At 49.8% G+C, this 70,638-nt stretch overlaps 2 protein-coding genes across 2 annotated transcripts; both read left to right on the top strand.

Moving 5' to 3' along the window:
* Window positions 1–25,552: 25,552 nt before the first annotated feature.
* Window positions 25,553–33,054, top strand: MUL1 (mitochondrial E3 ubiquitin protein ligase 1). The gene is made up of 4 exons (XM_060141211.1): window positions 25,553–26,077; window positions 29,245–29,332; window positions 29,744–29,864; window positions 31,140–33,054. Exons 1-4 carry the CDS (start codon window positions 25,958–25,960, stop codon window positions 31,867–31,869), a joined length of 1,059 nt encoding a protein of 352 aa, XP_059997194.1. The 5' UTR covers window positions 25,553–25,957; the 3' UTR covers window positions 31,870–33,054.
* A 12,620-nt stretch (window positions 33,055–45,674) lies between these two features.
* Window positions 45,675–48,768, top strand: CAMK2N1 (calcium/calmodulin dependent protein kinase II inhibitor 1). Its single transcript, XM_060142781.1, has 2 exons — window positions 45,675–45,934; window positions 47,490–48,768. The coding sequence occupies exons 1-2, from the start codon at window positions 45,769–45,771 to the stop codon at window positions 47,558–47,560; spliced, it is 237 nt and encodes a 78-aa protein (XP_059998764.1). The 5' UTR covers window positions 45,675–45,768; the 3' UTR covers window positions 47,561–48,768.
* Window positions 48,769–70,638: the final 21,870 nt, after the last annotated feature.

Below are 70,638 nucleotides of genomic sequence, written 5' to 3' on the forward strand. Positions count from 1 at the left end.
ACCCGGTGGGACCCCAGTATTGGGAGTGTGGAGTCTTAGCCACTGGACCACCAGGGAAGTCCCCAGCACCCAGTGATTTCTGAGGCTAGAACTTGAAGGACATTGTGGCTACTGCCTTGTTCTCTCCTGGATCACTCTTGCTGGAAGGTACCAGCTGCCACGTCATGAGGACGCTCAAGCAGCCCTGCAGAGAAGTCCTCATGGCAAGGAACTAAGGCCTCCTGCCAGTTCACCACCCATGTGAGGAAGCCATCTTGGAAGTGGACCCTCCACCCCAGTCAAGCCTTCAGATGACTGTAGCCCCAGCTGACATCTAGGCTGCGACCTCATGAGAGACCCTGAGCCAGAACCATGCAGCTCCCAAATTCCTGACCCACAGAAACTGTGAGATAATAAAGTTATTCTTGTCTTAAGTCACTAAGCTTTGGATTTGTTTTTTAGCAAAAGATAACGAACGTAATCCCCAGTCTGTCACACAGGCCCCCAAAGCTCTGATCGCATCCCCCTCTCCCTGCTGCCCAGCTTCCCTCTAAGACCCTCTTGCCTACATCTCTGTGTCTCAGCCATGCTTTACCAGCCTCCTGCCAGTGCCTCTAACCTCTGAGTACCATCTTGCCCCAGGTCCTTTACACATGCTGTTTCCTCTGGTCCTCAGCCTTCTTTCTCATCTCCTCTTCCAGCCTATTCATCTTTCAAGCCATTGCTTAAAAGTCACTGCTCTTAGGGAAGTAGTTCCCTGAACTGTCCTGACTTCCTTGGTTGTGTCCCTCAAAGTACCCTTCAAAGCATTTATCAGAATTGTTATCAATTCATTATTTTTTTTGTTTGTTTGTTTTTTTTTTTGGCTGCGTTGAGTCTTTGTTGCTGCACACGGGCTTTCTCTAGTTGCGGCGAGCGGGGGCTACTCTTCATTGTGGTGCGCGGGCTTCTCATTGCGGTGGCTTCTCTTGTTGTGGAGCATGGGCTCTAGGTGTGCGGGCTTCAGTGACTCCAGCACGCGGGCTCAGTAGTTGTGGCACGTGGGCCCTAGAGTGCACGGGCTTCAGTAGTTGCGGCGCGTGGGCTCTGGGGCGCGCAGGCTTCAGTCGTTGTGGCTCACAGGCTCTAGAGTGCAGGCTCAGTAGTTGTGGCGCGCGGGCTTAGTTGCTCCGCGGCACGTGGGATCTTCCCAGACCAGGGCTCAAACCCGTGTCCCCTGCATTGGCAGGAGGATTCTTAACCCCTGTGCCACCAGAAGTCCCTCAATTCATTATTTGTGTCATCATCTATTTAACGACTGCCTTACTTTACTCCTGAGGCTCCAGGTACTCTGAGGGCAGGGAATGCATCTGTCCTTCCCACTGCTAACTTCACACTGCCCTGGATGGCATCAGGAACATAGTAGGTACTCAAAAGATAGTTGCTGAATAGCTGAGTGAGTTTGACTCAGTTTTCATTCTCTCCACTATGAGAAAAACAGCTTAGAGCAAATCCCTAGTTGATGGCAGGTCAGTACATTATTCTTTTCTTTTTTTTTTTTTTTTTTTTTGCGGTACGCGGGCCTCTCACTGCCGTGGCCTCTCCCGCTGCAGAGCCCAGGCTCCGTATGCGCAGGCCCAGCAGCCATGGCTCACGGGCCCAGCCGCTCCGCGGCATGTGGGATCCTCCCGGACCAGGGCACGAACCCGTGTCCCCTGCATCGGCAGGCCAACTCTCAACCACTGTGCCACCAGGGAAGCCCAGTACATTATTCTTAAAGGACAGCACATACACTTTTTTATTTTTTTTATTTTTTAATTTTTTTAAATTTTTTAATTTTTTTGCACATACACTTTTATTTAAAAAAAAAAAAAGAAGTCTCACTTCTGAAAATGACTCATTTTGTGACCTTGTGCTGCTTAACTTTCCTCTCTGAAAAAGGTAGATAGCAATTGGTAAAGTGCTTCTCTTGGAGGCCAGGAACTATTTCATTTAGAGAGATTTGGGCAAGGTTTTCAATGCTCTTAAAGTACAATTATCTTAATATCCAGGTGATTGTAAATGATTATATAAGTGATGAATATAAATGAACTATGATTTGCCATGTGGATATATTTCAGTTATAAGGATGTGTGTGTGTGTGTGTGTGTGTGTGTGGATGTGTGTGTATGCATGCCTTTTGGTGCTAAATTGGTAAACATCTGTGTGTGCATATTTCTTTTTAAAGAAGCGTTTGCTCTAGAATGCTCACGAACATCCAAACTTCTGCTGCAGATTTGTTGGAAGCTGTCATTGTTTGACTTTGCTCAAAGCTGTATTCATTTCTAACAGTAACAAACCAATATTTACTTATGTGTCCAGAATTACGCAAAACCTTTTCCTTTATCAGAGCCAATCCTCATGATTACTTTTGCAAGATAGGAACTATGATAATTCCCATTTTACAGATGAGGGAACAGAGGCTCAGAGAGGTAAAATAACTTCCCTAAGGCCACACAGCTAGTAACTGACAGAGCAGTAACTAATATCTGTTTGGCATGTTCTTACCCTTTGGAAGGATCATGCATATGTATTTGTTACTAAGAAATAAAGAAAAAGAGGAAGGTGACCAAAATGACTATTCGTTCTGAAGGATTTTAAGCATAAAGGAGCCTTCACAATAGCATTAGTCTGTAATCAGATGCCCCAGTACTGAGTGGTATGAATGTAGGAGGTGAGCAAAGTGATGGATGAAAATGTTAACTTCAGCGCACCTGTATTCATGAGATAAGCTCGTGCAGCCATCAAATTAGAGTCCAGTGCAAAGCAAAATCATGTTTGCATAACAAACAGAACAGCCTAAATAAAGGCTGGTATTTGAATACAGCTGGATCTCATGAGTGCAGGCAAGAGGAGACTCCTGCAGCCCCACAGGCCCTGAGCAAGATGGGAGCAAAGACAGGGTCAGAGGAGGGGATTTAGAGGTCGGCTTCATTTTGTACTGATGCTGATCTCACTGTGAATCCCTCTACTTGACCCCCCTCTTCTAACCACATATAGTCACTATTTTTTAATTTTAAAATTTTTAAAAATTCAAGTATAGTTGATTTACAATGTTGTGTTAGTTTCAGGTGATTCAGATATATATATATTTCAGATTCTTTTCCACTAGAGGTTGTTACAAGATACTGAATATAGTTTCCTGTGCTATACAGTAGGTCCTTGTTTATCTATGTTATATCTTCATTCACTCAATCAGCCATTCAACAAACGATTTCTGACCACTTGATATGTAGGCACAGGGTACAGAGGAGAGCAAGGAATACGTGGGCCCTCTCCTCTGGAGCTTACAGTCCTGCTTGGGAGAGGGCTGTGTGTCACAGGAATATACAGTATGAACTATTATGCAAATAATGATGTAGTTATGTGGCGAGAAGGATGGAGCGCTCTGAAAGGGGCTCCTAACTTAGTCAAGGGGATCAGAGGCCACTTACCTGAGGAAGTCATTTCTTTAGAAACAGAGGAGTTGTTGGGGGAGGGACTATTAAGTAATAAAGAATTAGTGTCTTCATTATCTATGGGTAATAAATCACCCCAAAAACATAGTGGCTTACAACAGTGATAATCATTTCATTACCTCTCCTGGTTTCTGTGGCTCAGGAATTTGGGAGCAGCTCAGCAGGGCAGTTGTTGAGGTCTCTCATGAGGTTTCAGTCAGTTGTTGGCTGGGGCTGTGGTCATCCAAAGGGTCGACCAGGGCTGGAGGGTCCTCTCAGACACGGCTCACCCGTGTGCCTGGCGAGATGCTGTTGGCCATTGGCTGAGGCCTCAGTTTCTCTTCATAGATCTGCTTGTGTGCCCTCAAAGCCTGGTGGCTGATTTTCCCCGGAGTGTTAGAGGCCAAAATAGAAGCTGCGGAGTGTTTCTCTGCCATAGTCTATTGGTCACACAGGGCCAGCCCTGATCCAGTGGGGGAGGGGACTACATCAGGGTGAGTGCTGGGAAACTGGATCACTGGGAGGCATTTTGGAGGTGGGTTAAGAAGGACACATCAGTCGGGGTTAAATGATGGTGCTCCCATGCGATGTTTTCCTGCAGCCCCCTCCAGGAAGGGTGGCTTCTGTCCCACACCTCTAACCACTGGACCAGCAGTGGGACAGACGTCCTTGTTGCTCCCAAATCAAAATCCCCTTTTCCTCCCTAAAATCTCCCAGGTCACTAGACCATGCCCTCCAGTACTCCTCTTTGCTACAGTTATCTACCAGCCCGGGGGGCCTTCTTTCCTAACGTCTGAGCTCCTGGCTCAGTGTTCTCTGCTCTGCCACTCCTGTTTAATCCTTAGTGACTTCAGTATCCACAAAGTGATCCTCTAACATTCCCACCTCCCGGTCCCTCCTCTGAGGATCCTGTCTTCCCATCTTAGTACTCATCCCCACTGTCATACCCTTAACCTTTCCATTATCAAAAACTGCGACCCCTACATAATGTCAGTTTAAAGCATCCCACAGTGTAAGAACTTACCTTCTAGTGTCTCATCTCCAGCACTGCTTTGACCCCACCTGGGCCTCCAATCTTGCTACCTTTCCATCCTTCTCATAGCTCATTTCCCTCCTCCCTCAGCTTAAATCCCACAACTTCCTTGCCTATCCCTGTATTAGTTTCCTGTTGCTGCTGTAACAAACTGTCACAAACTTAATGGCTTACAACAACAGAAATTTATTCTCTTATAGTTCTAGAAGTTAGAAGTCTGAAGTAGGTCTCACTGGGCTAACATCAGGGTGTCACTAGGGCCACGCTCCTTCTAGAGGCTCTAGGGAAGAATCTGCTTCCTTGCCTTTTCCAGCTCCTAGAGGCCACGCGTATCCTTTGGTTCACTGCCCTTGCCTCCATTTTCAAAGCCAGCAACGTTGGGCTGAGTCTTTCTCATGCTGCCATTTCTCTGGTTCTCTCTTTCCTTCCTTCCTCTTCTACTTATAAGGACCCCTGCGATTACTTTGGGCCTATCTGGACCACACAGGATAACCTCTGCATTTCATGGTCAACTGATCGGCAACCTTAGTTCTATCTGCAGCCTTATTTCTAATTCCCTTCTGCCATGTAGTCTGCTATATTCCGAGATTCCAAGGATGAGGATGTGGGCATTTTGAGGGGGGACCATTAATTTGCCTCCCACAAACCTCTCAAATGCTTTTCCCTTCCCCAGGGTTATTTTATTAACCTGAGCAAAATCCCAAATCTCGTTTCATCCAACTGTCTACTTATTCCATGTCTGTACCCATGCAGCTCAGCCTGGCTGGAGAAAGACAGAAACCACAGCTCGCTCCACATTCATGACCACTGGGCTTGGGTAGACTCTTAGACCACCAGGCAATTCTACTACATTTCCCTAGTCCATTCACTCTCCCTCTCCTGCATGATAATCTCACACCTCCTCCTCACTCTTCAAATCCCCACACTTCCTCCCTTGTCCCTACTCTCAGCTGAAGCTCTTGCTTCCCCGAGAAAATTGGGGCAATAAGAAGAGAACATCCTCAGACTCAGCAGTGCATCCACCCCCCCACCTGCATCTGTACCCATATCCTGCCTCCCTCTCACCGCTTTAGACCAACAGCCCAAAGCCAGCCCCTCCACTGGAGCTTGGAGGCTGTCCCTGCTCATGTCCTCAAGGTCGTCACTCCAGAGAGCCCCTGCACTTCCTTCTGTGGTATCAGTACCCACCCCCACTCTTTTGGATCATTTTCCCGTCAGCACACAAGCATGCTATCATTTCTCCCATCACACAAAACCAAACCGAAATAAAACCCTGTCTCGATCTGACATCCTCTCTCCAGCCAATGCCTACTTCTCTGCTTTTCTTTACAGCAAAACTAGAAAAAGTGCTCTCTTGCTTCTTGGGTCCAGTTTCTTGCCTCTCACTTTCTTGGATCTGCTCACATCCAGCCTTGGCTGCCACTGAGCTTCTCAAGGTCACCAACAACGGCCAAGCTGCTAAATCCAGTGGTGGATTCTCCGTGCTGACCTTCCTGGGCTCTCAGCAGCGTTTGATACAGCTCACCCCTTCCTCCTGAACATACTGCCTTTGTGTCCTCACTTGGTGTCCTCTGCTCTCCATGGCCACTCGTCTCAGCCTCCTCTGCTGAGTTCTCCATATCTCCCTGACCTTGAGATGTTGGAGTGCCCCATGCTCCCTTGGTGATCTCATCCAGGCTCTTAGCTTGAAATACCATCTTACAAGCTAACCACCTCCAAATTCTATCTATAGCCTGGACCACTCCTGAATCCAGACTCTTTCCTACCCTCCACTTGGAGGTCAAATAAACTTCTCAAAATTAAAACGACCAAAACCAGGAATGGCCATGCCATCCTCTCAGTTAGTTACTCAGGCCAAGAATTTTAGCATCGATCTTGACTCTTCTCTTTCCCTCACACCCTCAACCAATCTGAACCAGTTCATTTCAGGTCCACTCCGAGTACATCCAGGATGTGACCCCTTCCTGCCACCTCCACTCCTCCCACCCGGGTCCACCCACTTTCACCTCCTGCCTGGAGAGAGATGCAGCAGCCTCGTCACTGCTGTCCTGCCTCTGCCCTGGGCCCTACTCAGTCTGTGCTCAATGCAGGGACCCTTCTGGAAGGTAAATCCAATCAGGTCCCTCCCCTACTCAAAACCCTTCAGTGGCTCCCTGTCATAGTCTGTTTGGGCTGCTGTAACAAAATACCATAGATTGGGTGGCTCATGAATAACAGAAATTCATTTCTCACAGTTCTGGAGGCTGGGAGGTCCAAGGTCGAGGCACGGGTAGATTTGACGCCTGGTGAGGGCCCACTTCCTGGTTCATAGACGGTCATCTCGTTGTGTCCTCACGTGGTGGAAGGGGTGAGGGAGCTCTCTGGGGTCTCCTTCATAGGGGCACTGATCCCATCCATGAGGGCTCCACTCTCATGACCTAGCCACTTCCCAAAGGCTCCACCTCCTAATATCATCACATTGAAGAATACGTTTGAACACATGAATTTTGGCGGGAGACAAATGTTTGGTCTATAGCACTCCCCATGGGCTACCAGGCTTCAAATGAGCAGCCTAGCTGAACTTGTCCCCTGCTCTCCTTTTCCTTGATGTGATCACTCCCCACTGGCCTCCTTGCTGGTCCTCTAACAGGCCAGACACACCTCCACCTGGGAGTTTTCAGACACCCACAGATCCCCTTATCTCTGCCTTCACATCTTTGCTCAAATGCCACCTTCTCAGACCAGCGTGCTGACCATTCCATTTAAAACTGTGACTCCCTGACCCTGACCCTTTGCCAGCACTCTCTGCCCTCATCCTCTGCTGTATTTTTCCCCACTGACCCTCGTCACCATCTGCGTTCGTTTCCTGTTGTCCCTGTAACAAATGACTGCAAGCTTAAAACAACACAAATTTTCCCTCTTACACTTCTGGAGGTGAGAAGCCCAAGATAGGTCCACAGAGCTGTGTTCCTCTTGGAAGCTCTAGGGCAGAATCTATTTCTTTGCCTTTTCTACCTTCTAGAGCTGCCCACATTCCTAGGCTCGTGGCCCCCTCCTCCACCTTTAAAGCCAGCAGCATAGAATCTTTTCGCTCTGACCTCCTGCCTCCCTCCCACAAACACCCTTGTGATCACCTTGGGCCCACCTGGATACTCCAGGATAACACCCTCACCTCAGGATCCTTAGCTTGACCACATGCGCAAAATCCCTTTTGCCACGTAAGGTGACATATTCACAAATTCACAGAGATTAGGATGTGGGCATCTTTGGAGGGCAGTATTATTCCACCTACCCCACCTTCTGATAAACCATATGTTACTTCTTTATTTGTTTATCATCTAGCTCCTTGAGGGTTTGGACTCCTCAAGGAGGATTTTGGTCTGTATCCCCAGTACCTAGGACTCTCCATGGCTAGTAGTAAATGCTCAATAACTATATTTTGAATGAACATCTGTTGTTTTGGCCATGGCTGTGTTTGACTGTTCTTGAGATATGTACCACCAGCACCAGTGACTCTGTTTGAAAGCACGTACCCCCTATGTGCCAGGCGGTGTCAACAGTGCCTGGGGGAGCTTTGAGGAATGCGTTGGGCAGCCCCCCGATCCAGGCAGCCTGATGGGAGGCTGCATTTTCCTTCCATCAGCCATTTTTTTTCAGGCTGCTTCAGGGCAATTTGATTGAATGCTTTGATGCTTATCAGAGTCCCAATGTGGAAGGCTTGGTCCCGCCCCACCACTCCAGGAGATGTTCTAGGAAGAACCTCGTCTCTCTCAGATTTGAGCCAGAGATTCATCTTCAGTCTCGCAAATGGTATTTTGTTACCACGGCAACCAGACTTCTAAAAAAACGATGTCAAGTAACATGCGGATCCCAGTGCTCATGGCAACCACCATTCTGCATATTTTGGGGAGCAAATGTGTCTTACCTTCTTCCTGCCTGAGTTGAGGAGGGGGAAGGTGAGCTTAGCAGCACAAGGTTTCCTTCCAGAATTGATGAGACGTTGAGGTTTGGGGCAATAGCAGGGTCAGAGGCTGGACACCTCCTCTAGTGTCCAGCAGCTCTTTTCTACGAGGTCGCACAACCAGTGCCTTCCACCCCAACCCCCATGCTCGAAAGGAGATCTGTCTCCTGCCTCTCCTGTCTTTGATGTTCAAATCTCTGGAGACTTGCTTGGGTTCTACCAGGGAGATACACGGTAACACGCACACACACACACACACACACGCACAACCCTGTAGGCTGAGGATCTGAAAGGTGTAGGCATCACTCTTCCCTCATTCTTGCATTTATTTGCTCATTGATTCATTCATGTGTTCCCTCAGTAAATATTCACTAAGAGCCTACTACGTGCCAGGCCCTGTGCTGGGGCCTCCGAGGCAAACAGGACGTGATTCAGGATGTGATCCTCATTCTCCAGTCCAGAACCTTACAGAGGAGATAAGTAAACACACAAATTACTCTGAAGCTTGAAAGAAAAAGGCGTACCTAAGGCACAGAAAGGAAGGGAGCGATTAACTCTGGCGGAGATGTAGGTGGGAGTGGAAAACAAAGAACCCAGCCTTATTTTAAGTTCTTTTACAGAAAAGATTGGCCAAACTATATACGCTTGAGGAAGATGTAAGAAAAGATCTCTAACAAGTTTCTCAAAGGCATTTTTCACTACATACTCCATTGCCCCAACTGAAGGTGCACATTTCCCCCATTATAACGTTTCTGAAATCAGCATGTGTTTTACGATCAAGTATATATTCAATGAAATGTTCCTTTCCCTCGTCCCAGTTAAATGGATGGTGTGCCTTAGAATCAAAGAAACTTTTCTTCATTCCCAATGTTCATTAGTAACTGGGCCTGAGACCTCAGAGGATCTCCTTGGGCTTGGCCTCCTCATGTCTCTTCTCTGAAGAAGCGCGGCCTTTCCCATTAGACACGGGGTGTGGTTCGAGTCAGCAGCATTTCGAGGGGCGTCTCTGCGCGGGCGGCACCTTAGCTAGTGTTTAAGAGGGTGGCTCTGGAGCCACACGACCTGGGTTCGCGTCACATCGAGGCTCCATCACGTTCTAGCTGTGTGGCCCCCTCGGAGCCTCGGCTCCCTCATCAGCAAGGCGGTCCTCCTACACACTGTTAGGGCTGGTGACCCTTCGGTGTGTCCGTTCCGGACACGCCAAACTCCGTACACTGAATACAACAAAGCAGAAAGATCAGTTTACTGCGAGGCTTTCGACCTGCGAGTTGGAAACTCAGGGCCACAGGAGCAGTGAGTTCCAAGTTGCTCACAGATTAAGGGATTTCTGGGGGCGTAAATGCTGAAGATACTTGGCTTTTTCAACTGACTGGTTGCCTTAAGGGTCTGTTTTTCCTTGTCTCTCTCAGATTTGAGCCTGACATTCATCTGCAGTCCTCTCTAGCACATGGGTTTGTTATCTCTCTTCCAGTCCTGACAGGTGATGGTCACACGGTTTGGGGACTTTTCAGCAGTTTCTTTTACTCTGACATGCCTCTGCTCAAAAGCTCCGTGCTGCTTACAGAAGAGAGTCCGGACTCCACAGTTCCTGGCACCTAAGTCTTTTGATACAAATTTACTGAAATATTGAAAGGACCGCCATGATCTTGCTCTAATGTGTCTTTTCAGCCTTTTTCCCCACTACCTCTCCCTGACCCTGGTGGAATCTATTTTTCTGTAACTCAACTGGTGCATTTTTTAGGAACCTCACGTTATCAAACTGTGTTGTTTAATAATAATTGTTTCAATAGAAAAATAATAAAGGCTAGAGTGTTTCAGTTTTGGGGTTTTTTTTTTGTTAATTAATTAATTTATTGGCTGCTTTGGGTCTTCGTTGCTGTGCGCGGGCTTTCTCTAGTTGCAGCGAGTGAGGGCTACTCTTCATTGCGGTGTGCGGGCTTCTCATTGCAGTGGCTTCTCTTGTGGTGGAGCACGGGCTCTAGGCGCGTGGGCTTCAGTAGTTGTGGCACGCAGGCTCAGTAGCTGTGGCTCACAGGCTGTAGAGCGCAGGCTCAGTAGTTGTGGTGCATGGGCTTAGTTGCTCCGCAGCATGTGGGATCTTCCTGGACCAGGGCTTGAACCAGTGTCCCCTGCATTGTCAGGTGGATTCTTAACCACTGTGCCACCAGGGAAGTCCCAAGGGTGTTTCAGTTTTTAAACACTGAGAGTTGTCTTTGTCTGCTCATCAGACCCTCCTCTCTTCCAGTCCCAACCTCCAGCCTCTAGACCACAAGGGTGAGCACACGTCCCAGATTGGGCAACCATATTATCCTATCTTTTGGCCACAGTGATTGGTCCAGGCAAAGACATATGACCCAAGACAGCCAATGTGAGGTCTTCCCTGAGATTTTTCCCTTGTCGTCCACCTGCCTCCCCACCCTGCCCTAGTTCTTTTTGCACGATGAAGAGCTTAACCTGATACTTCTTGCAACTATGATCTAATTGAAAGGAGAAAGACTAATGGTGCTAGGAGAGACTGAAGCAAACCGGCAGAGGAAAGCAAAGGAGGGGAGGAGGAAGAGGGGAAGGGGAGAAACGAAGAGAATGAATAAATACTGATGAATTTGAGCCCTGGATCCATGTGTCCTAGAGGCCGGCTTCACCACTATGCTTTTCCTACTTAGAATATTGGGTCTATAAGTCTTCCATTTTGGCTTAAGCTAGTTTGAGTTGGGCCTGGCTAGGACTACAGCAAGGCAAGCTTGCTTGTATGCTCCAGAGAATGAGTGTCCTTAAATTTGTACCCTAGACTCCTCACTGCCTAGTCTTGGCCTGAGTTAAGTTTCAATGACTTGTAACTGAATGAATTCTTCGCTAATAAAAACTCTGCTTATATTTTGTAATTGCAAGTTAGAAACATATTAGTTTCTATTTGATCAACGTATGAGTTGATCAAATTAGCCAAATACATTTAAATATTAATGAGAATATCCTGAAGAACACAGACAACTGGGTCAAAGCCAGTGGATTTCTAGGCTAAGAAAGTAATCTGTAGCCCATTTCACAACTGCCAACCACTGGCTTGGTTATAACAGAAGCTGTGAATTAGAAAACATGATTGTATTGGTTATAACTCGGTCATATATCATTTGTAAACTTCTCAGAGCTCCTGTCACTCTGACTTGTCTTATGGCTGGTAGAATGGACGCTGAGAATTCATTCCTCACTCCTCAGGTAACAGTGCCTAGAACAGTGCTTGTTGCATGGAAGGCACTCAATTGGTATTTGTTGGATTGAACTGAACAGCACCTGATCTCTGGACACCTCTCTCCTCATACACGTCTAATAGCGGGTATGTCACTTCTAGGCTAGTCAGTGTTTTTCCTCCCCTGGCTTCAGTGATTAGCTCAGGGATGGATACGTGACCCAAGGCAGTCCATGAGACTCAGATTCCTGGACTTTTCTTGAAACTAGTGGGAACGAAAAGTCCTCTTCCACTGGGGTTGCAAAGCTATGAGGATGTGGTTCTGGGGATCCCAGTGGCCATTTTATGACCTGGGGAATGACTGTCAAAGAATGGAACTAACAGAGGAATGAGACAGAGAAAGGTGAGTACTAATTACATTGATTTGAGTCCCTGTGGGGTGGTGGGGGGGCAGCTGTGGCTCACTCTGGGGACATAGACACTGGCAGCAGCCATATTTGAGAGCTTTGGTCACTGCTGCCCACATCTTAGGATCCTCCCTCTAGTTCTTTAGTGCCAAGACCTGACCCCACCCAACAGCCTGTGGGCACCAATGCTGAGACTCCTCAGGCCAAACAACTAACTGGGCAGGGACACAGCCCCTCCCATCAGCAGACAGGCTGCCTAAAGACCTCCTGAGCCAACAGTCACCTCTAGACACTGCCCCCTAGACAGTCTGCCCGCCAGACACTCTGCCTCCCAGAGGGCCAAGACCCAGCTCCACCCACCAGTGGGCAGGCACAGGCCCTGCCCTCCAGGAAGCCTGCACTAGCCTCTAGACCAGCCTCACCCACCAGGGGGCAGACACTGGACAGTAGAAAACCATGATCCCACAGCCCGTGATACCTACCCTGGGACTAGTTGGGCCCCAGCCCTGCCCACTAGCAGGCCAACGCAAGCTTTGGGACACCCCGGACCCCATACTCAGTTGTGTCAGGAACTGGTCCCCCTCCCGCCAGTGATCTGACACAATCTCTGGGATCCCTGGGCCCTGCGGCCAGACTCCAGGACCCAGCTCTGCCTGCCAGTAGTTTAGCACTAACCCTGGGACCTGGCTTCACCCACCAGTGTGTGGGCAACAGCCCCGGAATCTTTGGAACCCTGACTCCACCCACCAGTGAGGCAGCACTATCCCTGGGGTCCTCCAGGGTCCTGCAGCCAGGTTCCTCATGACCAGGCCCCACTAACCGGCAGCCAGCAGCATCTGTACAAGGCAGGGCTTGGCAACCAACAGGGCTACGGGCCAACCAAGCCTACCAGACTGTCCACACAGTCAGCCCTCCACAAAAGAAGGACCCATGCAGCCCTCTCAGGGGGAACCCCTAGAGCATGTAGCTTGGGTGATGAGAGGGACACATAGGACATCTCCTACAAAGGGCCACTTCTCCAAAGTCGAGAGACATAACTAACCTACCACATACGTAAAAATACAAATAGCAACTTAGACAAAATGAGGTGACAGAGGAATATGTTCCAGACAAAGGAACAAGATAAAACCCCAGAAGAAGGACTAAGTGAAGTGGAGATAGGCAACCTACCTGAGAAAGAGTTCAGAGTAATGATCATAAAGATGATCAAAGAACTTGGGAGGACAATGGATGCACAAAGCGAGAAGTTAGAAGTTTTAAACAAAGAGTTAGAAAATATACAGAACAACCAGAAATGAAGAATATAGTAACTGAAGATTACACTAGAAGGAATCGACAGACTAAATGATATAGAGGAACGATCAGTGAGCTGGAAGACAGAGTTGGGGAAATCACTGTCACTGAACAGAAAAAAGAAAAAAGAATGAAATGAGGACAGTTTAAGAGACCTCTGGGACAACATCAAATGCACTAATATTTGCATTATAGGGATCCCAGAAGGAGAAGAGAGAGAGAAAGGGCCTGAGAACATATTTGAAGATATAATAGTGGAAAACTTCCCTAACCTGGGAAAGGAAACAGTCACCCAAGTCCAGGAAGCACAGAGAGTTCCATACAGGATTAACCCCAAAAGGAGCACACACCAAGACACACTGTAATGAAAATGACAAAAGTTAAAGATAAAGAGAGGCTATTAAAAGCAGCAAAGGAAAAGCAACGAATAACATACAAGGGAACTCCCGTAAGACTATCAGCTGACTTTCAGAGATTCTGCAGGCCAGAGGGAGTGGAGCAACATCTTTAAAGTGATTTGAGTCCCTGGATCCAGCCAACCCTGAGCTTTTCAGTCATTTGAACAAACATATTCTATTTCTTCTTAACTGTATTAGATTTGGGCTTTTGCCCTTGTCTCTGAAAGAGCCCTCATTAATGCAGTTAGTTTTTAAAATCTGTTCGTTTTTAAGATGCTCTTGGTGGTGGTACTTACCAATGCCAGTTCACTGGGATTACACAATGAGGTTTACTATCTCAGTGACAAGAAGTTCAGGGATGGAGTGCCTTCAGGCACAGTTTGATTAAAGCTCTGGCTGCACTTCTCTATGATTCTCTTAGCCTTGCCCTTCTCCATGTATTGGTCTTGGTGGCAGCAAGATGGCTTGGACAGTTGCATTACCTCCAGATGTATTTGTCAGAGGAAGAAAAGGGACCATGTCTTTGCTTCTTAAGAGAGGATTTCCCCGGGGGCTTCCCTGGTGGCGCAGTGGTTGAGAGGCCGCCTGCCGATGCAGGGGACACGGGTTCATGCCCCGGACCGGGAAGATCCCACATGCAGCGGAGCGGCTAGGCCCGTGAGCCACGGCCGCTGAGCCTGTGCGTCCGGAGCCTGTGCTTCGCAACGGGAGAGACCACAACAGTGAGAGGTCCGCGAACCGCAAAAAAAAAAGAAAAAAAAAAGAGAGGACTTCCCCGAAGTCCCTCAGCAGACCTTCCATCCAGCTCATTGGTCAGAACTGGATCACATGCTCATTCCCAAGCCAATCCCTGGCAAGGGCAATGGGACCACCATGATTGGCTGGGGCTGAGGCCAAAGGTTTGCCTCCCTGCAGCACAGGGTCCCACGGCGGGTCCTACATTTACCCCTTCCTCTCCAGCATCTACAGTCTGTTTTCTTTTCGAGTTCCACCCTATCTGTCCACACAGAGACAACTCCCTCCCATCTTAAGGAAAAGCTCTTCATTCGACCTTGCACCCTTTCTAGCCACCATGTTTCTCTCCTGACTTCCATGAAAATTAGGTGGGCTCATGGTTGACAGAACTCAAAGGAAGTTACTGAGGTGTACAGAAGGGCTCCACATTCAGCGTCTTCCTCAAAATGGACAGAGGCTCAAGAAGGTAGAACCAGGGCCGAGGAAGTGAAGTGTCAGAGATACAAGATGGCAGTAGACTCCCTGTGAGGTAATGACTTCTCCACCAGGGGAACTATTCAAGCAAAGGCTGGATGACCCTCTCTGGGTCAATGTAGAGAGCTTCTCCTATTGGGAGTGAGTATGGATTGAGTCTGTTCATTCATTCATTTATTTATTTATTCAACAAATATTTATTGAGCACCTACTGTATGCCAGGTACTGGGCTAAATACTGAGGATGCAGCAGTTAACAAGACAGAAATACTCCTGGGGTCACTGAGCTTAGGGGTTAGCAGGGGAGATGGACCTTAAGTGAATAATTATACACATAAAAATATAGTTACAGGTATTGTAGGATGACCCTCAAAGTCCCTTCGAATCAAAGATTTATGATTTTTACGTATAATGCTTAGCTCAGTGCCTGGCACATAGTAGGTGTTCAGTAAGTGTTAACTACTGTAGGTATTCCCTAACCTTGGAGCCTACGGCAATGTTTCCTCCTCTGAACCTCTGTATTATTTATGTCTGAGTGGTACTCATTTGCCATTCAGACATACTTTTATTATTAAACTTTGAATTTATCTGGTGACTACAGTAAACATTTTTCCCCCAGAAACTATAATATTAACCTACTAAATGATGCTGAACAGATTCAACTGGTTAAAAAACAAGAATTGTTCACATTCATCCACTTCCTTGCCTATCTTTTGCAAGCCAAGAACACAAATAATAATTAAAAGGAGAAGAATTCCTAATATATCTACAGCACTTTCCGGCGCATCAGCTTATCTGGGCCGACAGCAGTCCAGTGCAGAGAGCAGGAATATTATCCCCCCTTTCCAGCTGAGAAAATTAAGGCTTAGAATATCAGTTTTCTGGTACCTGGGGAGGAGAGTGCTGCTTCTTCCAGTTCTCAAGCAGCTTGAATAGAATCCCTGCTAAAAGACACCTGGGGAATCATCTACTTCTCTCTTCCCACTTTACAGATGAGAAACTGAGACTCAGGAAGGTGCTGGGACTTGACAGTAATCACGTGGCTAGTAAATGGCAGAGCTGATGTAGGACTCAGGACAGCTGACTGCCAAGCCCGTCCTAATTCACCCTTTCCTAATACACAGCGTGCTGGTCCTTCCCACTGACCAACAGGTGCTGTTAATAATTAAGGGTGGGGTGGGAGGGAGGGAGACGTAAGAGGGAACAGATATGGGAACATATGTGTATGTATAACTGATTCATTTTGTTATAAAGCAGAAACTAACACATCATTGTAAAGCAATTATACTCCAATAAAGATGTTAAAAAAATAATAATAATTAAGGGTGGGTGGGGGGATGGGGGATGGGGGTGGGGAGAGGGGTGGGAGTGAGGGGAGGGGGAGGGAGGGGGTCCCGCATTTCCCAGGTGAGGCTGGAGGTAAAGGTAGTCACAGGGCTTGAGGCTTACCTGGGTCCCTGATACAGCTCAGTGTGGAGCCACAGTCAGCCTCAGGGCTCCGCTTACATCTCCAGCCCCCGCCGTTCCTTCATCTCCCTTTCCTAGGCCCTGGGCCCTTCTCCCTTGCTGTTTGCCTTCTACATCCTGTGCTCTTGGCGCCCCCTTGTGGCTAAAAGTATCCACTGTCGCCTTGACTGCACCTGTTCCCGGGAAAATCCGAGAGATCATGGAATGTGGAGATGAAGGACCCTTAGAGATAATTTTACAAATTGTTTCCATTTTTCTTGGTGGAATCCTGCCTTCCAGACTAGTTTCCCAAATGTATTGTTATTGACTAACTCTCTGAATAGGAATAACGTGTGTGCTTCAGGGTAGGAAATGACTCCCATCAATCACCAAGTTGTTTGTAGCGCCAACCAACCTGAACGAGATAAAAGGCGGTACTTTTAGTGCGTAAGCATGTAGCTCTGGAGAAAGATGAAGCTGGGTAAACTCTGCCACTTCACCTCACCGAACCTCAGTTTCCGCATCTGTAAAATGGGGATAAAAATAATACCTAACTACTTTGTAGGGAGATGGGAGAATGGCATGGAAAGCACAGTGCCTGGAACACCATATACAAAAATTAACTTGTGTGATATATAGCAAAGTGGTTAAGATACCAGATCCTAAGAGATCTCATCACATGGAGAATTTTTTTCTTTTATTTTTAGTATCATATGAGATGATGGATGTTAACTAAACATATTTTGGTAATCATTTCACAATATATGTAAATAAAATCATCATGCTGTACATCTTAAACTTACACACTGATGGATGTCAATTATTTCTCAATAAAACTGAAAAAGCTTAACTCAAAATGGACCACAGACCTAAATATAAAACCTAAAACTATCAAACTTTTAGGAGAAAACATAGGAGAAAAATCATTGTGATTTTAGGTTAAGCAAAGATTTCTTAAATGCAACACCAAAAGCGTGATCCATAAAAGAAAACCCCCGATAAACTGGACTTCATAAGAATCAATAACTTCTGCTATTCAAAAGACAATTAAAGAGAATGAGAAGTCAAGCCACGATATTGAAGAAAATATTTGCAAATCACATATTTTGTAAAGGACTTGTATCCAAAATATACAAAGAACCCTCAATAATTAGAAAACAACTCAATTAAAAAGTGGGGAGGGTTTCCCTGGTGGCGCAGGGGTTGAGAGTCCGCCTGCCGATGCAGGGGACACGGGTTCGTGCCCCGGTTCGGGAAGATCCCACGTGCCGCGGAGCGGCTGGGCCCGTGAGCCCATGGCCGCTGAGCCTGTGCGTCCGGAGCCTGTACTCCGCGGTGGGAGAGGCCACAGTAGTGAGAGGCCCGTGTACGGCAAAAAAAAAAAAAAAAAATTCCTGGGAGATAAAAATAGAATCTGAGCAATGAAATAAAGTCTAACCTTTAAAAAAAAATAGTGGGAAAAAGATTTGAGCAGATACTTCACTCACAAAGATATGTGGGTGGCAAGTAAGCACATCAAAGATGTTTGACATCATTAGTCATTAGAGAAATGTTTAAAATCAAAAGAGTGATCATACCAAATGTTGCTGAGGATGTGAAGGGCTTGGGATTCTCATATACTGGTGGGAACGTAAAACAGTGCAACCATTTGGGGAATTTCTGGGCAGTTTCTTAAGAAGTTACACATCTGCCATATGACCCAGCCATTCCTGTCCTAGGAATTCACCCAAGAGAAGTGAGAGCATTTGTCCATACAAAGACTTAAACATGCGTGTTCAAAGCAGCTTTATTTGTAATAGTTAAAACCTGGAAACAACCCAAATGTCCATTAACAGGTCAATGAATAAACAAATTGTGATGGATTCATATAATGGAACATTACTCAGCAATAAAAAAGGAATGAACTATTAGTGATACACACAACGATATGGATAAATGTCAAAATAATTATTCTGAGTGAAAGAAGCCAGAGAAGAGAGAGTACATACCATTTGATTCTATTTATATGAACTTTTAGAAAATGAAAACTAACTTACAGTGATAGAAAGCAGATCTGTGGTCACCTGGGGATGAGGTGGAGTTTAAATCATTATAAAAAGAAAAAGGTCTCCCTGATACCCTGCATGATGTCAGGGGGCATGTCCAGCATAGTATCCCTGGGTCCTACCATATCTGGGAGAGTACATTGGATGGGTTAAATGCTCATTAAAAATATGCTGACATTCGATAATTCCTAATAATTATTATGTTAGGGGCTCTCCCAAGGGAAAGCTCTGTAAGGAAAGTGAGTGATAACCTGATGTGATTGTCAACACTTTTTCTATTTTTTATTTCCTTTGGCACACCTGTGTGGCAACATCAGCGCAGCATGCCTGCTTTCATATTTATTCATTTTATTTATTTATTTTTGGCTGTGTTGAGTCTTAGTTGCGGCACGCGGGGTCTTCGTTGAGGCATGCGGGATCTTTCATTGCAGCTTGGGGGCTCTCTCGTTGAGGCACGCGAGCTCAGTAGTTGCAGCACACGGGCTTAGTTGCCCCCGGCATGTGGGATCTTAGTTCCGCGACCAGGGGTCGAACCCACATCCCCTGCATTTGAAGGCGGATTCTTTACCACTGGACCACCAGGGAAGTCCCAGCCTGCTTTCAAATCTGTCAGGTGCCTGGACCCTGCCAAGTGTCTCACTGGAATGGACAGCCTATGAGGGCATTTACCCAGTGACTCATAGGGAAACCAACAGCCTAAGTTTGGAACTCAGTGCTTCCAGTGGTGATGTCCTTAGTAACCCCATCTCTCCCAGGATTGCTCCCCCTAGATTCTCTGCCTGGTACCTTAGGAACTTACCTCACTTTCTCTAAGTCAGAGGCTTAACTTGTGATTAAGTGAGGAGAGTCATTCTGAGCTGAGAATGGTTCCCTAGGGATATCTGGCTGTGGCCAAAATTGCCCATCTTTTATCACTCCTACCAAAGTCCACATGATGTAAATTTCAAAATATCCCAATAGGATCAAGCTCAGCCTGGCTGATGAAGGATTTCAGTCTTTGGCCAGAAAAAAAAAAAGAAAAAAGGCAGGGCTATTTAAAACCAAACTGCTTTAAGAATGACAATCTTTTATGGAAAACAAACTTATGGTTAGCAAAGGGGAAAGGAGGGGGAGGGATAAATTAGGAATTTAGTATTAACAGATACATACTACTATATATAAAATAGATAAACAACGAGGACCTACTGCATAGCCCAGGAAACTACATTCAATATCTTGTAATAACCTATAATGGCAACAAATCTGAAAAAGTATCGATACATATGTAACTGAATAGATATAAGAATAGATATATATGTATAACTGAATCACTTTGCTGTACACCTGAAACATTGTAAACCAACTATAATTCAATTTAAAAAATCTGATGTTGGAAACCCCTCCCCCAAAAAACAATGATGGTCTTTTTTTTTTGCGGTACGCGGGCCTCTCACTGCTGTGGCCTCTCCCACTGCGGAGCACAGGCTCCAGACGCGCACGCTCAGCGGCCATGGCTCACGGGCCCAGCCGCTCTGTGGCATGTGGGATCTTCCCAGACCGGGGCACGAACCCATGTCCCCTGCATCGGCAGGCGGACTCTCAACCATTGCGCCACCAGGGAAGCCCGGTCTTTTTTTTTTTAAACATCTTTATTGGGGTGTAATTGCTTTACAATGTTGTGTTAGTTTTTGCTGTATAACAAAGTGAATCAGCTATACATATATATGTATCCCCATATCAGAATGATGGTCTTTTAATGAGCTCCCAAGGAACTTGTAAAAGGGTCTGAAGAATAAAACAAGAAATACCACTGATACCACAGATATACAAAAAATCATAAGAGAATACTATGAACAGTTATATGCCAACAAAGTGGACAACCTAGAAGAAATGGACAAATTTCTAGAAACATACAACCTGCCAAGACTGAGTCAAGAAGAAATAGACAACTGGACAGACTGATCACTAGAAGTGAAATTGAATTTGTAATTTTAATAACTCCCAGCAAACAAAAGTCCAGGACCAGATGGCTTCACAGGGGAATTCTACCAAACATATAAAGAACTAACATCTATCCTTTTTAAACTATTCCAAAAAACTGAAGAGAAGGGAACACTCTCAAATTCATTCTACAAGGCCACAATCACCCTGATACCAAAACCAGACAAAGACACCACCAAAAAAGAAAATTACAGGCCAATAACTTTGATGAATATAGATGCAGAAATCCTCAACAGAATCTTAGCAAAACAAATCCAACCATACTTAAAAGGGTCATACACCATGATCAAGCTGGATTTATTCTAGGGTCACAAGGATGGTTCAACATTCACAAATCAATCAATGTGATACACCACAGTAACAAAAGGAAGGATAAAAATCACATGATCATCTCAATAGATGCAGAAAAAGCATCTGACAAAATTCAACGTTCATTCATGATAAAAACTCTCATCAAAGTGGGTACAGAGGGAACATATCTCAACATAATAAAAGCCATTTATGACAAACGCACAGCAACGCAATACTCAATGGGGAAAAGCTGAAAGCTTTCCTGCTAAATTCAGGAACAAGACAAGGATGCCTACTCTTGCCACTTCTATTTAACACAGTATTGGAAGTCCTAGCCACAGCAATCAGAGAAGAAAAAGAAATTAAAGGTATCCAAACTGGAGGGGAAGAGGTAAAACTGTCACTATTTGCAGATGACATGATACTTTATATAGATAAGTCTAAAGCCTTCACCCAAAAGCTATTAGAACTAATAAATGAAGCAAGGTTCAGGATACAAGATTAACATACAGAAATATGTTTCATTTCTACACACTAATAAATAATGAAAATCAGAAGGAGAAAGTAAAAAAAAAATTCTGTTTAAAATCACATGGAAAAGAATAAAATACCTAGGAATAAACTTAACAGAGGAGGTGAAAGACCTACACTCTGGAAACTATGAAACACTGATGAAGGAAATTGAAGATGATACAAAGACATGGAAAGATATCTGTGCTCTTGGATTGAAAGAATTAATATTGTTAAAATGGTCATACTACTCGAAACAATCTATAGATTTAATGCAATCCCTATCAAAATACCCATGACATTTTTCACAGAACATATAATCCTAAAATTCATATAGAACCACAAAAGACCCCAAATGCCAAAGCAATCTTTAGAAAAAGAAAACAAAGTTGGAGTTATAGCCCTTACAGGCTTCAGACTATACTACAAAGCTACAGTAATCAAAACAGTGTGGCACTGGCACAAAAACAGACACATAGACCATTGGAACAGAATACAGAGCCCAGAAATAAACCCATGCACCTATGGTCAATTAATCTACAACAAAGGAGGCAAGAATATACAATGAAGAATAGATGGTCTCTTTAACAAATGGGAAAACTGGACAGCCAAATATAAAACAATTACATTAGAACATTCCCCAATACCATATACAAAAATAAACTCAAAATGGTTTAAAGACCTAACTATAAGAACAAGAACCATAAAACCCTTAGAAGAGAACAAAGGCAGAACACTCTATGACATAAATTGTGGCAATATTTTCTTGGATCAGTCTCCTAAGGCAACAGAAATAAAAGCAAAAATTAACAGATGGGACCTAATTAAACTTAAAAGCTTTTGCACAACAAAGACAATCACTGACAAAACGAAAAGACAAACTATGGAATAGGAAAAAATATTTTCAGATGATGTGACTGACAAGGGGCTAATACCGAAAATATACAAACAGCTCATACAACAATATCAAAAAAACAAATAACCCAATCAAAAAAATGAGTAGAAGACCTGCATAGGCATTTTTCTGAAGAAGACATACAGATGGCTAACAGGCACAGGAAAAGATGCTTAACATCACTAATTATTAGAGAAATGCAACTCAAAACAACAATGAGATATCACCTCACACCTGTCAGAATGACTATCATTAAAAAGTCTACAAATAACAAATGTTGGAGAGGGTATGGAGAAAAGGGAACTCTTGTACACTGTTGGTGGGAATGTAAACTGGTGCAGCCACTGTGGAAAACAATATGGAAATTCTTCAGAAAACTAAAAATAAACCTACCATATGATCCAGCAATTCCACTCCTGGGTATATATCCAGAAAAACAAAAACACTAATTTGAAAAGATACATGCACCTCAGTGTTCATAGCAGCACTATTTACAATGGCCAAGACACGGAAGCAACCCAAATGCCTATCAACAGACAATTGGATTAAGAAGCTGGGAGATATATATATATGAATATTATGCAGCCATAAAAAAGAATTAATACTGCCATTTGCAGCAGGGTGGATGGACCTAGAGAATATTACTCTTAGTGAAATAAGTCAGAGAAAGAAAAATACTGTATGATATCATTTATATGTGGAATCTAAAAAATAATACAAATTAATGTACATACAAAACAGAAACAGACTCACAGACGTACAAAATAAACTTGTGGTTACCAAAGGGGAGAGGGAAGTCGGGAGGGACAAAATAGGGGTATGTGATTAACTGATACAAACCACTATGTATGAAATAGAAAAGCAACAAGGATATACTGTAAGCACAGGGAATTATAACCATTATCTTGCAATGGATACACTTAATCCCTAGCAATCCCTTGCAATAACCTATAATGGAGTAAAATCTGCAAAAATACTGAATCACTATACTGTACACCTGAAACTAACATAATATTGTAAATCAACCACACTTCAATTATTAAAAAAAAGAAACAATATTTCATTTAAGAATGACTTTTTAAAAATGAGCTCCCAAGGAACCCCCTGGAGAATATAACAAAAGTTCCCAAATAGTCAGAAACCTGGAAACAAGGACCCCTAGCAGTGGAGACTCTCCATTGGTTTTCAATTTTACAGTCTTTTTTTGTGTGTGCGCTTTTCTTTGCTGTGACCTAAGAATACAAGAATTTCAAAGATTGGGATTGACATATGTACACTAATATGTATAAAATGGATAACTAATAAGAACCTGCTGTATATAAAAAAAAGAATTTCGATGATTAAAAAACAAACAAACAGGTTAGATCATGCCCTGCGGGTTCTCAAACAGCTTTACTAGATCCCATCCTCAAAATGATGAAGTTAAAATGTTTGGTTTGGCAATTAGCGACCTACAGGATGTGGTCCCAACTTCCTTTTCAATTACTTGCTCCATGCTCTCTGTCATATGCCCTTGGCTCAGACTGTATCAGCCAACTCTTGATAGCTTTGCACTTTGCTCATCTTGTTCCCTCTCCATGAAAAGTCTTTCCCACTCCCATCCTGTCACTCTACCCACCATTCTGTTTACAGACCTCAAATTCCTTCCCTCATGAGGAGAGTAAGCTGCATCCCTCTACCGGAGGCCTTTGTTGCCCTAATTCCATTGGACCTGGGATAATAGATAACTCTGCCTGGGTCTGTTTCTCTACAGACCCTAAACAGCCAAGGGGCAGAGCCTGGCTGTATACGGTTGTGTCTCCTAGTGTCCAGCCCAGAGCCTTGGATGCAGGAGGTCGTTGGTTATGGAGTGACTGGTGTGTTCATCTTCCTCTTTTTAAAATTCAAGTTTTATTAATTTGAAACATGCCATGCATTCACATTAAAAAAGTACAAAAGAGTGAAGAGTCACTCTGTTCTCTAGCCACCTAATTCCTTCTTATGGAAACAACCAATATTATATTCTCCTTCCTTTCTGGAATCAATGAGATCACACTCAAACAGTTTACAGTTTGCTATTTCACTTTTCTATGCTCATATACACATGTATTAAAATTTTGTTTAACCAACTGACTATTGAAAACATTTAGTTTGTTTTCATTCTGTTGTTATTAAAAACAATGCTGCAGGGGCTCCCCTGGTGGCACAGTGGTTGAGAGTCCGCCTGCCGATGCAGGGGACACGGGTTCGTGCCCCGGTCCGGGAATATCCCACATGCAGCGGAGCGGCTAGGCCCGTGAGCCATGGCCGCTGAGCCTGCGCGTCCAGAGCCTGTGCTCCGCAAGGGAGAGGCCACAAGAGTGAGAGGCCCGCGTACCACAAAAAAAACAAAACCAAAAAACCCCACAAAAAACAATGCTGCAATTTATACTGTATATTTGTTATGTTCACATGTGTGAGTATTTACACAGGAAGAATTTCTAGAGTGGAAATGTTCAGTCAGTGGGTGTGGGCACTTTTAATCTTGATCAGCATTGCCTAATGGTTCTCCATAAAGAATAGGAGTCTCTGTCCCCACACCTTTGCCAACACAATGTGTTATCAAACTTTTGACAAATTTTATTAAAAAAAAACAAAGTTAGATCTTATTGTAAGTGTGTGTGTGTGTGTGTGTGTGTGTGTGTGTGTGTAACAAATTCATGATCATCCCTTGGGTTGAAAATCATCAAAGGCATGTGGTGGTCTTGACAATCTGGAGATTCTAACCCTATGTTCATAGAGTGTAATTCTTATTTGACTCCTAGCATAATTAAGGAATGGGGTAGGAAAATGTCATGGATAGCCAGCTGCTTTAATAAAGAGATTTTACTTTTTTAGAGCAATTTACAGCTTCTAGACGCATTTTACATACATTGATTTTGGCCATTGGGTACATTCCTGTATTTTCAATTTAAAGCAGAACCTGGACACAGCTGAATGAACACAAGCTTTGCAGGTTGATGTTTTGGATAAAATTTTGGGGTATCTCTTGATTATTTTATGAAGGAGATCAGAAAACAGTTTGAAATCTGCTCTATAGCTGTGTTGTGAGGATTAAGTGGTATGATGTTCATAAAACTTTTTGTCACAGTGCCTGACGTATAATAGGCACTCAAGAGCTGCCTCCCTCCCTCCCTATTTGGCTGCACTGCGGCGCGGCATGCGGGACCAGAGATTGAACCCGTGCCCCTTGCAATGGAAGCGAGGCGTCTTAACCACTGGACCGCCAGGGAAGTCGCTGTAGCTGTAATTATTAGTTAATAAAATATGTTGTTATATGTTTTGACGGCAGATTAAGAAGTTGTCAATACCTTGGTGATATAACCTGCCTTCTTGGCGGTAATAAGCTCTGTTGTCTGGTAAATTCCTCTCCAGCACTCATTAGCAGTGTGATTTGGAGCACACCCCCTAACCTCTCTGGCCTCAGTTTTGTCACCTGTAAAAAGAATAAAAGCCAAGACTCAAGGTTTGCCCTGAAGTTTAAATGTGTAATACTCACAAGTGCTTACTAAACATTAATTCTCTTCTTTCCTCCCAATCCAATGGCGGAGTCATCAAACGACCCATCAAACAACGCGATAACCCCAGGAAACCTGAAGGACTGAGACCGTGGCGACGCGGGCGATACAGTTGTAGCCGATACACCAAGTCTCGAAAGGCTCACGGAGCGCCTTCCGGTCTGCTCTGCCCTGCCCCACTTCCAGTTCCAGGTCTTGCGTCATCGCTGGGCGACCGGTTGCGCGTTTCCGGGAGGGACAGTGCTGGGGGTGCGATTCCGGGTGAAGGGAGGTGGCGCGAGGCGGAGGGCGGGGGTCGCGCGTCGTGGGGCCTGACCTCGGCGGCGTCCCTGTCCGCGCCCAGGGCTCGGCGCAGCCATGGAGAGCGGAGGGCGGCCCTCGCTGGGCCAGTTCATCCTCCTGGGCACCAGCTCTGTCGTCACCGCTGTCCTGTACTCTTTGTACCGGCAGAAGGCCCAGGTCGCCCAAGAGCTCAAGGTCAGTGCTGGCGCCCGTCTGACCTCAGCCGGTCATCCTGCCCGGGGTAATGGTGAGCCCCCGATTCGCCGTGGGCCGTTCCACCCTTGGAAAAGATCCAAGAGAAGGAAACAGGTTCTGAGAGGGTGTCGCCCGGCCGGTAGACGGAGGAACTAGGATCAGAACTCCGGTCTTGTGATAACTGCTTTACCGCCCCCTTTCTCCTAAGTCCCTCTCATTATTCAGAATGAATCTTGACTTAATTATTTTATTCGACAAATATTTATTGAACACCTGCTATGCGCCAGGCGCTGAGGGTATCGCGTGGGTGGAACAGACAGAAGCCCCTGACCTCATAGAGATTCCATTCTAGTCCAACCAGACAGACAATAAACAAGTCAATCAGATGGCGTGACACATGGGGATAAATACTACAGAGTAATGCAAGGAAGAGAGGAAATGGAGTGCTGGAGAAAGGTGACATTTAAATAAGGTGACACTTAAATAGGGTGACATTTGAGCAGAGCCCAGGAAGACTTGAGGGGGGCAGTGCAGGTGCCTGGGGAAGAGTAATTCAGACAGAGGGAACTGCAAATACAGAAGCCCTAGATTTACCCACTACATAACCACTCAGCTCCTTGCTTCTAAAAGACTTCCTTTTTATATTAATAGCCCTTTAGAAAATGCCACTCCGTTTCCTGAGCTGCACTTTGCAACTTACACAACACGTTTCCATCTTGGTTTTAGTTTCTCTTCACAGTAATTTCTTGGGGTAGTTAAAATGACCTCCGGATTGCAGATCAAGAAATCGAGACTCCGAGGAAAGGTCTATACAGCTAGTCAGCTTGGAACTTAAACTTAGGTCTTTTGATTCCAAGTATAGGATTTTTTCTTGTTGACCACATTGCTCAGTTGTGAATGTGTGAGCAGCTCATGAGAGATGGACCTCATTAGGTCAGAGACAGGATCTTATTTACTCTTCTTTCCTTCTAGGTTCTAATCCAGTGCTTAACAAAGAGTAGGTGCTCAGTAAATATTTGTGGATTTGTTTTAGCTGCAATTTCATAATACAACAGTTAGGGCTTAATTTGACATTTATTTGAAAGACGGATTCCTAGACCTAACTTCATTATCATCAGATTGTTTACATTAAGAGCTTAGAAACAAATGTGCGAACTCCCTGCCATGAAGGGAGTTTTGGAATCTGCCTGGAATGCACCTAGTTACCAAGGAATTGAATTTGTGGTGTGAATGACATCCTGGTGAGATGCCTTCTTGTTTGCTTAATTAAATAAGTCACTCCTGAAGTGATTGGCTGTGATTGTAACTGATACCTTACTTTCTGACTCCGAATCAGAAATCACATCGGTATCAAGTTGGCGGGAGGTGGGATCCTCTGAAGCAGTGACCCACCTTTGGGTGACCTTAAAAGCTTTGCTGATTAGTTCCTAAATGAGGATGAAAGAAATAGCCCCTTCTTGGAAAAACAGTTGGGACTTCTCATATTTTAGGTTCTATTTTCTTGATCAGATTATAAAACTTACAGAGTAGGGCTTCTGTCTTATCCTTTTGCATCTCTCATGGTGCTGGGAATGCATATTTATCATATGCCTACTATGTGCCAGCCCCTGGTCTGGATTCTTTCACACTTAAGTTTCATTTAATCCACATGAAAATCCTGTGAGATTGTTTCCCCCACCTCTTACAGATTTTGAAACTGAGACTCAGATAAATTAAGTTGCCCAAAGTCACAGTAGATGCATTGAAGCTTGATTCAAGCCCAGGTCTTTCTGACTGAATTCCCCCTCCCTTTTTAAAAAAATTTAACCAACTATCCTATGGTGGATACTTTACTAGCTGTGTGACTTTGGGCAAATTACTTCACTTCTCTGAGCCTCAGTTTCCTTATCTGTAATTGGGGATAAAAATGTCTGCCGTATAGGGATGGTATGAGCATTAAATGGGGTTATGCATTTAAAGTGCTTAGAGTGCCTGGAATGTAGTATATCTAAGTGCTTATTTATTTGCTAATTTATTCATCAAATATGTATTTAGTGCCTGCTATGTGTCAGGCACTGTCTCGGCACTAGGGGGACAGCAGTGAACAAGACCAACAAGGTCCTAGCCCTCCTAAGTTCAATAGTCCAGTGGAGGGAGAGACAGATAATAAAGGAGTAAATAAACCGAGGGTTAGTTGTTGTTATTGCCATTGTTTTTGTTATCTTCCCAGTGTACATGGTTAATAAGTTTTTATTGACCTTGCTCCTGTTTTTTACTGCGTAGCAGCAGCTTAAACTTAGAGTGACCTTAGTATGTATCCAGTACCTCCTCACCTCTTTAGAGGTTACTCATCTGGCGTCCATAAGATTTGTTGATGGAAATACCTGAAAGCAGGAACTGTCCTTCATTCATCCCTGAATCCCTAGCGCCCAGCACAGTGCCTGGCTCAGGAAATGTTCAGTGGTTTTATTAATTTTATCTTACTTTTGATGCAGCAGTAACAGGCTTGGTTGGTTCCCAAGCACGGCAGGTTGGAAACTGAATTGGAAGGGATGGAGAACTGGGGATTGTGAGAGGAGGGTAGCAGCAGAGGTAACTGTGCTTGCCTGATTATGAGGGAAGAGAGGCAAACTGAAAAGTAGAAGAATAGTGTTTGGCACCAGTTCTCGAAGCCTTGCCCTGTAATGCAAAGGCAGCCCTTTATTATAATGTCTCATGCAGAGCATGAACTGACAAGGGCCCGGTGATAATTGTACCTACCATGGCCCGAGCCCCGACCATGTACTGGTCACTACTTGAGGTGCTTTTACGCATAAGCCCTTTGGCTGCATGGTTCTGTGTTGTCAGGAAGAGATCAAATTACATTCAGATCTATGGGATGCAAATTGATTAGTATCTTTTATATTTTTGTCTTAAAAAGTTAAAATGAAAAGGAGTGAATGTTTGGTTAACTGGAGGAAGAGTGTAAGTGGCACCCCCATTCTGCAGATGGCAGAGATGAGGCGCTGCCCCAAGCCTGTTTATATGGTTCTGGGACACAGCTTCGGAATCAGATTCTCCGTAGTCTCCTTCCTGCCTGATGTCCTTAGTCTCTCAACGTGAAAAACGTAAATAGTCTTTTTTTCTTTTTTCACTTGTTTGAGCATATCAGTGTTCAGCAGTCAGTTCAATGTGTTGTTTCCATTTAGGGAGCTAAAAGAATCCACTTGGGTGAAGACTTAAAGAGCATTCTTTCAGAAGCTCCAGGAAAATGTGTGCCTTACGCTGTTATTGAAGGTATGTTTATTTATTGGTAAAATGAAGAATAACTCCCTCTTCTGAAAGTTTGGTAAAGATCTTCTTGGCTGACATTGAGGGCCTTTTGTAGCCTTGGGGCAGTGGTTCAGAACTTGGACTTTGGGGTCAGAAAGACCTGTGTTACTGCTGTGTGATCTTGGCAAAATTATGCAACCTTTTCAAACCATCATCGCTCCATCTCTAAAATATACGTTACAGGGTTGCTGTAAAACTGAAATGATGTGATCCGTGTAAACTGCTTAGCAGAGTGCCCCAAAGCATAACTTATGGTGATGATGTTTTCATCATGTTGATTAATTAAACTCACTCAAACGAAAGACAAAATTTAAATTACTTTAAAGGAAAGGGCGGAACAGTTCTTCAGAAATAAAATAATTTGTTTCCATTCAGGAGCCGTTCGGTCTGTTAAAGAAACGCTTAACAGCCAGTTTGTAGAAAATTGCAAGGGGGTGATCCAGCGGCTGACGCTTCAGGAGCACAAGATGGTGTGGAACCGGACAACTCGCCTCTGGTGCGTAGCCTTGCTCCACGGGCCCAAACCGCACAGGTGGTCGGTTCAGGTGTCGGTGTCCTGGCCCTGTTTCCATGTCTTCAAGCTTCTCCCGAGACAGGGCGGAGAACGGTCTCTCAGTGCTGCTTATATTCTTGTGCGTGGTCTGAGCACTTCTTCCACTGCCGTCACCTAGGCGTCCTGTCCAAATGCATATTCCTGGGCTCTGTTCCAGACCTACTGAGCCAGAATTTCCAGGATAGGGGACCTGGAGTCTGTGGATATGCATACTAAGGTTTGAGAAACACTGATTTATGGCATGGGTTAATGAAAGTACCTGTTAAGATAACTTCATGCTATTACATGGAGTTCCATTTTTCCAGCTGATCGTAGGAGGGTTTTGTTTTGGATTTCTATTTTATTTTAATTTTTATTGTGGTAAGAATACTTAACCTGAGATCTTCCCTTTTAACCAAATTTTAAGTACAACAGTACAGTCCTGTTAAGTCCAGGCACAAGGTTGTACAGGGAATTTTGAACTACTCATCTTGTAGAAGTGAAACTTTACACCCGGTGAACAGCAACTCCCCATTTTCTTTTTCCCTCAGCCCCTGGCAACCACTGTTTTACTGTTTCCATGAGTTTGGCTACTTCAGATACCTCATGTAAATGGAATCGTGCAGTACCTGTCCTTCCTTCCGTCTGCCTCAGTTTGCTTTGCTTAATGTCCTCCAGGTTCATGCATGTTGTCACATGCGGCAGGATTTCCTTTTTTTTTTTAATTTTTATTTTTATAAAGGCTGAATAGTATTCCCTTGTTACGTATATACCACATTTTCTTTATTCATCTGTCGACAGACATTTAGGTTGTTTCCGTTTCTTGGCTGTTGTGAATAACCTTGCAGTGAACACGGGAGCACAGATGCCTCTTCTAGATTCTGATTTTAGTTCTTTTAGATATGTCCTCTGAAGTGGGATTGCTGGGTCGTATGGTAGTTCTATTTTTAATTTTTTTGAGGCATTTATTTAAGATTAAAAAAATCAGTCTGTCTTACAGGGGCAAAGGGAAATAAAGATTAGCGGTGATCTGTGACAATATTTGTTGCCCACTGAGATTGCCTGAGAACCTAAAAAACCGAGCTTCCCTCTTCTGAGGCTCTGGACAATTGTGATTTCTGTTGTACTCTTCCACTTGCTTCAGACTTCAAACTGTCCTCCTGGCATCGAGGTGCTCTCCACCCCTGCCCGGGTGCGAGGTATCTGCCATCCTTTGTTTTATCTTGAGTTCTCTTGTAGGAACGACTGTTCCAAGATCATTCACCAGAGGACCAATGTGGTGCCCTTTGACCTGGTGCCCCACGAGGATGGCATGGATGTGGCCGTGCGGGTGCTGAAGCCCCTGGACTCGCTGGATCTGGGCCTGGAGACGGTGTACGAGAAGTTCCACCCCTCCGTCCAGTCCTTCACGGACGTCATCGGCCACTACATCAGTGGGGAGCAGCCCAAGGGCGTCCAGGAGACCGAGGAGATGCTGAAGGTGGGGGCCGCCCTCACGGGGGTGGGCGAGCTGGTCCTGGACAGCAGCTCCATCCGTCTGCAGCCCCCCAAGCAGGGCATGCAGTACTACCTGAGCAGCCAGGACTTCGACAGCCTGCTGCAGAGGCAGGAGTCCAGCGTCAGGCTCTGGAAGGTCCTGACGCTGGTGTTCGGCTTTGCCACGTGCGCTACCCTCTTCTTCATCCTCCGGAAGCAGTATGTGCAGCGTCGAGAGCGACTGCGCCTCCAGCAGATGGAGGAGGCGTTCCGGGAGCACGAGGCCCAGCTGCTGAGCCGAGCCAACCCCGAGGACCGGGAGAGTCTGAAGAACGCCTGCGTCATGTGCCTGAGCAACTTCCGGTCTTGCGTCTTCCTGGAGTGCGGGCATGTGTGTTCCTGCGCCGAGTGCTACCAGGCCTTGCCGGAGCCCAAGAGGTGCCCCATCTGCAGGCAGGCGATCACCCGGGTGATTCCCTTGTACAACAGCTAATGGTCTCGAGGCCCCACAGTGAGACCCCCCGCCCCGCTTCAGGGCTGTTTATCTCCAGGCCTTTAGAAGAGCAGTGGTGGGCGGCTGTCATCTCACAGCCCCAGCAGCAGAGGGCGGCCTTTCCAATGTGCAGGGGACCTTTTCCAGCACTGAGCACAGACTCACAGCTGCATCCCGGGGCAGGTGCCGTGGCGCCGCGTCCCTTCCCTGGAGGCCCTGAGTGTGCGTGGCTGAGGACAGCTCACCGCTCAAGTGCCAAAGTCAGTGGCCTCCAGCTTTTCTGTTCTGGTGTCTTCTCGTCCTTTCTGGTGAGGTGTCGGTCCCTGTGGACTTGAGCCTTGAATGACTCGGCCAGAGGTGGGGCAAAGTTGCCTTGCGGAGCCGCTTCTGAAGAGACTGCGCAGTCTCCTTCCCCCTTGCTTACAGCCCGGAAAAAAGTTGTCAGGCTGGACGCGTCACTCGAGTCCCTTTCCCTTACGTGCTGGCCTCCTACACGTGCGCACACGTGTGTCAGGACAAAAGGAAGTGAAATCCTGCATCTGCCCCCTGCCTGACAGGGCGGGACTCTGGTCAGAGAATGGAGAGAGGTCATTTGCGGGGGCACTTGGACCGGTGCCCATTCAGTGATCCCCGTGGCAGTGAGGATGGGGCCGCTTAGCTGAGCCCTGCTGGGGCCACTACGGACCTAACGAGAGGGCCACCGGAGCACGCGTCCGCCCTGGCTTGGAACTCCCGAGGCCTGAGCGGGCTGAGGGCTCTGCTTTTCCCAGAGGAAGCAGTAAGGGCACTGCTGCCCCAGCCTCGGGCTTTCCCAGCTCCACTCCAAGGCTGGCCCCACGGAAAAGAAGCAGCCGGCATCCTGAGCGCAGAGCCTCTCCCGGCCCCCCGGCCCATCCCTGGAAAGTTCACATCCCGTGGGTGTAATCACACCGCCCTTCTCACAGGCCTGCTCACCCCTCAGCTGTCCCGCTCGAGTTTGTGAGTGTGGAGAAGTGGGGAAGCCTCTCTCACCACCTCTGAGTGTCCAAGGCCACGTGCACGGCGCTTTCCTCTCTCGCTTCCCTGGCTTTGAATATCCATGCCCGATCCTCCTTTGTGCGGGGGAGATGGGGGTGCTCTCAGGGGGCTGACGTCGGTTCTCTGCGCGTCCAGCATGGACGGCACAAATAAAAGACGTTATAGCCACGTGTCAGCCTCTTGCTTGGAATGAGAGTTCAGCAGCTAGGCTGAAGCTGCCCCGGGATGGCATTGAATCCTGTTATGGTGGAATGAGCTGGGGACCTGGAGGCCTCTGTGCATCCTTCCTTGGCTGCAAGGTGGTGCAGCTTGGTGATGCTGAAGCGCGGGGGATGCTGGGGGGTGCTGGGGGGTCTCCGGTCAGCCTGAGAGAGGGCCACCCCAGAGACGTGCCCGCAGGTCACGCCTGGCCTCGCTGAGAGTCGTCTTTGAAGACATCTGTGCTGACGTCCTGAACACAGGCAGTGGGATTTCACCTGCTGGGAGAATGGGACGGGTGTTGGGGACAGCAGGGAGGACACTAACATATGTACCGGATGCTCTTTCAGACTTTAATTTCATTGTAAGTCGATGCTCACAAGACCCTGCAGGCTCTCATGGCATCTCATCCTACAGATGAGGAAGCAAGGTCCGAGGGGGGATGTTCTCTGGCTCAAGGACACACAACAAGTAAGGGTGGGGGTGGGGTGGGGTCCACATTTAAACTCCCAGCTGCTTCAGACCCCTGATCCTCCTCACGGCGGTGGGGCTAACGGGTCCCTCAGTGCTCACGGGAACGCCCCACAAGGTGCTGGTGCCCCACGTCAGTGGACAAGGCCACACTGGAGGAGGAGGCGGACGTGCGAACCCACTTGCCCATAGTGAGTCCTGTCCAGGGAGGCGGTAAGACCCTGGCTTTACACATAGGTGGTAGGGAGCGGGCAGGGAGAGGGGGGACTGATGGGGCTGACCTCTGAGCATGTCAAAATGTCTGCCGTTTTCCTGTGTCCTTTCAGCAGACACTTTGAACGAGGGTCCAGGTTTTAGAGGATGAATGAGCTGCCTGTGTGTGGGGACGTGGGGGGCTTGTGTGCTAATCTGTCAGAGTTCAGCCCTTGGCATTAGATTCCATGAGTAGATCTGATCACGTGATGGAAAAGCAGCAAAGGCAGCCTGCCCTTACCCCGGTCTGACTCAAATCCTGGGCAGACCAATTCTGTGTGGAGTGTTCCTCCAAGTGGAGTTGAGTTACCCATCGTGGGAGACACAGGAGCAGCACACCGTCTCTGCCTCAGGAAGTGGCAGCTGGTTGGGAACACGAACACACACGTACCCAGATTCCGGATCTGAGGTCCACACTCGGTCCTAGCCTGGCTGGACTGAGACTGCCCCATGCTCTCCATCACCCGTGCCAGTTCCCACCTTCCATTTAAGGAGCCTCATCACCAGCAGGGTTGAAGGGGCTTAAACCGATCCGTGGGACTGAGGCTGGGGGTTGGAGGTGACTTGGAGACAAGGAACTGACCATGGGGTGGTTGTGAATTTTGACTCAACCCTTATGCTCAGCCTCTAATCGTAGGCAGACAGCATTAGGCAGGGATCGTCTTGAGTAATTGCTCCTGGTGTTTTGAAATTCTGTGCGAGGCACTTGATAAGCATGAATGCTTGCAGTCCTGCAAAGTGGGTATTGTTTCCCCTGTTTTACAAGTGAGAACAGCGAGGTCCAGCAGGGTTACGTTTTGCCTACAGCCATGCATAGTCATGAGCCTGGCAATGTTAGACTCTCCAGGTATCAAGTATGTTTCTAAGATTTAGGGCGAACCAGCAGGGGAGGCTATATCACCCCTTTTTACAGCTTATGTGATTTGCTCAAGGCTATCAAGGTCTGACTGTAAAGCCCTTTGCCTTTAGTCACATTGAAGCTGAGAGGCTAAGAGGGGAAATTGTTCAAGCAACAACTGAAGCCAGTCAGCACCTTGACAGTCACATCCCCTGGTTCTGTAGACCGCAGGCTGAGGCTTATCCTGGTGGAGCAGAAGCCAGGAGGCAGCTCTTTGGAATCCTAAGTCATTCAGAATGGTGATGGGAAATTCAAACAGCAAACAACGTGACAAACCAGGCCAATCTCTGACACCCTTTGCAGCCCTGGTCCTAGGCTGGGTGTGGACAGATCTGATGGGGATGATCCCGCAGGGCCTCGCGAATGCTCAGAGGAAGAGGCTGTCAGGTTTGGTATCCTTGCTGGGCATTTGTTCATCTCAGAGACATTTGCTAAATGTGTGTTCTGTGCCTGGGGATGCAGAAACAAATGATGCAGTCCCTGCCCTCGCTCAGAATTTTTTTTTTTTTTTTCCTCGGTACGCGGGCCTCTCACTGTTGAGGCCTCTCCCGTTGCAGAGCACAGGCTCCGGATGCGCAGGCTCAGCGGCCATGGCTCAGGGGCCCAGCCACTCCGCGGCATGTGGCATCTTCCCAGACCGGGGCACGAACCCGTGTCCCCTGCATCGGCAGGCGCACTCTCAACCACTGGGCCACCAGGGAAGCCCTGAGAATTGTCTTTTACTGTGTCCTTATTGTTTGAAAACGACTAAGCCCCACGGGTCGGATGGGTGCCTCTCGGCTGTTGGAGTGTTTGTGGTTCACAGAATGTCGCAGCTGGGATGGCCTTTGAGATTAGCCTGGTTAGAGCAGATTCCCTGACCATTCAAAATAAAGCAACCAAGGGCAGGGTATCCTTGCTGAAGGGGAGCCAAACAGAGAACACCTACCCCACAGAGCCTAGAATGATCTATTTAAATCACCAATCTGACCACGTCCCTCTTCTGCTTGAAGTCCTTCCCCTGGCTCCCTGTCACCTCCAGGGTCCAGCCCTGGCTCCTGCAAGGCGTATGAAGGCATGTGACCCAGCCCTTGGCCACCTCTCCAAGCCTCTCCACATCTGTCTCTCTCACACTTGTGGCTGCAGCCTCACCGAGCCGATGAGCTTCCCTAAACACGTTGCTGTTCCTGCCTCCTGGCCTTTGCTATTGCCGAGTCCTGCCCCTGGCATTCTGGTCCTTTCTTGACCTTGCTAACATCTCCTCACCCTTCAAAACTCAGCTTTAGGTGTCCTCTCCAGAAAACCCTTCCCTGACTTTCCCCACGCAGGCGGGGTTAGGTGCCCCTCCCCTGAGATTCCATAATCCAGTCCTGTTCCTGCTCTGAACCCATGTCTTGGGCAGGAGCTGTATCTTATTTCTGCTCCAGCACAATTTTTTTAGGTCATCACTCTATACTCGTTAGAGCTAACATTAGGGCTTGCTCTTTGCGAGGTACCGGCGAAAGACTGGACGCGATCAATGTCATTTAATCCTCACTGTGAGCTATGTGTTTGTATTATTCTTACTTTAAGGAAAAAGAAGTCAAGGCCCAGAGAGGTCAAGTTGCTCGAGCACCCAAGAAAGACAGGATTTAAGTCCAGGCAGTCTGACTCCAGAGCCCGAGCCCTTAACCACTGAAAGTACATGGAATGAATGAGAAAACCAACGAATGAGATAGTGGATGCGGGGCCAGCAATCCTGGGAGGCTGCCTGTGGGAGTTGGTTTTTGGACCGGAGATGAGGGCCATGGCTTGGTTGTAAGGAACAAGGGAAGGGCCTCTCTGAGGGCCCAGATCCAAGATGGATTGTGTAAGAGAAACATCACGTCCAATGACCTGCCCAGAGCTTTGAGGGCTCTACACAGGAAAGTCAGGACAACGCCATTGTAAATGGTCCGGACTGGGAGCCCAGAGGCTGCCTTTCTCTCGGGTCCTGGCTCTGTTGCTGTGTGATCTTAATGGAGTGATGTAACCACTCTAGGCTTCACTTCTGTTTGTGAAAGGAGCAGATTGGATTAGACGCTCCCCAAGGCTCCACTCAGCTCTGCCAATTTGCATGTCTGTGACACAGCGAGTGGATGAGGAAGGAGGGAGAGCAGTTTTGAAGCCCTGAGATGAAGACCCTCTTCAGGCGAGCTGCCTGCCGCAGACTCAGAGCCACGTTCCCGGAAAGCCCGGGAGATCAGCACATTTTCTCTCTAATTAGATAGTGTTAACTTATCAATTTTGAATGAGCTAAGTTTCCATGTACGATGTCCTGAATCGCTCCCCGGGGTGCTCATTAGTCATTTCTCTTGCAGCTGCTGCCTTATTGTTCTTCAGATGCCAGCCGAGGGACCTGGCATTTCCCTTCCCCGAGAATGGGGCACGTGAGGCCAAGCCAGGGACACTGGCACTGGTCAGAGGGGCTGCCCAGGCCTGGGGGAGGGCCCTCAGCTCTCGACCTTTACCCTGTGTCCCTGCCAGAGCCACTGCCTCACATTAGGTGCCTCAAATCCAGATTCCTCTAGGATTGGGCTATGACCCTGGAGGGCCACAGCGGAACTCAACAAGCACTTATTAAGCACCTAGTGCACCAGGCACCTTGGGTCTTGAACCTGAGTGGTCTCTAGGCTGGGGAGAGCGGGGTACATATGAAGTCATACTAATATTAACGTCCAAATTGCCATAACTTCAGCCTCCCCCTTCCATGGTCTTCCCTGGTGTTTAAGGTGCTTCACAGGATGGGGCTTCATTCATGCTTGCAGTAAGTTGGCTCACAGTCTGCATTTCTTCCTGCCCTTCCCCACCCCAGGGCTTGTGATGGGAGCCCGCTCATGCTGCAATCTCTACCACGACCTCCAGGTGGCGCTGTACTCCTATGGTTGAGGCCGCTGGAGGCCTTGCGGGAGAAACTGAGGTGGCGCTTCCAAGGGCGGGTGCAATTTTCTCTCTCCTGAGGCATGGGGCACAAGCCTGAGAGAAGAGCCTGAGAAGGACCCTGGGCTGCTGATCCCAGGTCCCGCGCACAGGCTGGGAAGGGGAGAAGCAGGAACGTTCTCTCTGGTTCCTTCCTTTCTCTGCCCAACACACCAGGAAGCCAGGTGCAGATGTGAAAATTCTGAGAAACCCAGAAAACTCAGGGGAAAAGAATCCTGCATTTCTCTCCCTATAATTTTCCAGGCATTCACATCTTTAAATATACTAACCATGATTTCTTTCAACAAAAAATGAGACATGCATAATGCATCGCATGTTCTTAAAATACCCAGATGACTTCACACTGGTAAAGGAGGCTTAAAAAAATTGTACGGCATAGATTTTGATTTTCTCCCCAGAAGCTTTCTTAGTGGAGAAATCCTGCTTCTCCCAGCCCGGCCCGCTTCCCTTGCTGTCCTCTCCTCTGCCCTGTCTTTGCCTTCCTCCCTCCCTCCTATGTGTCAAGTTTCTCTGTCCCCTTCTCGGCAAGGAAAGAGAACCGGGAACTGCTTTGCTTGGCAGTTCTGCCTCTCATCTGCCGCTGTTTGCCTCTTGCCTTTGAGTGTGCGCAAGTTTCTTCCTCTGCGTGTGGATCTGTCTTCCTCTCTGAGGCTGTTTTAGCTTCTCTCCTTCTGTTGGATGCTGTCTGTGAGTCTGTCTCTCCTCACATCTGTCTCCCCTGCACCTGGCTCCTACCCTCCCAGACGGCTCTCTCCTCCTTCCGGATCCCCTGCTCAGCCCAGCTTCTGGCGGGGCAGGGCGCGGAGGGCCTCTGTGCCCTGCGGTGGCCGCTCCCCCAGCTTCTACCCTTCCTACTACATAGGAAGTTCCTCTTCTAGGAAGAGAAAGCCCTTCTCTCGGCCCCCGCAGGCCCTGGAGGGCTTTGGGCAGTGGGACTCACTGCATGAAGCTGTCCCTTCCTCTTATCCTAGTGACCCAATCAGCATCTCATCTGATCCTCCCAATCTCCCCTTGAGGCTGATCTGGTTACCCCCACTTTACAGCTGAGAGGAATTCTGGCTCAGACAGTGAAGTGACTGCCTGGAGGTCACACAGGTAAGAAGGGGTGGAGCTGGGATTGAACTTCTGCTTTACCCTCATCTCACTTGCTGTCACCAGGTCCAGCGCACAGAGCTCTGAGCTGGTCCTTGGGAGAACTGGGGTCTCGGTCCTGGCTCTGTTTCCGATCGGGCAGCTCATCTTTCTCGTTTGGGGTTGACTTCTCCCCACCATGCAGTGGGAAAATGCCCCTCTCTGCCCTGCCAACCTTACAGGTTATCACGGATATCAAATGATATTGCATCCGTGGTGGTGGGGGAGGGGACGTGCTTGAATAACATCGTGTGGGAACCCAAGGGTCCAGAGCATGTCCAGTCCCCTCGCTGGGAACCTGAGCTCAGAGGTCAGTGGCCACATCGTTCTGTCCAGGGTTGAGCCCACACAGGTCTGACCCCAGGTTTGGGGGAGAGTCAGGGTGAGGGCGCCTGGGTTTAAGGTGTAAAAATCTCTTCTGTTGTCACAGGATACTGGTGGGGAGTGTCGTTTACGGGATCCAGTCCTGCGTTCTTTATCTGAAGGGCCTTTGGGGTTCAGAGATCTGCTGGAAATTGCACACACAATTTTCTGTATCTGGGAAAGAGAATCCAGCTCTTTCATTAGATTCCCAGAGAGGTCCTCAGCCTGCAAGAGGCTTGGGCAGTGATTTACATCTCCTCAGTTTGTGGGTAGGTGGAGGTGCAGAGACTAGAAGAGGCTTGTCTCTGCGCACCCGACTCCCAGGTATCCTCAGGAAAGTGGTGTCACCCAACAGTTGTGAGCTCGGCCTGGAGTCAGACCTGCTGCCTCTCCTGGGCTGTGCTGCTTTGGGCTCGTCACTCAACTTCTCTGGCCTCAGAGCCCCTAAGGAGGACATAGAGAGAGATGACAATCCCAGCCACCTTCTGCGGTTGACAAGCGTGGATATGTATTCCCGGGGCGTGGGAAGCGCTTCATAGAGACTGGGTGGGAGAGTGGCAGTCAGAGGGCTACCGTTTCTGAGCCTGATGGAGTCAGTTCCTCCTTAGTCCCCATTAGCGGTCGCGATTTGCTTAGCTCATTTTCTGGTGAGGTCAGGGGCTCTTCAGTCAGGGGACTTCAGGCCTCTCTGGAGCTTGGGTGGGAGAAACCTGGTATGCAGAGCCCAGGCTCTGGAGCCAGACCACGGTCCCCAGCCTCCTGAGCCTCCACCATTTGTCCATGAGGCTAGCATTGTACCTGCCCTCGTCTGCACCCCTGCCCCGCCGGAGTCGTGCCGACATGGCCATGGTGCCCGGCCTCTCGGCTCTCCTCTCCTCCTGGCCTGAGCCCGAGTGAGGCAACTGCTTCCCAGGGTGACACGGAGCCCCAGCACCTCCCACCTGCTCGTTCTGGGCTGGTCTCTCAGAGGTCCTAGGACCACACCCCACCGCCATCCTCTGTGTGAGGACATGCAGTGACTGGGGTGGGGGGAGGACAGTGCAGTTGGGACACTGGTGATCCCTTCTCACGTCCTGGTGAGATTAAGTTCCTCAGCTCCCCCCAGGTGTCCTCACTATTTCTGAAGTTTTCCTAAAGAGCTCATGGGACTCTCATTTTGTGGGTTATTGGTATAATAAAATCTTAAAAAAAATTACCCTCGGACCTCTTTAGTTTAAAGGAACCCAGCAGACTTCATCGTTGAAAAAAGCCATTTTATTTTGTGACTGACTGATTGTGTGTGCGGCTGGAGCTTCCCTCCAGATACAGTCCCGAGCTACAGTGAGAAGCAGGGGTGTGAGACCCTGAGCAGGAGACCTGGCTCCAGCCCGCCCCATGGGCACCCCTTTCCCCACCTGTGACGGGAGGAGGTGGGACTAGATGAACTCTAGGGCTGGTTTCATGCGGAGGCTTCTAGAACTCTGGGCATTCTTTGGAGACCCTCTGGGGAGTATGAGGGGCCCGAAGGGGGGCGTCCTGAGCCCCTATCTCCCCAGCAGCTTGCCCTTTATCTACTTTTTATCCCTGGAGGTTCCTTGTAAGATTTTATTTGAAGAAAGGGTCTTGGTAATTAAATAAAAAAAGCAAACTTTTGGGGGGAAGGGCTCTGCCTGCCACAAAAGTCCTGCACAACTGTTTGCTGAATGTAGGGAAGGTGAGTGAACTATTCTTGGGTTGTTTCTTGATTCTAGGTCTGAGCTACCCCCAGTCGGCTAACACACACTGTGTGTGTTTGTGCATGTGTGTGTGCACGCACACAGGCGTGGTGCGGAGGTGGGCTGCAGAAGCCTTGCCTTTCAAGGCGGGTGGGGAACGGGCTGCACCCAGGTTCCAGTCCCCGAGGTGAGAGGCGTGGGGGTGATGTGGGTTTTTATCTGGCCTGGTTCAGAGTGGTAGTACCCTTCTGGAGGCCACTTAGACTCTCTGGAGGTGACCAGCTGGCCGTTGCCATGACACCGCATCCTGGCCTCCCCTGCTGGGCCATCGAGGGTCTGAGCCAGTCCTGGCAAGGCTCAGCATTCCCAGCACTCCGCCCCATGGGTTACTGGGCCTGAGCTGCCAGCAGATGCCCTGCACCCAGGGCTGAGACACCACCATCTTCTCTAAGTCTCGCCATTACCCTCTGATGCCATGGCCTGTGACTCAGTTTCCCCATCTGGGTAGGAGAGAGGGGAAGGGAATAAGGGGAGCAAATGCACGCGGAGCATCTGTTTTATGCGGAGGCCCATCTGGGGCAGACTTTCCCTTTTTCCATCCCATTGACACTAGTGCAGGGTTCAGGGCACAGCAGGGCCTTGCAAATATGTATTTTTAACCCTGGAACATCTGTGCTGAAAGGGCTCACAGAGATGGTCCTGTTCTGTGGTTCTCAATTCTGCAGAGTCCCAGGGTTTGGTAAAGGAGATTTCAGGTGAGGTTTGAAGGAGAAACCCCCCCACCTTTGCCTCAAACAGGTTTTATCTACTTTAGATTTGAGAGATCTGGTTGATTTTGCAGCTGAAAAAAATGTGATTTTTCTCCAAGTTTCCCATTTTGTGATGTAGAGTCAGAGGCCTAGAGGCGAGAATCAGCTCATTCAAGGTCACAAAGAGAGTCAACAGGTAATAATAAGAACTACGTTTACTGAGGACTTACTGTGTGCCAGGCATACGATACATGTATAATCTTCCCTAGAACGAACCACCGAGTAGAAATCATTATTACCCCCATTTGACAGATGAGGAAACTGAGGCACGATGAGGCGAAACAACCACAGAGTTAGGAAATGACAGAGTAGGAATTTGATCTTGGCTGCCCAGTGAAGGCCATCCCCTTCACCCTGGCCTACTTCACTAGACTGTGTACTGCCAGGTTTCCTTGATGCGTGGTGGGGAAAGTGGTCTCCACTCCTGCCTTACTTGGTCCGTTCCTCCATCTGGACCTGGCATCTTCAACACAGCCCTGGGCATCTGGCTCACAGCCAGCCTCTTGGCTTTGTGGGGTAAGGCAGGGATGGAGCCCCAGGGTCCGTGAGTGCATCCAGGTCTAGGGCTCCAGAGTAAAGCATGGCCCACTGAAGGATGAACAAATGGAGGACCGAGTGAGGCCTTTGAAATGGAGACGGTTGGGAGGGGTGGAGGTGGAGGAATACCATACTGATTCACACTTTCCCTCGCAGAGCTGCGTGCCCTTGGAGGCATCACTTAGCCTTCAGGAACCTTGTCTGTAAAATGGGTCTGACTGTCCCAGTCCTGCCACTTCTGGAGGCTAAAGGGAGCCTCTAGGAAGGGAACAGTCATGGTAATGCCTTTCTGACAGTAAAATGCCATGTGCCTGAGAGGAATGTGTGGGTAAGGGGCTGGGTATTGAGTTAGGAAGGTGTGGTGCTGCCACCTTTAACCTTATTTGGAACAAGGAAAGGTAAACATGCAAACAGATGGGGTGTAAAACCCAGCTTCTCTTTTTGCTCTCAGTTGCTGTGTGTGCAGGGATTCGTCAGCCCTCTCTGTGCCTTTCTGCGGACCTTCAGTACAGGAGGACTGTGGTAGCTACTCAGCGTGAACACTGCTTTGTTACTCGGCAGTAAAGAAGGAGCCAGAGGAGTGTGAGATTAGTGGAGTGGTCTCAGCCCTGCAAGCTGTCACCACTGCGGGATGTCCCCTATAGGGGCCCGGAATCACAGCTGGGAAAAGTGGCTTCTCCTGGTTCCATCGGTAGCCTGTGACCTCGGCAAGCCACATACTCTTTCCGCTAACGGTTAAACAGGCATGCACTGTCTCCTCTTTCTACCTCAAAAGGTGTTTATTTTGAGAAGCAAGGTCGATAGTGGATGTGAAGATGCTTTGGGGTGTGGTGGGGAGGAATAGAAAGACTGATACAAATGTAAGAGCTTCTTGTAACAATCATCCTGCTTGTTATGCTTTTGTTTTCTCTTCCAGCACTTGGCCTGGTGTTAACCTCAAAGCAAACACTTGGAAAAGCCTTAATGAATGGAGACAGGTTGCTTGTGGAGTGGAGCAAAGGAGGCCAGAGACCTGCTGCTTATGCCACTGACAAGCTGTGGGATTTGGAGAAAGCCCCTGACCCTCTCTGGGCTTCAGTTTCCCCATTTCTAAATGAAGGAGGCTGGACTGGGTCCTCCTTAAGGATCCTTCCAATTCTGACGGCTCTGAAATGGGAATGAATGAAGTGCTACTGTTCTTTCTCCCTCATTAAGTCATTTCGCAAATGTTTAGTGCACCTCCTTGCTCAGCCAGGCCCCGAGAGCCTGATGCTAGCTAGCCCCATGTCCCATTTTACAGCTGAGATCATGGAAGTTCAGAGAAGGGATGTGACTTGCCCAAAGTCACACAGCTAGCAAATGACAAGGCTGAGATTCAAACCCAGGCCTGAATCCAAAGGTCATGCCTAGTCCATCTGCATCCCGGTTTCTCAGCCCCTTCCTCGCCTCTCCCCAGGGTGCCTGGCCTCTGGAGGCCTGGGATCCCCTTTACACAGTTTGGGGGAGGGGCTGGGCTGGCTCCTCTCAGGCAGCCTCTCTACCATATGTTTTGTCACTAAAAAACACCTCCCCCCTTCCGTCCAGCCCACCACTCACCCAGAGTCCTAGATTTAAGGTGCGAGTGAACCTGAGGATGCTCTTTCGCTATTGGTGGGACCCCTTGCAGGGCAGCTGGTGGAGCCAGTTGAGACTCACCAGGGGACCAAGATGTGTTTCCTTGCCCTGCCTTCAGCAAACTGCATGACCTTGGGATGGCTGCCTCTTTCTGCGGTCAGGCTGGTCCTGCCGCGTGAAGGCGGTCTCCAGGGGGAGAGCAGGTGCTATCGGCGCTGGGCGGGGATAACGAGCCCTCCTCGCGCACCTTGCCCCCTCGGAGTTACCATCTGCTCGGCAGACGCGCCTCCCAGGACCCTGGGGTTGCCCCAGTCTCCCTCCCGGGATCCAGAGCCCGCTCCTCGGCTCAGAAGCCTCAGTCTCTCCCCAGGGCTCGTGGCAGTTGCTGGAAGGGAGGTCCCTAGGGGCAGAGAGCTGCAGGCCCGGGACGTCCCCGGCAGAGGCAGTGGACGCCAAGAGCCGGGCATCCCTGGTGAGGCCGGCGTAAGAAGGCGCTCCCCGCTCCTCGGGGAGGCTGGGCTGCCCTCCCCACCCCCCATCCGCCTCCACCCCGAGGCCCCGCGGGAGCCCGAGTCGAGAGACCTGGCTGGGAGCAGGGCCTTCCAGGGCGAACCGAGTGGGAGAGGGAGGGTGTGAGGCCCAAGGGGCCGGGCCCTGAGAGTCTAGAGTGGGGCGCAAATGTGATGGGGGCAAGGGGTTCCCCGGTTGGCGCCGGCGGGGGAGACCGTGTCCGAGGGTCGCCGAGTGCCCTCCGACCTCTACCCCAGCATCTGGCCTCCGGGGAGACCTGCATCCATCTGTCCTTCCCCACGTGTGCGTCGTAGGTTCCCCTTCCCGCTCCCGGAATCCCCACTCCCCCCAGCTCTCCGCGGGAGGCAGAGCCGGTGGCAGGTCCCGCGCGGAGCCGCCGCGCACCGGCTCGGGACCCGGTAAACACCCCGCGGGAGGAGGCGGCGCCCGGAGGCCGCCGGGCCGGGGCGGGGCTCACGGGGGGCCCCTCAGCGCGGGCGGGACGCGGGTGCTGGGGGCGGGGGCAGGAAGCTAGCCGCGGCCCGGGCCGGCCTGCGCTGCCCCGTGACGTCGCTCGGCTCCCAGGGATCTGTCCCCGCGGCCCGGGTCCCCTCCGCCCCGCCCTCCTCCTGCCCTCCCCCCGCCCCCCGCGGCCTCGCCTCCGCGCCGCGGCCGGCATTTCTCGCTCGCAGCTCGCCCGCTGGCTGGCTCTCGGTCCCGGCCTCCTTCTCCTCCCTCTGACTCTCCTCCTTCCCTCTCCGACCCTCTTTCTCTTTCTCCCCTCTCCCTCTCCGATCCTGATCTAGTCGTTCCCTCCGCCCTTTCTTCTCCTCCCTCTTGCCTTCCTCTCTTTCGGTCGATTCCCCTGCCTCTCATTCTCTCTGTGTCTCTGCTTCTCTCCCCGTTTCCCTCTCGGTTTCTCTCTTCCCCCTCCCTCCCTCCGGGCTTCTCTCCCACCCCCCACCCGTGCCCTCCCTCCACCCTCGCTCCCCTCCCCCTCCACCCCTCGCAGCCCAGCCGCTCGCAGCTCCCCAGTCAGCCTCCCCGAACCAGCGCCGCCGCCGCCCGCACTCGCCGCAGGACCGGCCTGCCCGGCTTCCCGGGGTGCGCCCTCCTCGGCCCCGCGCCCTCGGGGCTCGCTGGCACAGCCTCCTCCCCCGGCTCACGGCCCCGCCCGGCCCGGCCCCAGCCCAGCGCCCGAGCGCGCCGAGGATGTGAGTCCTGCTCGCCTCTGCCGGAGCAGCAGCCACTCGCGCGCCGCCGAGCCGGAGCGCAGCGCAGCGCAGCCTCGGGCGCTCGCGGGGTCGCTCGGGCCGGCTGCGCGCTCCTGCCCCAGCGGCGCCCTCCGGCCTCTCGCCGGCGCCAGCGCCGCCGCAGCCCGCGGGCGGTCCTCGGCCGGCCGTCCCCGGCCCCAGCGCCGCTGACCCTGTCCGCCGCGGGCGGGGACGCGGGCGGAGGAGGTGCCGCCGCGGAGCCCCCGGACGCGACCATGTCGGAGGTGCTGCCCTACGGCGACGAGAAGCTGAGCCCCTACGGCGACGGCGGCGACGTGGGCCAGATCTTCTCCTGCCGCCTGCAGGACACCAACAACTTCTTCGGCGCCGGGCAGAACAAGCGGCCGCCCAAGCTGGGCCAGATCGGCCGGAGCAAGCGGGGTGAGTTCGCGGCCACCTCCTCCGACACCCGTTTTCCGGGCACCCAGGCCTGGCGGAGGTTTGCGGGGTTTTCCCGCACCCGGGAGCCCGTTCCGACCCACTAACATCTCATCGCGCAGAATTGGACCGGGGGGGGCATCCCGCACTGCGGGTTCAGCTCCGGCTGGCCTCGGGAACCCCTCCCCCTCAGCTAGATCCTCGTTGGGGTCACCCAGGGGGCGTGGCTGCATCTCGCTGCAGCAGGGACTGAAAGGTTATATCCCGGTTCCCAAAGTTTGATTTTTTGATTTATACCCTGCCCCCGCCCCTTTTGCGCCCCTTTTGCGCAGTGTAGTAGCAGCTGAACTCGATCTACAACCCGGGGTGGGGGGAGTCCTAGGGCTCCCCGGGGACGGCGTGGGGAAGGGCTGGTTCCGGCGGGGAAGGCGAGGGGCTTTCGGATCACACCGGCTTTTCATTGTTCCTTGGCAGGGGGAGGGGGTTTGCCGAGCCTGGGCGCTCGGCGCAGGAGCTAGAAAAGCCCCGTAGAGACTGGGACGCGCGGGGGTTCTAAGAGGAGCTCCAGAGGCGCGGGGACAATGAGAAAGACCGATAGCTGCCGTGAGAGACTGAGACGCAGAAATAGGGAGGAAGGCGGAGGGGGGAAGTAGCGGGGAGGCCGAGATGGGCAGAGACCGAGACAAAGCTAAGGAGAGAGAGAGTCAGAGCCGGAAAGACAGCGAGCCAGGAACGCAAGTCTGGGGAGGACAGAAAAGCAGCTGAAACAATGAGGGCAACCGACACCCCGGACACAGAGAGAGGCCCAGAGACCTCGACAGGTGACCGTCGCGCCGGGAGACTGATGGAGGGACCGAGGAAGGCGAGGCTAGGTAGAGATTGTGAGAGAGGTGAAGGACGCAGAGAGGCAGATGCGGAGAGGCGGGCGAGCCGCCGGCGGGCAGCGAAGGGAGGCTTCGACCTCTGTAGCTGCGAGTGCGGAGAGGCCAAGTCAGCCCGCTGGCAGCGCGGAGGGGGGCTCCCGGCCCAAGCGAGGCCAGAATCCCCGACGGGCTGCGCGCTGTGCAACCGGCCCCTGGCGTCCCTCCTCGCTCAGCGCACCTCAGCACCCCGCCTCGGCTACCGGCGCTGCGCTCGGGGCACCCGGGAGGATCCCAGGCCCGGAGCCCGTGGCTCCTCCCTCCCCTCCCTCTCTCGCCCAGGAGCCTTTTTTCCAAATAAATGCGCCCTCCAGGGTGGGTGGGGGCCGGGGTGAGGACCAGGCCGGTGCGCGCCTAGGCTGCCACCAGGGCTGCGGGATTTGTGCTCTCTTCGCTTCCTCTTCTCAGGACCATGCTGGGACGCGGCCTGGGGGAGGGGGAGTGGTTGAGAGGAAAGCAGCAGAGGGACCCCTGGCCGAGCAGAAGAGGATGGGGGCTGTGTTAGCACGCGTGGAGACCCCTTCCCTCTCCTTTCCTCAGTCTACCCGCCCCTCCGACCCGGGCGTAAAGCGAAACTTAGGGACCCCTGGCTAGGCCCAAGAGCGCTCACCTCTCCTTTTCTCCCCCTTTTTTTGCAGTTGTTATTGAAGATGATAGGATTGATGACGTGCTGAAAAATATGACAGACAAGGCACCTCCTGGTGTCTAACTCCCCTAAAGACAATGAGTTAAGGGAGAGAATAAGAATGAGAACGGCGATATCAGTTATTGGCAAAAAGCATGAAAAGAGAAAGCACTTTGAAATTTATTACTAGCTTGCTACCCACGATGAAATCAGCAACCTGTATCTCGTGTCAGGCCGGGAGACAGATGAGGCGTGAGAAGAAGGCTCTGGGCTTCTTTGCAAAGATAAAAATTAAAAAGAAATTTTTAAAAATTAAAAAAATCACTATATATATATATACATAAAGAAATAAAAAGAGAAGTCTCAGTTGCAGCTATTTGTCAAAATTAATATCCATTTCTTTTTCTATACAGTGAATATTGCGCAATTATAGATCTGGTTTTTGAACCACTTAAATAATGAAGCAGCAACACCGGGTGTTTTGAGGTGTTGGCATTCTTCGCTGATTTGGCTGTTCCCAATGTTTACATTATTTAATCTTGCAAAAATGATTCTGTGCACTTGGATGTGAAATGCTGTCCAGTTTTATTTTTTTATGTTGTTATCCTTGGATGTACAAAAAAAAATCAGAAAATGATCTCTATAGATATTGCATTCTATTTTGGTCATCTTTTGAAGTTATCAAGAATGTGTTTAAAACAAGAGGAGAACTTTTCTAAGGAATCATACCTAGAAAATAATCATCGCTTTATTTTAAAATGAATTGTAAAGCTTGTGTTTCTTTGTTGCTGCGAGCTATTTGCCCAAGTTAATGCAAATGAACACATTTTATATGTCAGGAAAAAAAACCACAAAAAAAACAAAGAAAAAAAATGCTTGAGCTTTTTCTAACCTCTTCCTGCAGTCTGTTGTGTGAGCAGCCTGTTTTTTTCTCTAATATTGTGTCCGTTTATTCTCTTTAATGGACTGTAAAAAAATGTAATCACAAGAGTGCCAAATATCTTGAAATGCCAAAAGGCATTTTGGTTTCTTTTCTTTTCCCTGTGCTCTGAGTTCACGTAAAGGAATGCTTGGAGTGTCTTTTTCTGTTATTTATAGGGGTTCTCTTAGGGCACACCAGCTGCCTGTTTTGCATGGTATTTGCAAAAATGCCTCTTGCGTGAGGAATCTTTTCCCGTTTTTTTGTTTGCAACTTTGGACCTCAAGAGGTTTCTTCCTTTCCCTACCCTGTTGCCTCTTTTCTTAATTCAATATTCTGTATGTTGCACCTTTAACCAGCACACAGGGCTATTTCTTCAATGTACAATAAAAGAACTGTTCCTGTGTCTCACTCTCTTTTCTCGGCTTTGGTTCCAGGGAGCTTGCTTTTTGTCTGCTGGTTGCAGATGGGAAGGCGGGAACGGTAGCTTTGGTCTGTGAGGCGAAAAGGTGGTGTGGAGGCCACCGTGGGTTGGGCTCAGGTGATAGGAAAGAAGCTGGAGTGGCAAGGCCATCCCTGGAGGGCAAGTGCATCCAGTTTGGATTTGCGTTGGGCTCTCCCAACTTCTGTTGGGTTTCTGCCATCCCTGGTGGGGTGTGGGGAGAAGGAGGCTGGTGTGCTGGTTGGCAGGGAGTCAGCCTCGTGAAAGGCAAAGTTTGGAGGCTGGCAGGCTTGGATTCAAATCCCAGCTCCTTCACTTCCTAGCTCTATGGATTTGAGCAAGTCCCTTCACTTCTTCAGGCCTCAGTTTCCAAATCTGTGAAGTGGGGTTAATGCAGCTCCTACCTCGAAGGTTGTTGGGAAGATTCACACAGCACCCAGCACATAGTAGCACTCAGCATCAGATGCCCAGGTAATCCTTCATCCTGGGCCACCCGTCCTCAAGGGCAGGGCTGAGGAGGACCTATGCTCTTTGCCCTGCACCTTTGTCTTCCTGAGTTCACAGGTCCTTCCTGGAGGGATGAGCCTGGTCCTCTGGGGCCCACAGCCCGATTGGATTTGTCTCAGGCTTCCCCAATCACCGCTCAAAAAGTCTCGTTATGAAAAAAAATTCTCAGCCCCTTGTTGGGCTCAGGACAGTTAATGGCAGCGGAGCAGGCCCCTGGGGGAGGAGGGGTTGGGAGAAGGATTTTGGCTGAAGAAAGGCCGGGAGAGTTTTTTTTCTCCTGGGCCGCTTGGCATCCAGGAGTCCCGGTGCCGCCGGGAGCTTTTAATGTGTTTGTTGTAAAACTGTCAGTCGGGGAGTCACAACACAGCTCACAGTGACAGGAGCCTGAGTGTGACTCAGACATCAGGTAAGACAGGCCTGGTGGGGAGAAGGAAGGGGGGCTCCAGAGGGCCTGTGGGGAGGGGGGTGATGTCTCAACCCCCTTCTCGGGGTGGAGGCCCAGAGCCTCAGGGGGACCCAGTGGAGTCCCTATCAGGCATCATCGGGAAGGCAGGCAAGCTGGAGCTGGCGGTGTCTGCAGGACGATGGGGGTGGGGTGCCAGCTGGATTTTCCCAGGCGTGTGACCCTGTTCCCAAACCTGGCTCTCCTCCCCGCTGACCCCAGAGAGTCCCAGTGCTCGGAGCCTTTGGGCCTTTAGGTACCACGGAGCCCAGCTTTCCCCTGTGCTCTGTCCGCATGAAGGTTGAGGGGCCGCCTGGCAGAGCTAGGGGCCGGGCCCACCCTCTGTGCAGCGTCAATTTGCCAAGAGGAGAAGGAACCAAATGAAAAGATTGTTTCAGAAGACAGGTGTCTGTCCGCACCCAGGAGTCATTAGCGCTTACCTGATCAAAGCGCCGTGCAATTACAAAGCGCTTTCCGTTCCAAGCCTCACATAATCGGCCCAGCAACCCTGGAAACCCACAGCCCCTACCTCTCTTTAGGAGGTGAGGAAATCGACACCCCAGAGGGGCTAAAAGGCCGGGCACAACAGCCATACTCACTGAGCTCTTACTGCAGGCCCGGCTCGAAACGGCTCTATGAAGCAGGTGTTACCTGTGTCCTGATGATACAGGAGAAACCAGGGCTCGGAGGCATTAGGTAACTTGTATGAGGTCACTCAGCTGGTAAGTCGGGAAGCACTCTTGAACCCAGAGTCCGGGCTCCAGGATGGGGCTGCAGAGTCACCTGTCCCCAGACCCAGGCTCAGTCCCAGCTGCAGCCATTGTCCTTCAGCTTTAAATATCCTTTTGTTGGTTTATTGTTCTGAGCCTGGGCTCTCCCGCTCTTCTGCCAACAGAGAACTGACTGCATCAGGGGTCAGAGGGAGGCAGAGCATCTTAGCTGACCACTTGGATGTGGTCAGCTAAGACCTGGAGCTGCCCTCTGCTGGGAATGGGGGAGCACGGGAGCCCTTGGTGAGGCTCGGGTCCATTTTAATAAGTGATGTATTAAAAGGTTCCTGCTGGAGGCCACCCCACCAGCCGAGGCAGGATTCTCTGGGAAGACAGAATCTGCCTTTCCCGCAGACTCCGATCAGCAACAGAAGAATATAAATCTTTTAAATATACTCGAACATCGGGGTAAACATTTGTTGAGAAGGCACTTTAGGGACTGGGCAGATATCAAATTATACCAAGTACACGATATGTTTGAAGTATCTGGTTAGGTAGCAGTAAATACGGAAAAGGCCACTCGAAGTCCGATCTGGGGGAGGGTGTCTCGAAGCCTCCAGGCATCGATCGAGCATCCTGGGCTGCATTATTCAAACTTCATTAATCGAATGCTTGTAATAAGCATCCAGCTCCCCGGATTCTGCTTCCTTGGCCTTCCCAGGCTGACAGCCTGAAGGAATATCAAAAAGCACCTCTAAGGGGGAAATTGGCAAATTAAGTTTTAAAAGAAAGTGACTTGAAAATTACTGCTGTCTGGAGGCCACAGATGAAGGAGTGAGCACCGTCCCCTGTGCAGACAGCAGGCAGCTGGTTCTCGGCCCTCAGGGCCCAGCAGAGGGGGTGGATTTCAGGGTGGCTACTGAGCACATAGAAGGCATGAGTTTGGGACTTCGGTGACTTGGATTTGAAACCTCTCATATACTTTCTCGTTTGGACTTGGGGCCAGTTTCTCAAGCTCTTTGGGCCTCTGTTTCTTCTTCTGGAAAATGGGGATGGTGGCAATGCCAGTAGCACGAAGGATTAAACAGGAGCCCCCACTCCTCCCAGGTGCAGGGCCTGGTGCGTTATAAATGTCAGTCATCAAACATGAAGTGCCTACTGTGTGCCGGGTAATGGTCTTTCAAGACCTGGCAAACAGTTCGAGGTGTGTGAAGCTTCTTTGCAGATGGTTTTTGGCAGCCCAGAGCTGACACCCTGAGGGGACAGAGGGGCAGTGGAGGCATCCCCGCGGGGGTGGGGTGGGGTAGAGGAATCAGCTCACGTCTCATTATCCCCATCAGTTCCCCAAAGCACCCCAATCAATACAATCCTAAGTAAACCTGTGTGCTTGCTCTCCGAAGGCAGTTGAGAGGAGTTTCCTACCGGCTTCCAACCAGACTGCCGCAAGCCTTCCTCCTCTGGATGGAGACTAACAAATCCTGACTTCTTGCCCTGGGAAGGAAAGAGCTTGGCTTTCTGCTTGGATCCCCTCTGTCAACAGGTCCTCCATGATTTTCATTCATGTGACAAATATCAACTTAGCACCCACTTCGGGCCAGGTCCTGTGCTAGGCTAACTGAATATCCAATGATGAAGAAATGGGAGTTTTCCTTGGGCTTGAAAATGATAGTTGCCATGGCAATGAGGTTGGGAGCTAGGAGCTTGGAGACCCCCAAAGTCAGCAGCTCAGATCCTTCGTGCTGGTAAAAAGAGGAAACCAAAGAGAACTGGGTCTTGGGGACTGCCTGAAACCCAAACACATGACCCTCTTTTAAAAAATATAAACTTTTACTTTAGAATAGTTTTAGATTTACAGAGAGGTTGTGAAGGTATTACAGAGTTGCCACGTACCCCTGACCCAGTTTCTCCTATTGTTCACATCTGACATTTCCACAATATGCTTTTCACAACTAAGGAAACAACACAGGTACGGTACTATTAACTGAACTCCACCGGTTCCTTCAGTTTATACCTAATGTCCTTTGTCTGTTCCAGGATTCCATCCAGGATACCATGTTACATTTATTTATTTATTTTTAAAATTTATTTATTTATTTTAGGCTGCGCTGGGTCTTCGTTGCTGCACGTGGGTTTTCTCTAGTTGCGGGGCGAGCTTGCGGAGCACGGGCTCTAGTAGTTGTGGCACGCAGGCTCTAGAGCTCAGGCTCAGTAGTTGTGGCGCACGGGTGTAGTTGCTCCGCGGCAGGTGGGATCTTCCCGGACTAGGGCTTGAACCCATGTCCCCTGCATTGGCAGGCGGATTCTTAACCACTGTGCCACCAGGGGAGCCCCACATTACATTTAGTCATCCTGTCTCCTTAAGTTCCTCTTTGCTGTGATCATTTCTCAGATTCTTCCTGTTTTTGATGGAGTCCTGGTCAGGTATTTTGCAGGCTTTCCCTCCACTGGGGTTTGTCTGATGTCTTTCTCATGCTTCAGCTGGGGTTATGGGTTTGGGAGGAAGACCATGGAGGTAAATAAAGTGTCATTCTCATCACATCCTATCAAGGGTACACACTTTCACCGTGACCGATCACTGTTGATGTTGACCTTGATCACTTGGTTGAGGTAGCATTTGTCAGGTTTCTCCAGGGCGAAGTTATGCGTTTCCTTCTGGTTTCCATACTGTCCTCCTTGGAAGGAACTCATTATAGCCCACTTAAGGGGTGGGAAGATATATTCCCCCTCCTCGAGGGGGGGAGTATCTCCATAAATTATTGGGGCTTTTCTGCCCAGGTGATGTGGGTGACCCACTTTTCAGCCGGTCAACTTTGCCCCTCTGTTGGGTAAGCCCACTGTGGTTTAGATGTAATCATGAGTTAGAGGCAAACCAGGGAAAAACAAAAATGCCCACAAGGCCCAGGGTGCTGCCTGATGACCGATAGATGGAGCCTGACAAAAAAAAAAAAAAAGATTAAACACAATTAATAAAAGCAACTTCCTGTGGAGGGGGAACTGTCACCCTGATTAGAAACTGTGCAGAATTTGCTCTTGGAAACCTTCAGGCAGCTGCTCTGGTTTATAAAATCTGCCTATTGGAGGGAAGGAGGAGGGGAAAGAAAAGGTTGTCATTATTCCAGAAACAGAGATTCTCCCAAACCATATGCAAAAATAAATCCTCCGCGACCGGGCTGTATCCAGGGAAACCTGGCAGCTGGGCTGGAGCTTGTGGGGTGGCCCCGGGGGGGATGGAGAGCCTGTGTCCACAGGCCCCACTCGCTTCTCCGGAGAAACCAAGAGTCCCAGAAAGACAGCCCCACCTTGCCGGCCCTGGGCCCCCATCCCCATCCCACCCTCCCCCTCTGAGATGAGGACTTGGTTGATCTTGTTACCTTTCACACTGGAAGTCTCGCCTTTAACCCCGGGCAGCACACACCCACTCGCTCGGAGGAAGGTCCTTGACCCAGAAACAGCTGTTTGAGGACAAAGGGTCACTAGAGGGGAAAGGAGGTTGGGGAGGCCAGGCTGGAGGGAGGAGGAGGACCTGGGAAATGGGCCATGGGAAATCCTAACAGAGTAGCGATGGGGGCTGGGCAGGCGGGGTCAGGCAGTGATGACACAAAGTTGTCAGGGAAAGGTATGTCTGGTAAGACAGAGGGCCAGTGGCTAAGGGCTTAAAACAGGGTGGGCTGGGAGGATGTTTGGGTAGAGGAAATTAACTAATTAAATCCCTATTCATTCAGGGATTCAACAGCCCCGTGTGGGGGTGGGCCGGGTATTATGCTTGGCACTGGGGAGACAGGGCTGGGGACAGCAAGGCCTCCTCTGGCCTTCACAGGCCTCCCTGCCTGGTCAAAGACCATTCGATGACAGGGAAGAGGTTGAGAAGGCAGGGGTGGACCCACAGGAAGCTTAGGAAACACTTGGGGAACCCCAATAGCATGCTGCCGGCATCTACAGAGGGTGTCTTGGAAAAGATTGGTGACTGCTTTCCAGTCCCCTACCTGCCAGTAACACACTGTGGGGTGGTCGCTGTGCGCAGGTATTTTGCCTCTCTGGGGTTCCTTTTCCCAATTTGAAAAGTAATATTTACAAGGTGCTCGCTCGAGGCCAGTAACTGTTCTACACTCTCTGCATTTGATTCATTTAATTTTCACAGTAACTGGGAGGTAGTTACTGTTAGTATTGTTCCCATTTTCCAGATGAGAGAAACCGAGGCACAGAGCAGTGAAGTCACCTGCCTAAGGTGGCACAGCTAGAAAGTCATGGAGCTGGGACTGACCCCAGGAAGGATGATCCCAAGAGTTCCTGGTTTCAACTGCGCCAATATAAGGAGAGGGTCGGGCAACGTGACTTCCTACCGCTTCTGGCAGCCCAAAGGGCGCAGTGTTCTGAGCCTAAACCGCCCATCCTCCTGTGGGGGAGGGGAGGCTGAGGATCCGGTTGGCGGGTAAACCCTGGACCAGGCCAGACGGTTGCCATGGGGACGGCTGGGCGGAGGCGGCCAGCCGAGGCTGGTTGCCCCGAGGGGCAGTTCCGGGGGAGCTCCTCCACTGGCAGGGAGTGGCCCGAGCTAGCACCTGGGGCCGCGTTTTCCTGGCAGACGGAGCCACAGTAATTCTCCCCTCTCGGGCAGGGGAGACCACAAGTCTCCTGCAGCCGTCTGAGCCTCCTCCGACCTGAACTCAATCCCCCACGAAGCCGCACTTATCTCCAGTTCATCTGCGTGAATTATTTACTGTGGCTGGCGGCCTCCCGCCTGCCTCCGCCCTCCCTGTCCGCGCGGCTTTTTCACATCCTGGTTTGCAGCAGCTCCTCTTCCTCCCGATCCAAGGAGCTCGACTGTCAGGCCTCAGGGGAACTTGGGGCAGGAGCTCCCCACCTCCTCAAGGCCTCACCTGGACATCCAGAGGGAGCACTGGATTGGGTCAGGAGTATTTGTTTAATTCTCCCAGCAATCCTACCAATCAGGGGCACCGTATATTATCCCCATTTCACATATGAAGAGGCTGAGGCCAGTAGGGTTTGAATAACCTGTCCACCATCAGGAAGGAGCCAGAAGTGGAAACAGCTCTCAACTCTTACCCACTCCTAAGCGGGATGCCGTGATGCCTCCTTAGCCTGAGGGCCAGTCTTGCGGGCCGGTCACATCTGTGACGTGCCCTACGCACAGGGCAATGAGCCAGCCCCGTGTGCCTGGCCCTGTGCTGGGGTTCTGGGGACACACAGATGAGTCAGGCACAGCCCCTGCCCTCCAGTTGCTTCTGTCTGGAGTCGGGTGGGGGTAGGGGACAGGTAGCAGGCAAGGACAGACACGTTCATGACTCCTTATGTGGGAGGAGTTGGAGGGGGCTGGGCACTGAACAGGGAGTTCTGGGGCGGTGAGAGACCCTTCAGTGAGCAGGTGGATGGGGGTGGGGGGTGGGGGGGAGCTCTTGGTGTGGGGAAGACCAGAGCAGCGGGACGGAGGCTGGCAGGCTTGGGGTTTGCTTGAGAAAGGGCAGGTCCTCGGGGAGGGGGGTTGGAACAGGGCATTCGTGTTGGCGCCAGGGTTGGAGGAGGAGGGGGCTTTGGGCCAGATCCTGGGGGTTCTTGAAGTGCGAGCTCAAGGGTCTGTTTAGAGCAGTGCTTCTCACGGGGTAGGGGAGAAATTTCCCCCTCCAGGGGACATTTGGCAATGTCTGGAGACCTTTGTGATGGTGACAACATGGGGAGGAGGGTAGAGCTAGTGGCATCTCATCGGTAGGGGACGGGGATGCTGCTAAACATCTTACGGTGCCCAGATTTATCCAGTCCCAAACGTGCCGGAGTTGAGACATCCTGGTTTAGAATGTGTTTAAGAGCCTTTACGACGAACCAAAGTAAGATTTTGGGCAGGACACCTATCTTCTCATGCCTCAGTTTCCTCCTCCCTAAAATGGGCTGAGTATATTGGGTAACGTTTGAGGTAATAGCTGTCATCTTTTTCACGCGTACTGTGTGCTGGTCACACCCTAAGCACGTTACAGATATAACAATAACATAATAACATCATCCAATCCTTATAACCCAGTGACGAGTAACACTACTACTAACAACAAGCTTTCCCAGGGCCGCTTGTTAAGTGCCAGGCCCTGTACTAAGGGCAGATATTCATTTATTTAATCCTCACAACACCTCCACGAGGTAGGCACTATTATAGCCTCCATTGAACAGCTGGGGAAACAGAGGCACCAGAGGATGGAAGGACATGTCTCTCTGAGGACAATGTCTGTCTTGTTTTCTGCTAGCTCTCCAGGATCTAGAACAGTGTCTGAATAAATGTTGAGCAGGAAATACATAAACCCTTCACGAACCTCCTGCAATTGTGAAGAAACTGGGGCACAGAAAGGTTGAGGGTCTTGTTTGGAGAAACACAGCAGGACCTTTACTCCCTTGCCTTCAGGCCGAGGCCTCGGGAAAGCCGCTGGGCAGCTTCTTCTCTGGGCCACTGGTGGCTGGCTCTTCCACTGGAGCTTGGTTCTTCCGCTGGCAGGAAGGGAGCTTGTGTGGGGCACTTCTGAGATGCCCAGAGGGCGAGAGCATCGGGGTCTCCCTAGGGTCCCGGCTGAGCCGGAAAGGACTGGCATCTTGGATTTTGACCAGACCTGGAGCTCGGTCTGCATGAGAATGTGTCTAGTGCCTGGGATTGGATTTGTCCGCTCTCCTGGTGAATGTGGAGAGATTTCCAGTTTAATCTGACCCTAGTCCCGACCTCAGGAGGGCGAGTACCTGCAGGGCTCTGGGAGAGTCAGACACGGTGCTAGATGATCTCCGAGTGGCTGTGCCGTCTGCAGGCTCCTTGCTCAAGGTGCACATCTCAGCCGGGCCTCAGAGCAGCCCACAGAGGCAGCTGCACCGCCCTCACCCGCGGACAGGTGCAGAGAAGTGGTAACTTACTTGTCCAGAGGCGACAGCGGAGAGGCTTTGAGCTCCGCCTCTCTGATGCCTATATCAACTTGAACCCTAAACACACATTCATTCCACAAGGGGCCTCGGGCTTATTACTTTACTTTTCTGACCTTCATCTGTGAAACGGGACCATGAATCCAGGTCTCAGAGGATTGCTGGAAAGATGTAAAGGCCATAATAACAAGGAATACCCAGCACCTAGTAGGTTGTTTCCCTGAACTTCCTGGGGATCCATCGAGTTTGAGCTTTGGGGTAGCCCTGGTGGGTGGAGTGGAGCCAGTAGTTGAGGAAGCGGGGGGCCAAGGGTGGGCAGAGTTTTGGGAGAAGGCCTCTAAACACTGCCCTGTACTGCTCCATGAAGAACGGTCCCTCCCAACCGTCTCCCTGGGTCCCATCCCCTGATTCTGTGCTGCCCTTAGGCTGTAAAGTGGGTGATGCTGCTTCCTGGGAGTGGGTTGTGCAGCCCCCTCCTCATTCCCTAAACAGTCAGTGGATCAATGGCTGTTAAAAGAGCAGATGGGGGTGTGGTCTACCCTGCAAGCCTCCCGTCCTTCCACTTCTTCATAAACCCGCTACGCCCTGGCCACGCTGTTCTTTCCAGAATGTCGTACTTTTTTGTCCCCGCGCTTTTGCATATGCTGTTCTCTCAGCCTCCCACCCCTTTTCATCTTGCCAAATCCTACTCATCCTCCAGGTTTCAGCTGAGTTGTGACCTCTTCCAGGAAGCCTTCCTGAGGCCCTCCCACCTGAATTAGTTCCCTGACTTAGGCTCCTGCAGCCCTGATGCTTTCTGTCTGTCCAAGCACTCACCCCACTGAGTGTCACAGCTGGTCAGTCCTCCTCCATCAGACTGTGTTTCCCTCTTGGGTGGCACTGGGGCTGTCTTGTTGGTCTCCATATCCCCAGGGCTTCACACAAATTCCTGGCACGTAGCAGCTCCTCAGGGAACATTGTCGAATTAATGCTGTAATAATAACCATCTCTTGCATATGTACAGCTCTTTTTCAGTTTCAAAAGGCTTTTTATGGCAATTATGTCATCTGATCTTCACAGAGAACTTGTCATTTACGGTAGGCAGGGTTAGCCCCGGAATTTCCGTTTTACAAGGGGGAGAACGAGGCTGGAAGAGATTAGGTGTGTTACACAGGTGGCTGGTGGGACAGGTACACTGCCCACACTGTCTTGCCCAAGGCAAGTGTGGAAATGTAATGTATTTGGTCCAGAGTTCTGATTCCAAGCTTTCCACCTCGGGAGGGGGTGGAGAGTTGGGGGCTAGAAGTTGTTGCTTTCAAGGGCTGGTGAGGAGCTGGGGCCAGCTTTGTGTGGTGGTGATGGGCTGGGTGGGTGTAAACTTATTCTCTGGAAGGGAAAGAGTAGGAGGCAGTGGCTTTCTTTTGCAAAAGATCGTTCACCACTGTGCTGGGGATGGTATAGAGCCCTGAAAATTCAGGAAAAAGGTATCCAAACTACGGGAATGACTGAGTAAACTGGAGTCCATCGACTTGGAATATTTAGCAACTATTAAAAATAATATTTCTGTGGTTCATGCCTTGACATGGGAAGGCACGTATGTCATAATGCTCAAGGCAAGAAGGAGAACATAAGTTGGACCTACGGTAGGAGAACAGTGTTGAGGAATGGTTTGAATCCCAGCTCTGCCCCTTTGTCCTGCAAACTCAGGCAACCTAACCTCTCTGTGCCTCAGTTTCCTCATCTGTAAAATAGGCATAATAATAGTCCTACCCCGTAGAGCTGTTGGGAGGATTAAATGAGTTAATAGATGTAAAGCACTTAAAACAATGCCTAGCATATATTGTGTTAAGATTTCGTTAGTCTCCTTTTAAATTTTGATTGGAGTATAGTCGATTTACAATGTTGTGTTAGTTTCAGGTGTACAGCAAAGTGAATCAGTTTTACATATACATATATCCACTCTTTGTTTTTTTTTTAGATTCTTTTCCCATATAGACCAAAACAGAGTATTGAGTAGAGTTCCCTATGAAGATTTAGTTATTCTTATTAATTATTATCATCTCAGCTATGGAAAATATATATAAGAAAAAATAAAAAGATGGAAGAAAAGGTCAATGGTGTTTTTTGCAGGGATGAGGTTACTGGATGATTTTTACTTTCTTTTTTGCCACTTCCCTAAGTATTCCCTTTATAAAATGTATTCTCTAAATATTTACAGTGGGGATGTATTACTTTTATTATCACGAGAGGATAAGCTATTTTCCCCCAAACCACAATAGTGGGGAGACAGACTCAGTAATACTTTCCTTTTGGAAAGGGGGGGCCACAGGGAGTCACCTCCATAACTAACACCCGGGGTGCCCTGAGAACACACACATGTCAACATTTTTCTTCTGCCTGGGTCAGCAGCTCCCAGGTAATCTTTCCCCAAACAGATTAGGCTGACCCTCTGTCTCTCATCTGCTTGTTTAATAATTTTATATGATGCCCATTGAAACAAAGAGCTGAGCTGTTTAAATACCCACAACCATAAGCTGTCACCACCTGATGACAATGAGAATTCCCCAGGCAGGGTGCATCAGAGATGAAATTAAATCACTCTGACCACCCCTGTCATCATCACACTCTCCCTCTATCCAGGGAGACAAGGGCATTCACAATGAGGGAAATGCCGACTGCTGTGTAAGCTGATCCCAGCTCTGTCAGTCGGCTGGCCAGGCCGGCAGCCTGCGGGGGAAGGGCGGCCAGCTGGTCAGCACATGACTCTGCTGAGCGCACAGTAGGTTTTCAGTAATTACTGCTCATCAAATTCAACTGGAATTTTGTTAGGTCTGGCTGATGTGCGTGACTCTATCCCAGGCACTGCCGTGTGTCCTGGTGGGGAGAGGGGGTGCAAAAGGATGGTCTTCACCTTTGAGGAGTAAAGGCCCATAGGTCCTTTTAGTTTCTTCTACTAAGAATTGCATGAGTTCTAGGCTTTTGGGATGGTGGTCCCTGACCTAGGGGGTCTAGGCTAGACCTTGATTTAATTTTTCTCCTGAGCCTTCTTGGGATAAGTGTTTATGTGACCATGGTAACCATCATTGCAACATCTTGCCAGCTCTCACATCCCCATCCCCCTATTTTTCATGCGTCCATCCATCCGTCTATCCAATATGCATCTATCCAACAGTCCATCTATCTATCCATCCAACCATCCAACCATCCATGCATCCATTGTGAAGCTATCTAATGGTGGATAAATAATTACATCCTAGTGTCAGGGTTTTAAATCTGCTTGTGGTCTGGGAGGCAGAGAGATGACCAGACCCTGAGGTGACAGGGCAAGTTCAAGGTTCTGTGAGTGCAGAGAGGAGAATTCTGACACCCAACTGGAGCCTTGGGGGGGGAGGCTGTGCGTCGGGCACCATTGTTGCAGTTACCATCACCACTGGGATTCCTCTGACCGGTGGTGGAATCATTGGCGAAGGTGACCTGTAAACCTCGGCATGGTCCCTGGCACCCTGACCCTTGCCCCACCCCCTGGCCCCTATTACCTACTCTGCTGCCTTTCCTGGCCCTGTTCTCCACTCTCCCCTGACTCCTCTATCCCTACCCACTACCTGTCAAATGCACCTGTCCCCAGAGCCCTGAATCTTGCTGGATGACAACTAATTAGGTTGCTAAGCTTGTGTAAATGGGCCAATGGGTGTTACCATGTTCCAGCGACACCCTCCCTGGAACCATTTGTCATCACCACCGTGATCTAGTATGTGCATTTGCTGTGCACTATGAAACACCTATTGTAAACACTGTGCATTTTTCAGCACCAACTGTGTGTAATTATCATGTATTTTGAGCACTGAATGTGAGCATTGACTCCATGATTGAACATCTCATGTGGGCCTTTATTGTGAATTTCAACTGGGTTTAGATTTCAGCTTTCTCCAAAAAATAGCATGTTGGAGTAAGGAGGAGGAGATCCTAGTCAGACAGACCTGAGTTCAAATCTCATAAAACCTCTTGCTAGCTCTTGGGTAAGTCATCGGATATCTCTGAGCCTCAGTTTCCTTATCTGTTAAATGGAGACAGTAATACCTACCTGGACGATCGGGTGTTGCAAACCGTCAAGCACCTCTTAGTGTGAGAGTCATCCAGGAGCTTTTAGTGCCTTGCACGTGTCCGCCTGCAGAGGGGCTGGACGTGCAGGGAGCATTCCGAGTGGACCAGGATGTCGGGGACTGCGTCCTGGGCTGACTGTGACGTGGTGTCCAGGGGGTGGTACCACCAGAGTGGAGTAAGACTGGTTGGTACCTTGTCATCCTCCCCTGGGTCTAATTACACAAGGTCTTGCAGGAAGTGTTACAAGCTGAGGGTGAAGATTTCACCCACTCAATATCCCCAGGGCCTCAGTCACCACCGCTGGGTGCCCTCCCTTACTTTGTCCCTTGGGGATTCATGTCATCCACTCCTGCATCTCTGTATTCCTTACTCTGGCCTCCCACAAAGTAGTCCAAGCCCATTCCTTATTTTTTTTTTAAAACAGAGGAAAACAAACAAGAGTTTAATAACATGTATACCTCCTGTATACATGGGAGATACCCAGGAAAACTGAGTGACTTCCTTTCCCTTGGGTTTTGTTTTTTTAAAAAAATAAATTTCTTTCTTTATTTTTGGCCGCACGGGTCTTCACTGCTGCACGTGGGCTTTCTCTAGTTGAGGCAAGAGGGGGCTACTCTTCGTTGCAGTGCGGTGGGCTTCTCATTGCAGTGGCTTCTCTTGCGGCTGAGCACTGGCTCTTGGCGCGTGGGCTTCAGTAGTTGTGGCTCGCGGGCTCTAGAGCACAGGCTCAGTAGCTGTAGTGCACGGGCTTAGTTGCTCCGTGGCCTATGGGATCTTCCCGGACCAGGGCTCGAACCCGCATACCCTGCATTGGCAGGCAGATTCTTAACCACTGCGCCACCAGGGAAGTCCCTTTTCCTCGGCTTTTGCATCAGCAAAAAAGACAGTCCTCTTGGAGTGAGATCCCTTGTAGAGGCCTTGCCCCTCACGTGCTAATCCATCTGCACATTCGTTCAGTGCATGTCTATTAAGTCCTACTGTGTGCTGAGCCCTGCGCACGAGATAGGGTGTCATGGATGACAGGGATGGCAATGAGCTTGGATGCAACTGATGAGTGGTGCTAGACATTCCTCCCCCCTTCCTAAGGGTCTGTTCCCAAGACTCAGTAGGGTTAGGGTCAATGGTGTGGCTTGGGACTGATACTTGATAATACAATAAAAAGCATAAATTTGTACTTGGACACACCCACCTGATGCTTCTGGGTTCGAACACTGTGTCAATATGTCAGACCTTTGGCAGACCATTGGAAATGGGGTGATCGGAAGAGTCGTTGCAAATGGGAGATACTGCAGATTTGAGATTACGATCTTGGAGGCAATGGGTCAGATGACGGGGGTGGGTGTCACTGGGCTGGGTGCTGGGGGATGTATAGGGAGAAGGGTTGGGGAAGAAGAGAAGAGAGGAGGGAACAGAGGAGAGAGCCCTGGGAATAGTCCCTCGAAAAGACTGGGAGGCCAGAAGAGGCCTGTTCTGAGAGATGGGATGAGAGCTTGAGGAAAGGGCGGTGGTGATAGTGTCAGAGGAGATCCAGCGCCTGGTGGTACCTGGGCATTCATGGCCTTGCGTATGGTCACCTCTGTGACCGCGAGGCAGGAAGCAGGATGTAGGAAGTCAGGAGCTAGAGGAGATGGGGCGGGGCCGTGGGGCACCTGGGCCATTCTTTGGAGGAGGTGGGCAGTGAGAGGGAGGGGGTGCTCTTGGGGTGGGGGACAGCTTTTGGTGGGATGCAGTTGGAGGCAGAGGGAGGGGTCTCCTTAGTGCTGTGCATATACTCGGTGTGGACACAGTGTTGGCCGGTCACCTTTTGATGTCAACGGTGCCTTTGTCTCATTCACCAAGTCCTGCCAGCTAATGGCAGCTACTCCATCCCTCAGGAACTACTAAGCACCTGTTATGGGCCAGATTCTGTTCCACAGAATGGAGGACAGCTGTGAGAAAGTGGACAGGCTCCTAGCCTTCAAGGCTCTTCCCCTCTGGGGTGGGTAACTTGACTAGCTTTCAGCGCTGATGAGATAAAATGGAGATAAGAGCCATCGGGCTTAAATCAGAGCAGCCGCATGTTACTAATGGTACAGAATAAGGCTTTATAAAAGGGGTGAGACCTCAGTCAAGTGGGAACGTGCGGGGCCATCTGTGTGGGCTGCTCCTCTGCTTCTGGGGTCCAGCCTGGGGGTCGGCCAGGCTGGCAGTCGGGAAGGAGAGCAAGGACAGACTGGAACCCACATCTGTCTCCCCCACCTCCCACCTTGATGCCGGGGACACCTCCCGGATGAGGCGGCCCCCTTCACCATGGAGCTGCACACATACTTGTTCCACGACTCGGAGAGGTTGAAGGCGGCGATCGGGGGAGCCGGAGGGGCTGCAGGATCAAGGGCGTCTCTTTGCCAACAAGGTGGGCTGTAGATGAGTGACAAGGGCGTACCGGGCCCCGACCTTCAGACCGTGATGGAAACATACAGCTGCTGGTGCTTCACTCTTGCCTTCCAAACCCCGTGCGGGATGCCTCTTGCTCCCCACATCACTCCAGCACCATCCAGGGGAGGGAATTTGGGGAGTTCCACGGACACAGCGCAAAGCTAGCCCAGAGATGAAGGGGGACGATGTGGTAGAGACGACAGGGGCGGGGTTTCTTCACTCCGGTGGGTGGGGAAAGCCCCTCTGAGGAGGTGGCATTTGTGACAGGACCTGGCGGAGAGAGCTTGGCACGTTCCAGGCGCAGGGAGAAGGACAGGGCAACTGGGGCTGGAGATGAGGGGAGAGTCTGAGATGAGCCGAGAGGAGCCATAGCGGGCAGAGCCTTGCAGGCCATGGTGGATCCGATTCTGGTCTCTGTGGGAAGAGGTTTAAGCCGGGCAGTAATGTGGCATGGTTTCAGCCTTTGAACTCTCACTCATGCTGCTGGATGGAAGAGGGGCTTTGGGGGGTGGGGTGGGAAAGACTGGGGGTGGGGGGCAGTTGGGAGGTGATACTACAGTGCTCTAAAGAGGAGATGATGCATATATACACTACTATATATAAAATAGATAACTAATGAGAACCTACTGTATAGCATGGGGAACTCTACTCAATGCTCTGTGGTAACCTAAAAGGGAAGGAAATCCAAAAAAAGGGGATATATGTATATGTATAGCTGATTCACTTTGCTGTACAGTAGAAACTAACACAACATTGTAAAGCAACTATACTCCAATAAAAATTAATAAAAAGGAAATATTTAAGAAGAAAATATTTACACAAACTGTGAAAGAAAGAAAGAAAGGAAGGAAGGAAGGAAGGAGGGAGGGAGGGAGGGAGGGAGGGAAGGAAGGAAGGAAGGAAGAAGAAAGAAAGAAAAAGAAAGAAAGAAGGAAGGAAAAGAAAGAAAGAAGAAGGAAGGAAGGAAGGAAGGAAGGAAGAAAGAAAAAGAAAGAAAGAAAGGAAGAAAGAAAGAAAGAGATGATGACAGCCGGAACCGGGGTGCTGGCTGTGAGAAGAGAGAGATGTAGTTAGATTTAGATTCTGGGTCTAATTTGGGGATGGAGGTAGGATGGAAGTGGGTTTTTGATGAAGGGTAGAGAGGCATTAACGTTCTCAAAAATAACAGAGTCATTATCCTGAGCTCCTTTGGTCTTTGCCTCTGAGAAAGGCTGTCCTTTCGCTAGTGGCTTCCTTGCTCGTGGCCCCTGCCCTCAGTGGCCATGAGAATCCATCCCCTGTTTCCCCTCCTCTCTCCTTCCCGCAACGTGCAGGGCTGCCCCCACCCCCATCTCATCCTCCCCCACCTTGGCGGGTCTCTGCCTTTGGGCTCCAGGCAGCTGTCAGCACCACAGCATCCTGTGCCTTTAAGATGGGGAGAGAAGGGCCAGATGAAATCTGTCTCATCAAAGTCCTGCCTTAATGAGAGGCAGAGAGAGAAGATAATAAAAGCAAGAACTAGCCTGGGGGAAAAAAGAAAAGATTTTTATCCTCCCAACCCTTCAAGTTCCCCTCTGGCTCTGAGAAGCCTCAAAAGATTTCTCCCCGAACATGAGTAATACCGGCAAAAACGCTGTCCTCGGAGCAGAGGGAGAAGATGGAATGATTCTGTGTTTGATTAGAATTTATTTCCAACCTGCAGCCTCCCTGGTGCCAACCTCCCACGCTTCCCTCTCCTGCAGAGCTTGGCGGCCAGAGAAACAAGGCAAGGAAGGAGAAGGGAGAGTGAGGAAGAATCTCTTGGCTCTGGAGAACTTCCCGGGATAGGGAGAAGAGAGGGGTCCTCCACTTGCTGCCTGTAGAGAGAGTGGCCAACGGGGCTGCTGGTCTAATAAGACTGTGAAAAAGAGCCACTTGGCCTTCCTGGGGTCCGGGGAGGGATGGTTGATTGGAGCAGCCAGTCAGGCTGGGCTACTAGCTTGCTGTGTGATCTTGGGGAGCTCATATACCCTCTCTGGTCTTTCCTAATCTGTCTTCAACAAGTTTTTAAGGACCTTAGTGGCTATGATTTTAGGACAATTGCAACATGCCTGTCTGGGAGCCAGTTTGGTTCTCACTGGGTTGGGTCCAGGGAGGTTCCCTAGATGACAGATTGGGGAGTGATATGGGGCAGGGAGGAGGGGCCAGGCCAAGACTGGAGTATTGAGACTTTGGGACGAGGGCTCTCTCCTTTCTTGGGTCGTCTCTAGGGAACTAGGTAAATCTTACCGAGTGACTCTCCTTCCTCCATCATTCATTCATTCATCCATTCACCATTAATTCACCACAGGCTACATGCTCGATGTTGTGCTACATGCGGTTAACAAGACACAGTCCCCGACCTCACAAGGCTGTCAATATGGTGGGGGAAGGGCAAGCACAAGGCGCTGGGGACACTGAGGAAAGTCCCCTGACCTGGGCTTTGGAGGTCACAGGCTTCCTGGGGAAACTGACGTCTAAGCTGGGACCCAGAGAGGGAATGGGAGGAAGGCAGGAGAGGGAGCCTCAGGAAGAGGGAAGGGGTAGCAGAGGCACAGGGTGAGAACAAGCGATAGAAACAGGCTGGTGTGAGGGGAAGGGGGACGGGGGTGGGGCAGCATGGGTTCGGATTTCACTCTGGGGGCCTTGGGGGCCGTGGGGGGCTCTCAGCAGCATGTCTCCAGGAAGGCATCCGGCCAAGCACATTTCATGTGCGCGTGAGAAGACATGGGGGTGGATTTATGACTCTCGGGTCTCTCAAAGCCCCACCCTCTGGGGCTCCCTTCTCTCACCCTGGAAGCGGACAGTTACGGTTGAAACACACGTGAGAGGGAACCAGGCTTCTTTAGCATGGATCTAGCGCTTCAGTGGGTAAAGGCTCTGGAGAGACGGATTTTGGCTCCATCACGGAGTCTCTCAGTGCTGGATCTGGCAGCCCATGGCGCAGGTAGGTGGCTATCTGTCCAGCTCCGGAAGGAAGGGTGATTGGGATGGACAGACTTCATCTCGGAGTAGAGAGCCATGAGCCCTGGAATGAGCACAGATAAATCTGGTTTCCCAATATTGGCTCTGCATGCACAAGCTGTGCATCCTTGAGTAAGTCACTATACTTCTCTGAGCCTCAGTTTCCTTATTTGTAAAATGATATTAATAGCATCCACTTCCCAGGGTGGTTTGGAGGGTTAAACAAGATGATGATGGTGGTGGTGGTCATAATGACATTGATGGTGATGACAATGATATTAACGGATAATGTTTATTGAGTCCTAAAATCTTTTAGAGGATGTTGCAATGACAGTTGAGGTTTCCCCTTCAGGACCAAGATACTCATCTCCCAGTTTCCAGGAGTGTTGCCGGCCGAAAGCTCACTGCTGAGTGCCTCCTTGGAACTGCCCTCAGCCCAAGTCAAGGTCACACCTGTTCACGGAGCACGGTGCCCTGGCCTCAGTGTGCGAGAACTCAAAGGGTGATCCCTGCCCCAGAGCTCCAGGTTGCGGCAACTGCAGAGCGTGTCATCTTCTCCTTCTGCCCAGTCCTGCTTCCAGGACCCCCTCACAGGTGCTTTCCCAAGAGCCTTCCCTGACAAATCTTCATCTGAGAGACAGTTTCTCAGGAGTCAGATGCGGGACAGCCCTTTGCCTGTACTGTCTCAGGTCATCCTCTCAATAGCGCTTTGCAGGAGATACCACGATTAAACTATTCGAACAAAGAAGGAAACTGGAGTAAAGAGATGAAATTTCTGCTTGCAGCCGCGCAGGTAGTGAGTGGCAGAATTTGCACTTGAACACAGGGTAGCTGACCCCTCAGCACAGCTTCTAACCGTCCTCTGGAGCCTTGCCCATCACAGGCGGCCAGCAAAGGGCAGTAAGTGGTTAACACCCGTTTCTGTGGGGTTGGCGCTGGACCTTTGGCACTTGCTTTAAGGACCGCCCCCAGCCCCTCCCCCCTCCCCATTTTGCCCACAGCCAAGATAGTAGCAGCAGCAGCCTTCATGAGCCGGCCTGCGTGCCTGTATCACGGTAGAAAACAGCACCTCTCTCGGCCACCCACTCCCTAGCTGCCGATATAACACCGTTGTTACCACCACCAGGGTGGGTGTCTTCGCCTGCGCCGCCTCACATGAGGTTCATGCCTCTGGGGAAGCTGCTGGGAGGAGAGATGTGGAACCTGATCTTGCCTTACCCCGAGATCTGAGACCCCAGAGGACTGACCGCGCATGGACCTGTGATGAGCAGTATACTGGTCGGGCGGAGACCTGGCTCTAGTCCCTGGACCCCCACTGACTCAGGAGGGGTCCTTGTGCTTTTTGGGCTTCGGGTCCCCACCCAAAGATGGGCAGTGGACCTCCAAGATGGGCAGTGGACCTCCAAGATGGGCAGTGGACCTCCAAGTGAACTGGTGTGACGCAACGGTCCTCCACGTGGATGCCTCACGACTTCTGCCTCTTCCTCCCTGCCTCCCTCTGAATGACCAGAAAGCCATCTCCTTATTCACCAGTGTAGAGCTTTACGGTTCAACACCTTCACAGAAACGGTCACACTGGAACCTCACAGCACCACCGAGAGGCTGGATGATGGCTTTCTCTTGTCAGATGATAAACAGGGGCTCAGAGAGGGGCAGCGACTTGCCTCAGGCCACTTGATCTTTTGAAATTTCTTGATATTCTCTCATTTTTAACCTACAAATAAAAGAAATATATGTTGCCTAATGTGAGACCTGAGAGCTTAGAAGTCATCCCATCAGATCCTTTTGTTTGACAGATGGGGACCTGAGGTGTCCCTCCCCCACCCGGGTTGCACAGTGACCAGTGGCAGAGCTTCAGCTGGGACCGAGTCTGGGGCTCGTTCCATGACCCTTAGTTGGGTATTTTTCAAATTTCCTGCCATAAATTATTTCCCTTTTAAGCCTAAAACCTAAACCACTAATAGGAAGGCACACACTGCACAGACTTGTGGACTTTTGGCCCCTGTTTCTGATTGCCTGTTCGGGAGGGGTGGGTGCTGGGCAGAGCTCTCACTGCGATGACTGGGCCAGCTTCACCTTGTAACACGCAGCTGCGGGCGGGCACGGTGGAGGTGGCTTCGTGTGTTTACTTTCCTATCGTGGCGGCCCAGGTGGCCCAGGGAGGAGGTGAGGCTGAGCAGCAGGGACAAAGAAATGTGTGTGTTCGGGCAAATTTGGGGAATTAACTCTGAGGTTGCTCCCGGGAGAAGATGATGTTTTGAATTGGGAGTTATTATACATTTGAGCTCACTGCCTTTTAAAGAACACCTTTAACTGTCCTGTTTACAGATTTATTTATACCTGGCTCAGTCTGAAAAAGAATCTGAAGGGGCAAATTATTTAATAAGATTGTGACTATCTTAAGGGCAGAAACTACCCCCATTATCGCTCCTCTCCTAACAGGCTCAACTCCTGGTTTCCCCCACCCTTTGCCCTCCCATGGCTGGATTTTCTGCCTCTCTCTGTTGTAATAATCTATTTCTGTGTCTTTGTTTTCCACTGAACTATGAGCTCAGTGAGGACAGAAAATATGTATTACACATTTCAGTATCTCATCCAACGACCTATCCATCCATCCAATAAGCAAACAGGCATGCAACCATCCGTCCATCACCCACCTGTCTATCCAACACCCATCCATCCATCCATCCACCCGTCCAACAGGCAGACATCATCCATGCGTCCATGCATCTCTGTAATCACCCACTTGTGTAACGATCCATCTATCCTTCATCCATCCATTTATGTATCCATCCATATACCCATGCAACTGTCCATCTGTTCTTTCAAAACCCAAGAGAGTTGCACAAATGAAGCCAAACCGGATGAACTACAAGCAATCATCCTCTACCCTGCGCTCATTTGATTCCAAGCATTGTGTTAAGCGTAGCACATATATTAACTAATTGAGTAAATGAAACTAAAAGCTCCTCAAGACTCCATGAGGTAGTAGTATTTTTTATAAAGTTATTTATTTATTTACTTTTTGGCTGCGTTGGGTCTTCATGGCTGCGCGCTGGCTTTCTCTAGTTGCGGTGTACGGGCCTCTCATTGTGGTGGCTTCTTTTATTGCGGTGGCTTCTCTTGTTGCGGAGCACAGGCTCTAGTTGTACGGGCTTTAGTAGTTGTGGCTTGCAGGCTCAGTAGTCGTGGCTTGCGGGCTCTAGAGTGCAGGCTCAGTAGTTGTGGTGCATGGGTTTAGTTGCTCCGCGGCATGTGGGATCTTCCCGGACCAGGGCTCGAACCTGTATCCCCTACATTTGCAGGCGGATTCTTAACCACTGCATCACCAGGGAAGTCCCGAGGTAGTAGTATTATCACGGTATTTCAGATGAGGAAAGTAAGATGGAGAGAGTTTTAGTAACTTGCCCAAGGTCACATGGTTGGTCAGCGTCAGAGAGAGCCCATGATCTTTTTTTTTTTTTTGCGGTACGCGGGCCTCTCACTGTTGTGGCCTCTCCCGTTGCAGAGCACAGGCTCCAGACGCGCAGGCCCAGCGGCCATGGCTCACGGGCCCAGCCGCTCCGCGGCATGTGGGATCTTCCCGGACCGGGGCACGAACCCGTGTCCCCTGCATCGGCAGGCGGACTCTTAACCACTGCGCCACCAGGGAAGCCCAGCCCATGATCTTTTGCTTCACCATGGTGGGAAGTATTCCTGGGGGAATGATTTAAGCTGACTTGTACAGCCTCCCCGAAACATCTTAATCTCTCTCGCCCCCAGTCTTCATCTTTACAAGCTCTG

Source organism: Lagenorhynchus albirostris, chromosome 2 (assembly GCF_949774975.1).
Source record: "Lagenorhynchus albirostris chromosome 2, mLagAlb1.1, whole genome shotgun sequence".
NCBI lineage: Eukaryota > Metazoa > Chordata > Mammalia > Artiodactyla > Delphinidae > Lagenorhynchus > Lagenorhynchus albirostris.

Coding starts and splice junctions, on each gene's coding strand:
- MUL1 (XM_060141211.1), top strand. CDS start 25,958: ATGGAGAGCGGAGGGCGGCCCTCGCTGGGCCAGTTCATCCTCCTGGGC. Junction 26,078..29,244: donor AGGTCGCCCAAGAGCTCAAG/GTCAGTGCTGGC, acceptor GTTTCCATTTAG/GGAGCTAAAAGAATCCACTT. Junction 29,333..29,743: donor GCCTTACGCTGTTATTGAAG/GTATGTTTATTT, acceptor GTTTCCATTCAG/GAGCCGTTCGGTCTGTTAAA.
- CAMK2N1 (XM_060142781.1), top strand. CDS start 45,769: ATGTCGGAGGTGCTGCCCTACGGCGACGAGAAGCTGAGCCCCTACGGC. Junction 45,935..47,489: donor GATCGGCCGGAGCAAGCGGG/GTGAGTTCGCGG, acceptor CTTTTTTTGCAG/TTGTTATTGAAGATGATAGG.